The sequence below is a fragment of the Homalodisca vitripennis genome, chromosome 1 (genome assembly GCF_021130785.1).
Source record: "Homalodisca vitripennis isolate AUS2020 chromosome 1, UT_GWSS_2.1, whole genome shotgun sequence".
Taxonomy (NCBI): Eukaryota; Metazoa; Arthropoda; class Insecta; order Hemiptera; family Cicadellidae; genus Homalodisca; species Homalodisca vitripennis.
Genome location: NC_060207.1, coordinates 170,419,559 through 170,491,647, shown reverse-complemented (window position 1 = coordinate 170,491,647; position 72,089 = coordinate 170,419,559).

Below are 72,089 nucleotides of genomic sequence, written 5' to 3'. Positions count from 1 at the left end.
AGCAAAACAAACAAAGGCACTTTCTCATTTGTAATATTATTAGAATTCTATCTTTTAGGATCAGCAATTATCAATAGCGTAAATCTCAGATACACACCTCACTTAAATCTATGATTATTATGAAACACTGGAAGAGCGTGAGGCCGCCGGAAAAACTTTCGTGGTTGTTTTTTTACAAAAAAAGATAATCATGTTGAATTTAGAGAAACAGCCAAGTAAAAACCAGTAAAAGCACTTGTTTAAAATTGTCACAATTAATTTCACTTTGAAATATAACAATTATCAGTTTAGACTATAAATACTAAATAAATATTTTTTTGTAAAAGTATACATGAATCGAATTACAAAATAGTCCTATCCCTAGAGCAGTGTTATTCTGGATTACTTCTGGTTATCCCAGTTTTATTTTTTACTGTTGTAAAATCTGATTTTAGTAGCTTTTAAGTAACGGTATTATTGGTGTTGTGCCATCGTCAGGAGACCCCAACAATTCAATTTGGTTGCGGCTTCTTAGATTTGGGTTTCTCGCATTCAAATAATCTTCATGTGTGATGCTTGCAGCAGATTTTCATGTACCACATACAACTCGGTAACGCAGTGGAACACATGGGTAAAATATGGTGGAAGCTATGAATCTATACTGCAATTTTTAACGCCACAAAATTCGATTCTAGAGACAAGTGATCCTTAACACAAAGAAAAGCAAACGTGGCTGGCGAAAAGGTAACTATATGACAGGATGAATATTCGGTAATGGTAGTCATAATCCAGGAGTGTGTTAGTAATTTTCCGAAAAAAATATTAAAGAAAAAAATGTACAGTTCTCAAAAACTGCAAAAGATAATTAACTTATATTTTCCAGATGTTTTGTAGATTTTTATGTTCAGTCTATATTACATACTATATTTTGACTTATAAAAACTTACCAACTTTTAACACTATATAAATAAAAAAATTATTTTCTATGTTAATGTGTTTGTTAATAAGTATATTATGTGTAATAAAACAAAGTAAACAACAGAACTAGGTTTAGGGAACCATTGGTTACAAGAATTACTTGGCTCAGACCTTCATATTAGCCAAAATGCTACTTCATATTTAAACAAAGTTTTAGTGTAAAAAGTTCAGAAATAGACACTTTCTTAATTTGGAAAAGTCTACCCCTGAAAAAAATAAAACTATGAGTTAGCCCTCATAGTTGTGTAGAAATTTTAACCTCTATCACCAGCTATTCTGTAGCCTTCCAATTTAATGTGTCTTACCAGTTGCGACACTAACTTTCGTTATCACTTAATTTAAGAGGTACGTGGATCATTTACGAAGGTGAGGCAACGATAAAGACTCACTGCACCTAGCCGGAAAGTATAGGGAGCGAGGAAACCAGCTTTGAAGTAATCTAAGTTCTCTTGGTGTCTTTTTATTATCCTGCGCCTTGTTAATTGTTCAATATATCAAAGCCGAAAGCGAGAGAAACCCATTCCAAAAGAATCTCGAAAACGGAACAAGTACAGGCAGGTAGAAACCACAGATACATCTAACAACGAGGTTAGACACCTAGTAGATGAGGCTGCTGGTATCTACAATTAGAAAAAGGGCTCGGCACAGCTACCGGCCCATACACTGCGAACAAAATAAAAGTGGCAGACGCCAAAAAATAACTGTCGATTTCTTTTAACAATTTACCTATAATTTAAATCAAATATATTATTGAGTAATTGGGATGAAAATATGAAATAGAGCTAAGTACTTTAAATAGTATTCTGTATTACATTTTTGTTTTCCATTTTTATAAACAAGGTCGAGGTACATAACAAGCTTCGCTAAGGTTGCATGCACAGTTTCAAACCTATAGCTCATTTCATTGCCCGAGATGTCCTCTGGACAGGTAGATAGACATACAGTAATACAAAAGATGTTGACACGAAAATGACACATCATAGAACTATTCGTTAAAGATATAAAGTTTCATGTAACATTCAAAGTCTACATATCAACATATCTTGTCACATAATTCTTTTACATTTTTTTTATTAATTTCGGTTTCACATCAATGTTTAAATAATAAAAGGCTATACACCAAGTCACTAAAATAATTATGTATATGCAGGATTAGTTAGGCTACATGTGTTAATGTTTAATTTTTTATATTGATTTTGTTTAAAATTTATCTATTCTGATATTTTCTCGTTGCACGTCATTTTTATCCAAACCAATATAAAAATATCTTTCCAATGGAGTGACATATATAATCATTTAACTTATTATTCCTCATATAAAATCAAAGCTTCATGCACAATTTCATATCAATAGTTTCGTTTTTGACATATCGTGCTGGCATACAGATAGAAATGATATTAACAGCCCTACGAGCGATAGATTTGTTAATATTCAGCCAATAATATAAATTGTTAATTGGAGTATTGTACAAATCAATCTAAAAAGCACCACCATTCTAAATTTTAAGTAAAAACATACAGTAATAACCTCATGAGGTCATATAACTTAATGTCTGTTTCTATAAACAAGCTTAAATAATTTTAATGATCATCAATCCCATATTATTTTCATGGTTGAAATTATTTATTTTACGAAATTTTTATAGGTTCAACACATATCGGCCGCATGATATGGATATTGGTCGTTACAGCGCCCGTCTACAAATATATACAGCCATATAAATAGCTACTTATTTCACACCAGACACACCTGTCTGTAGCTTATTACTTGTAATGTGGACATAGAGAGATAGCCATATGACATGTTCCATCACACTGGATTGCATATAAATATATACAGACATATAAATAGCTACTTACTTCACACACAACACACACAAATGTCTGCAGCTTATTATCTGTAATGTGGACCTAGAGAGATAGCCATTGTAATATGTTCCATAACGCTGAATTGCATCCTTAAAAATAATCCTAATAAAATAAACCGCCTCATGTTCAGTCTGACATACTCTTGAATAGGGAAACCTAAGTCTAATAATCGTGTAGCAATCGAAGTGGCAATTTATACAATAAAGTCTCTTTTATGTCAACTTTTAGCCATGCTTTGACAGCAAAGTACTACAATGTGTGTCAAAATAAAACCATCATACTGTAGGGAATCTATCGAATGAGACCTCAGCAAATGAACTGCAGCGTAAACTATCGTCTACGAACGAATTCTCACGTTTGCTCAACGCCGTTATTTGTCTTGCCTTCTCTCTTCTATTTATGAGGCTTTCTAGAATTAACTAAGATAGTTTCAAAGATTGTAAATGATCATTCTTTTCTTTGTTATCAACTCATAATAGCCAATAGTTTGTAACAGTATTTTTATTTAACTCTTAAGCCATATTAAGTAAGACAGGAAAGCTATCGGAGTTATTTATACTTTTCATACCATTATATTTAAAAGTAACAATTGAAATTTTACAACTGCACTCAATGAGTTTTCAAGATTCAAGCTTTTTAAACCTTTGAAAAAAGGAGTGGAGCCCTGGCCTGTTGCACAGGTACTTAGCATTACATTTTTGTCTTACCATCTTGATATTTGAAGGCGTAATCTAATTTGTGGCATTGCCGAAATATTATAACCTAATGTATATAATGCTTATACATTTACTCATATTTCTAATTATATATCCTTTAAAAAAAGTTGAAGTATTTCATACCGCGTGTCGTAACAGGCTTCATTAAGGTTGCATACAAAATCTCAAATCTATATGCTCATTGCATTCTCGAGATGTCTTCAATGGCGCTCTGCCAAGTTCTATGTTTGGATATGCACCATCATAGAAAACATTCTTATCTATTTAGAAATAAAGTTTCATGCAAAATTTGAAGACTACCTATGAAATCAAAGTCGAAATATCTTGCCAAACAAGAATTTTGTTCATTAAATTGGGTTTCATATCAATGTTTATAACTAATAAAAGTGTGCACACCAAGTCCCCATAAAAAGATGTTACATGACTTGGGATAGTTCGGCTAGATGTGTTAATATGTAACACGTTTACACATTTATTTATTCTGCTCTTTTCCCGTTGTCATCATGGTTACCTATAAGACAAATGTAAAATGTTCACTAACATTCAGCTATATTTCATAGAGTGACAAGCACCATTATCGAACTCAGTGTTCCTCATATACCATTGAAGCTTCATCCACAATTCCAAGTTAATTGGACAGTTCATGCTCGAGATATCGTGCGGACAGACAGAAATTACATTTTTTCAGACCCACGAGTGATATACATCGTAAAGCTCAGAAAATGAACAAAGTGTTCTATCCTCTGTATAAATCTTCAATAAATATTATTTCATTTTTGTTCCACAGTGTGCTTTTCTTCTAGTTCATTACACGGTTTTATAAGAGGGATTATTATGAAGTAAATGTCTTACATTTATTACGAAACAGAAACTATATTAACCCGATTTGAACAATATTGATTTTGCATATTGACTGTTTAAAATATTGCAAGGGGTTTTATATAATAAGTCTTTTATACAATAATTTCTACACATCTCTTTAAAATATTTCAAATCGATATGGATATTTACGAGATCAATTTAGGTCTCGTATTATTTAATAGATTTATAAATTCAAAGGTGAAGGAGGGACTCTATACTGTGAGCAGAAGAGAATGGTAAGGATGTTTACTTTACCCGCCTACACAACAAATTAGCGGCTCTAAACTACCGTTTGGTTGTGGTAATAAGGAGAGACCGACACGTCCTGCATGAACAGTCAATATTTGGTTCTTCCTACTTGTACAGCGGCAAGTAAGATTAGTTTATCATGAGGAACAATACGTATTTAAATATAAAACTGTCTGAAGTAGAAACTGATCTGATTACCTACTGAATTTATATAATGCAATAAAATTTAGTGTATTATTTATAAAAATTATTGATATAAGTTGTAGTTAAATCATTAATTAGCATTAAATAAAATAATAGAGATTTAGAGTAAAGTTTACAGATGATTTATATAACAGTGTCGAAGATTATAAAGCATTAAAGTTAAGTGATGATGTGAAGTATGTTTATTATCTTCAGTGTTTGTCTGGAACATGTCCAGGAATGTGCAACTAGAGCTGCCATGTTTCAAGTTACAAACCTCTCAATTATCCACAGTTCTGAGAAGTAGCTGTGATATGCAAACATCGCTTCTAGTGTCATTTGCATATCGCGCTTCACGAACTTATTGCTTAATTCATGTCTGATCTATACTGACACGTTACTTTATTTATCTTATAAAATAAAAATAGGAGCTGCTTTAACAATTAAAATTAAAGTTAAAAGAATGAGGTACTGTCATTATAGATTAACACCCCAAAGGTTCTCTTAGGCTCAAAGACTACGGTATAGAACTCGTAAAAATAGAAGGAGATCTTCTGATTGACTAATTCATTAACACCTAGCAAAATGAATGAAAAATAGAGACATGGCATCTGTTTTCATAGATTTGCTTTGTGGCTAAGAGGCGCATTAAGGAAGGATTTTCTCTTCGACCAAAGGGCTCCGCCCTACTGACTTCTACAGTTTCGAAAATCCCCATAAGAAATGCGTTACAACAAACACATTTTATTAATTGAAAAAAGATGTTGAAATGTAATTAATGGTTAAACGTATACATTATAGTTTGATAACAGAATAATAGGTTTAATTCATTTAAATACCATTAGAAACTTCTTTTAATTCATAGTATTGAAAGCATAGAGTTAGCTTACAATTACCAAAAATGCTTATTTCGAACTTTTCTGTAATCAATGTTGAACACAGAGTTTATAAAGTTAGTAAACTGTTTTAATAAAAATATTCTTCAAACTGTAAATGTTTGCAAATATGTATGCAATGCTTAATTAGTAGTGTAATGCAGATATCAAAGACAAGGTTACTGCCTACAGTTTTAAATAAAGTTATAGAACCCATTTGAGTTTTTTACTTTTTCCGAAGGAGGCTTACTAGACTTCCATATGTTTATATTGTATTGACAAGGCAACATAGGAAAATAAACTATAGCACCAGATATATTAAGTAAATTACAATGGATGAAAATAGATTCTTTATGTTTGACGCAGGATATGTCTATAGTTGAGTATAAACATTTTTTGAATATTCAATTCTACCCTCCTGGCTGTGAAAGTATAAAAACTATTCTTTAGTAAATATTTATTCCAGTTAATATCATGGGGAATGAAATTAGGCATGCATTTATAAGACCGGAAAATCTCATTTATGAAAACTCTGCCCTTTCAGCTCAACTCGTTTGTTGCAAAATATTTCAAATAACTGATTTTGGTTAAGTCGTGTTTCATAAAACGTGCATAGCAATTTATGTGAAATAGCACGTATTCTTAATTATAATTAAATTTTGTTAAAATACAAGGATTTTTGGAACCTCAAAGATGATGTGAAGGAATATATTTTAAGTTTTCGTCTTCTTGGCCTCAGAATTGCTCATGGATTATCCATGAATATATGTTTCATCAAAGCTCATACTATGTTTGGTTCCAATTAATCCTCTCCAATTCACAACTAAATAAATCAATTAAACAAACATAGGCATAAAAATTTGTTTACTCAAACACATTTAAATACAGATTATAAAACTACTTAAATTTGCTAAACGCTATATTTCCTTATACTATTCTCGACGAGAGATTCATTAACACAAACAACAAATGAAAAAAAAAAAAATAATAAATCGAGAAAGCAGTTTCACAATAAATCTTACTGTAAAATCGAGGGTGCCTGATACACATTAATTGTGGTTTTCATAAATCATATACCTCAATTATCGGTTAGTAGTATCGGTTATTGAGTATATTCTGAGTTTAACTCGTAAAATTAATACAGAGTTAGAGTAGACCAACACACAGTTTCTACATTGGCACAACTCTGTTAATTAGAGAACTAGGCCAACGATTACTCACGATGGCTAGAATACAACCGTTGGTAACAAGGGCCAATTACATTAGTATGCAATACCTTCTCAGTAGCGGAGTGTGGAGTGGGTGGCTGCAACTACACTGACAGTGACAGTGGATTGACACAATCGATATCAGGACAGTAATGCATGAAAAAACGTCATCAAGTACGTGTTAACCTATTTTGCTAACACTTGATCCCTACACTAATTTCATTTAAGTACTGAATAATACTTTAAAAAATAAATTTTAAAAAGGTATTTGAAGTGAAATCCTCATAAACTTGCATTTATATAACGACTGATAGCTTGATATGATAACTAATTTTATACCTCATATTTTTCATTTTACAAAAAAAATACAAAGAATTTTTGCGGAATTATTACTGACATGAGGACTCATCTAAGGTCAACAGTGTCCAGTTTGTTTAGCAGTTCTTTTACCAGTAAAATCATTTATGCTTATAATCCAAGAACTGAAAACCGATTGAAAATATATTCGTATAGACTCAAAAACTGGGTTTTCTTGAAATTTATGAAGATACTGATCACCAGTCGTGCTAGATTTGATTGAGTTGATTGAGGTCAAAATGGTTAAAAAATAGGTTATACGTATGTCTTATAACTATATACAGACCCTTCAAATGATGAATTTAATTCTATTTAAATAGTTATCTTAAAATTTGCTCTTGGCTGAAGAAGGATTATAGATGAACTTTTACTATCCGAAGTTATAGGGAGACTCGCTATTTAATTACATTACATATATGACTAACTAATTACTTTCCATATATCTTTGTAATATGTTACCCTATAGATTGCAACAATGATGACAACCACGCGTAATTAAACGAGGAAAAGTACTAGAGAGATGGCAAGCAGGATCGAACTAGCGACCATTATTGGTCTGACGTGCTAGCCAATAAATATCGTTACAGTAACCAAATTTGAGAAATAAAACTCGTTAGAAACTCGATTGTTTGATAACCTTTACCATCTAAACTAACCTTCTTCAAATCGTCGGTCTTTATTTTTCATTAATTAGTTTTGTGATTACTTAGATAAGACATTGAAGATCATATAAAAACAGCAAAGGGAAAATTCAAATTTACATAAAACTTGTACGTTTTAATTTTACGAAAGTAAGATAAAAATTTAATGTAACATAATGAATTGTAGCTTGTGATGGACACATGAAGAAATAACGCAGTGGGGATATCCACTGTTGCATAAAGATGCTAAAAGGCAAATGGAATTGTGAGGTCATAACAAATCGAGTTACCAAAGTCATCAGTCCAGATGAAACATCAGAGGTGAGTACTTACCCGTTCATCCAACTGCAAATCAGTTCAACTAGATCAACTATCCAAATGTGTTGATATTTCATAATGTCGTGTACATTTACTAAACGAGATTTCGTCACATACGGTCCGGTTATAAAGCTCATGAAGTAACTATAACAGATTTCGGTTAACATTAGGTACAAATTAGTGGCTATAAAATTAAGTAAAACTAGCTATACACTTCATTCATACGATCAACTTTGAAAAATAGTTTAAACTGGAGGTTTTTATTTTGAAATAAATAACATATTTTCCGTGATTACCTTTAACAAAGTTATGTTTTAAGATAAGCTGATTAGATCATAATTAATATTTCAAATTTTTAACTTAATTTAAACAGTAATTTATATAGTGATTTTTCTAGAAGTAAACAAAAGCGATTTGAGACGTTAGACGTTTGAAGACAATACTAATACTTCCACATTATCCGAATACCAAGAATAGTATTTAATCTAGTTGACCCATACCGTGGTAGTAATAATGAATATAGTAAAAGGAATCTAATCATTGATAGTAATTCTGATTGATCTATACTGAGGAAATTAACATTTTGTTCCAATACTAGCAGTAACCCCGCGGGGCTTTGCACACGATTTCGAATTGAATAACAGTTGTCATAGGCATATTACTCGTATTTAAGTTTAAAGAGCAATGTTTTGGGGTTCTGAAGTCGGAAAGTGAAGAAACTTTCATAACTACCAATGAAATACACAAATTATTTTATACATTTCATAATATTTTAACGAATAGATCAAAAACTTTCAGTAACTTTCCAAATATTCCTGACCATAGTGGAGGAATATTAAGTCCTTAATAATCTCAGTGGAAGAGCATGACGAAATATGATTGAACCCTATTATCATTTTGACTTGGAGGGTAAGTAGGCTAGGGTAAGTAGCTTCAGAGGGTTGGAAGACTAAGTAGGCATGTTTATGGTACGTATTCCTTCAGTGTTAATTCATACGATATTCAAAAGGTGGGTAGAAGCATTTCTGGTTCGGATTAATCATACTACACACACGCTTTCTATTATACTACTCTATCATAGTTGAATTTTTCTTGATTCCACAATCCACAATAAAACGTCTGAGAAGCCTATTTTAGTCAAAAAGTTCCTACTTCCAGTCATGTATTCTTCTTCTGGTCTAAGTTCTTCCCGGTGCTCTAGTACCGTTGAATTGTTACACCGATCAAGAAAACATATACATAGATAGGCCTGAAATATAGGTCTTCATTTGTCAAAAAGCGCATACGTTTGGCTATTGTAATCTGTAATCCTTCACAAGATTTAAATTCTGTAAATATCAGTCTAGATAATGCTTTCGTAATTCATCTTGATCTGGTATAAACCCGTAGGACCATCCTCCGGTAGCTCATGAAGAACAATGTTAATGTTCCAACGGCAGAACACTGGAAATGAAGACGGAAAGAAGGCTTTATTAAGCTAGAAGCACTTGAGAAGTATCAAACGAATTTTTGTTATTGCAGCAGTGAGAGTCATATTATTATTAAATGATAAATACAATACAAAAAAATAGAGGCATATCCGCCTGGGAAATTTTTCACTGTGACACAAATCTCTGTATGTCTCGCACTCTAAGTCGTCTCATCTACTGTAAAATATCCTGCTTCGTAGTTTTCATAAGTTTTCAAAAAGTCCTGAGAACACTGAGTATTATCGTTAACCACCCAAGGCATACACAGTACGGTTGGTAGATCATTATACATCAGTTACGAATATTGCTAACGTTCTCTTGACTTCAGTGCTCCATTAATACATTATAACAGTTTAAATTTTATAAAGTGCTGTTTTATTTAACTTTTGCACTCTGTAAATTAAAACATATAATTTTTTCCCAGAAACTAATTTTAATTAGCTATATTTTAGAGGATATGGAGTTTACGAAGTCGTAACTCTCTAAGATCGTATCATAATAAGCCCAAAATATATTTCTCTAGACAACGCTGGTTCCATTGTGGTAGCAAATTTTTCACCTAAAAATTGCTGTTTTTTTATATTATCAACAAAATAATTAATCGGTGTACTTGTATTTCTTAAAAAGATAACTTTGGAACCGGAAGCGCGGCGAAGGGTTCATGGCTTTACGTGCAATCAGCCATTGACGATGTTTTGTTATTGAATACATTTCATACAAGCATTTATATACTGTACTTTATGTGTATATTTACAGTCGATGTATGTGTAGTGTATATAGTATTGCACAATATGTTGCAGAAAATATGTTACTAGATTCGTCTGTTTCGTTGATATTTTTAAGTGTTAACAGAGTAAATAGTTTCTTAAAGCCAATAATTTTATTTGAAAAGCTATAAAATATTGTCTACAAAAACTATTGCAATAAAGCAACACAAAATTGAAATCCCTTCGAAACCTGTGAATGCACTTGAAACATTGTAGCAACATTTCAAAACAACCAGACTTCCAAAAAACTACCGTTACTTAATTAATCCTCTCTGATACCACTTTTAGTACTTAATATTCTGTTATATAACGTCAAAGGTAATACATTAGCATCAGTTCGGTGAAACTGTATTCAAAGTATTACCATAGATTATGTGATATTCTGTGACGCAAAGTTGCATTAATTCTCTGGAACTAATATAACATCTTGAATAGTTTGTAAGCATCGAAACTTAACAATAGTTATAATATTATTATCATTAGCCATTTAACTAATGATCATAACAATAAATAATATTGTTTTTAGTATGAAAGTGTGATCTTGAAGAGTTTTCACCAAAAGAAAATATAGTTGATGTTCCTAACTCTGTGGCGTAAACTTGTTTCCCTTAGTGAATAAAACCGTAATGTTTCTTAATTTGTTAGGTTTATATTACATATGAAAGAGCTCAATGTGCTTACTGGATAACGTTGTTGCCATTATACAACAGAAAGTTGTGTTAAAAATATCAATAAACGAATTTCAACCATTAATATTAAACTGTAAACCAGCATTGACAGTATAATACATTTTGAACAGTATAATAGTCCTATATATTAATTCTAGTTAACAGTAAATCCATTATTAACTATGGTATGTTCACTGTATAACAATAACTTCAAATTTGGTAAACTTTGTTGTCATTGTTAACTTATTTTTTACATCTGAAATACTATTTAAGTTTACTACAAAATTATAAATAGAAATAACTTTTACTATTTCTTATCCATACATAACTTCAATAAATTAAATATCTATAATGAAATATCTGCATAAAAGTACAAAAGGGAAATGGATAAATAAACAACTCCCAGTTACGAAGTAACACTGTATGTGATCCAACAAAAGCATACATGCCTTTGATCTCAAAATTTGCGGTATAATTTCCCTTCTGATATTGCTCTTTATAGGGAGAATCGAAGACTCAATACTGTTAATGGTTTGTCGTTCAATTTGAGGGAATCCGCAGAAAATAATTGGAACACTCTGTAGATCCACGGCCGAACGGATATCAGTGAGGGAAAGACATTGGGGTAATATCCGGTGCCATTTCTCGCCTCGGGGTTGAAACTTGGGGTGGCTTTGTCACAACTTGGATACTTACCTGCACACAACATTAGAAATAGTTGTAAATTAAATTACATTATATTCGCGTACATTAAATAGTTTATCAAACACTCTTTATTGGATTCTGGAAGTGGATTATATTCTTGGAATTTTAAATGATTTTTAAGATATTTTTAGCCCAATACTTCGATGCAAATGAAACTTAACCTTCTTTTTCTGTTAAAATAGCAGGTAAAAAGTGAAATGTATGACATACGCATATAATTACATTTGTGAATATAGAAACAATATTTATATATTATTGCTTTCACAATAAACACATGATTCCCTTGGTGTGCAGGGAGAGTGCCTTTTTACAAAACTATTTTTGCAATTTAACCCAAACTTACGATATTTAGAACTCAAAAGTTTCATATTCAATAGTAAAATGTATTAATATTATTTTTTTCGTCATTGAAAACCAAACACTATTTGTATTTTATTATAGCTCTAATTGCCTTCATGTTGGGGTAAAAATGTGTTTTCAGCATCTTTCAATATGTTTCAAATTGTATAAAACAATTTTAAGGCAAATTATAGTACCAATGGTTAAAAGTCTACATAAGGTAATTTGAAATAAATATTAAAATATTTAACGGTATAAGTATTATCAGAAACAATATTTCATGTTTACTTTTATATTTAGCCTCTAATATTAACTGATTAATAATAATATCTCGTACTAATATTTAATAATATATCTAATATTAAATATTAATATTTTGATTTTAATATTAATATTAAAAACCCAAGTAATAACAAAATATTTCTCATAGTTTGTTATATATTTATTTCATATTATGCTGAGCAGGGTTAAGATCGAAGAAGGGTCCTTCATTTTCTCCATATGATCGGTGCTAGTCATCTTTCTTTCAGGTGGATAAAAGAAAGGCCATCATGGAAGCTGTCGCCGAGTTGCCATGCAGTAGAAGAACAAAAGTCTGCACGGCAAACCTGACAACGTGATGATCAGTAAATGGTACCCTGGGTAAGGTTTAAACTATATAAAGTAGAAACTGGGGTCAAATACGTACAAGAATAGTTAATTTTAAGCCGTTAAAAACTTTGTTTTCAACTTTGCTTGTATAAAAAATTTAGATCTTTGTAAGAACAGGTTGTATGATTCTTACTTATGCGCAAATCACTTATTAGATGTAATAAGGAGGTAAACTGCTTTTGCTTATACTTTGTAAAATAGCAAACATGTACTTCTTGTAACACAGATGAAAAATACCACCAGAGCCATGACTACAACACATGGTCAGGCAATACTGTTACCAATGCCACTCGTTTGTCGGCTGAGTTAAAACGCGCGTTTTGGGTATGGGTTGGGTATATATAATTTTTTTGGTTTATTTCTACTCTAATAATAAATAGCCTACAATCATTGTGCAATTATAAAGTTGCCTGTCGGTACAATGGTACTTTAATAGGTCAAATACAAGCTCCTGCTTTACCCCAATCTGTTCAACCTGGTTTATAGTTGGCTGAAAACTATATAATTTCACAAAAAAAGAAGATTGATAACGGAGAAATGTAAAGTGGCCTTAAAGCAATATTTACAACAAGCAAACACAAATTAGCATCCGTCATACATAGCATCCTTCACGATAAACTGTAACCTTTTACCTGGGTACTGTATCTTCTCATGCGGTATTCTAAAATAAACTTTTCAATATTAATTTTGCCAACACATTGGAATAGACCAAACGATATACGTTTTCTTTGCAATACCTGTAGAGGCAACGTACAGGGAAGCCACCATAGCTAATGAGATGGTTATAACCTTGAAGGGCTGTAGTCCCTTTCAGGAGCAAAGATCACCAATCTCTTCGTGAACTTGACAACACAGTTTAACGGAATATCAATTTTATATTAATTCCACGTTAAGTAATAGATATTAAGTTTAAACATTTCCCCTCTAATTGTTACGTGTGTAATTTTTATAATATTTGTGTGTAAGTTCAATTGAGATCTGAAACTAATGATTTACTTGTAAACCATCGCCAACGGTGGGTTATTTCCCCTTTTCATCTTTTTTTACATCCAGGCTTGATTTGACTTGTTTTTTTACATGCACCTCTGATTGGAATTAAATATAGAGACCGTTAAGAGTTGGATGTTTTTTGTATTATATTACAATGTCAAGGCAGTTAATTGCAATATGATCAATGAGCTAATAGAAAACTATGAAACCGGTTACATTAAAACGCTTATTTTGCAATCAATATTTTCAGTTTCACAACCATTTAATGCAGACAGATTGTCTTTTTTACTTTTCGTCATATGACGGAGTAGAACTAGAACTTCTTTATATTTATATCAAACCGTGTGGAAGGCTAAAAGTTATTATTAATACTTTTAATAATAGCAAAGGAGAATATTCCGATCAAATATTATAGAATATTGTTACTAGCTTCATGATTTATCGACCACTGATTTTTTTTATCAGATGTAGAATTCAAGGGAACTAACCTCTGTATTTTTTATGTAATTACAAACACATGCAGCAATCTATGTGTTGCAGATTAAACTACACTAGATATAATATCTAACTAACTACAGATGTTGAGGTATTTGTTTCTAAACTAAGAACAGCTAACGAATTAGTTCCAAAAAATGTTAACATGGTCATGCAAGAGGCAGGTGGATATCCAATCTCATACATTAATATTGCGTTTGATGTGCGTATTAATGAAATGTGTGCGTTTGTAACTGAGTTTAATCTAACGCAATAATCGAGGCTAGACCATAGATTCATATTAGTGTTAAAATTACAAACAAGAGTGATTGACTGATGTAGGAAATATTTCAGGGTTTGATTAAACTTTAGATTGTCTATCATCTGCAACCTTTCAGATAAATAAATTCCGGAAGTTGCATAATTATTATTATTATGGTTTTGCATCCATGAGAATCACATTCTTTTAGTATTTCTTAAAAATGTATTGAATTCGCCCCTTCATCAGTGGTATGATAAGAATTTTGCAATATGTATGTCTATATATCACCACTTAATGAACATTTGGTAATACAGTATATTTAATTTACCAAAAGTTAATAAACTATTGAATGTTTCGATAATATTGAGTTAAAATTAAATTCTTAAAAACATATTTCATGTAGAAAATTAAATAAATAGACTTCTTTTTCTTCTGAATATAGGATATTATGTTTAGAAATGATTTTGTTGACAATTGCAATATTTTTAAGAAACGAAAACCCACAATTTTTTTAGCCCACTTTATTAAAAGAAATGTAAATATCACAAGGTTTAAATGCTCATTTGTACAATAATTCTATTTCAAAACTTTTTCTAGGAATCGAGGAAATACATTGCAAGTAAATCAGAGTAATTATTGCCATAACTTTCATAATTGTACTATTAAATGTTCATACATATCAAATTGAACTCTAATTTACCAAAAGAATTAGATGAAACGATTTGAATAGCTACACAGCTGTTTTGGTGATGAATCAACAACATAAATCCCTTCGACGCAGATAATGTGTAAACTATTTTATAGTCGATACGAGGGTTCAGTTACATCAGAATAGAATAAACAGATTTCACTGGGATGAATCGCTTTTAGCGTTTAGCATAGCTTTTGCATTAATCGGAGTGACAGCTTCAGGGTAACATTATTAACTTCAGATAAACTATGACTCATTGAATATTAATCGAAGTACGATGACAACGGGAGATTTGATTATTGCAAGCTATGAACACTAAATAACTCTTAGAGCTTTACTTATTTGATGTAAACAAAGGTAACTCGTATATAATTCCAGAATAAAATAGTTTAATAAGGGTATATATTTTTATATACGTATTTAAAACACATTTTTGTTACAGTATATCGTGTTGTTGAAATAGGGAATGTATAGGCGAGACATAAAGACCACTAAATGTGAGAATTAAAGAACATAAAGACAATACGAAAAATGACTAGCGGAGGAGTCTAAAATTGCTCAACATTGCTGGTTTGAAAATCATCACATGAAATGGGATGAAGATAACATAATACACCGCGAGGAGAATTTTCTCAAACGCAAACTTATAAAATTAGCAGACCAACCGATAAGTCAACCTTCAGTTGAGGTTAGACCACTTTGGGTATCAATATTAAAAAATAACTAACTTGGAAATTAATAATAATTTCCTTGTTAAATATAATATAGCTGTTTTACTTATCATGATTTTTTTCCAATCTTTTACTTTGTTAAATTATAAGGACTTATTGTTGTGAAACATTTACAAATTGAATTTTTTGTATGGTTATAGTACGTTACTTATATTTATTAAATGTTCTATTGATTTCGTAATTTTTATATAAAAATATGAGATTTTGAGTAAATACTTTGTATGCAAACGTCTCATAACTAACATGATTCGTTTTTGTAAGCCAACATTTAATTACGGTTTTAGCAAAGAAAACATTGATTTACAAATTACAGCGATTCTAGGGAGAATGGAACTCTATTTATTGTCAAGCAAAAGACTTTATCTCCATAACTACCAATGGAAGTTCGGTGAGGGGCGGGTGATTATCGTTTGTTTCAGAGATATATAGGTTGTTTGATATGCGTTTAGATCACACACGTCCATTTGTTGTTTTACATATGAAGATTTAAGTCACATTTATCGTCCGTCACTATTAGAAAACCACTTTAATACAATATATAGTATACAAAATTAATATGCAGTATAGACACGGATTCGAAACGTTCTACGTTTTCACAAGTCACATTTATCGTCCGTCACTATTAGAAAACCACTTTAAATAATATATATAGTATACAATTAATATGCAGTATAGACATGGATTCGAAACGTTCTACGTTTTCACAGGATTATAAATTCATTTTTTGAACTTTACATGATTAACATATTAACCTATTCTTGAGATAAAAAATTGAATTGAAATAATGATACATAAAATTAATATAATAACCAATATTAACGTTTATCTAACTAATGAATTTTATACGTCAGCAAAAAAAATATTTAGTAACGTAAATATGAATAGTGCTAAAAATTATATAATAAAAACGATTAGTACAATACATGAACTTATATGTCTGATCTTAATCAATTCAGCTACAAATAAATTTTATCCATGGAAAATATACAATAAGAATTTAAATTTAGGATATTTTTATAAATGAAACGTAAAGAAGTATAGTATTTGTGTTTTAATACATCCATACAAAAAGCTATGGTTGCTTATTTGTGAAATAGTTATATGAGGTAAATTAACACCAATCTGATGATAATTTTTAATAATAATGTTTCATTACTATTCAATACTAGGAAATGTTTTATAGAAATATTATTAAGTGGTATCTCTATCCACGAACGTAGACATTACAGCAGTGATATATCAAAGCGTAAAATAATTATTAAGCTGATAACCAATAAGAAAAACAACGAGGAATGTGTAACGCAGTTAAAAACGTAATACGTCGTTGTGATAAATACTGTTAGCTGTTGGTAATAGCCCCGCAATTAATGAAAGCTTCGGCCATTTCTCTTTAGCTTTCGCCGGCAAGAGAGTATAAAAAGAGTATTTTTGTTCAAAATCTATCATTGACGGATGGTTTAAGTAATAGAGTGTTATAGATATTGTTTATAGTCTAGTATAAGAAACCCTGTTATCAAAAGATAGCAGGTTGTGTTCAAAAAAGATAAATACTTATGTAACATTCCTATTTATCCTTTCAACGTCATGTTTAAAAATTAGTATACGCTGGGATGTTCACTAGATTTAATTTTAAACACAAATAGCTTTCAAAATGTAGTTCATGGCGTGTACCATCAGAAAGGTGAAACCTAAAGTTCGAATGTTACCGTGTATGTTAATACTCAACATACTGAGAAGATGATAATAGTAAAAATGATCAAGAGTGAACTCAATGACTTTCTTAAGATAGTGTTGAGTTGTCCTCAAGGTGGCGCAATTTGTTTTTGGATGGTTATTTTTAATTTGTTTGTCACAACTCTTTATGATAATTTCCCTGAACGGGAAACACTTTCTTCTCTCCTTCACAAGGAGTATTAGTTATTTAAAATTTTCAAATATTAATACGAAGATAATAAATTTTTTAAAGTTAAGTATAGCTTGAGAAAGGGAAATTTAAAATTAAATTAGTATAAAAAAATGTAACACATATTCTAATCACAATACTTAAAATTGATAATCTTAACTAAATCGGCACTCCTCTAAGAATCACTTAGCTGTAACTTAAAAGTAAATGTAAAGTAATTTATTATTTCCCTATGAAGGTGGATGAACTTAAAACTAGCAGCACTACAAACACTGGTGAAAAATGAGCTGCAGGAGTCCATAAACAGCTTTTTCATCAATTCAGTACCAGAGGGCAACTGTAAAAACGCCATAAATTTTCATGGTACCCACTCTATACAAATTTATAGTATCCCTTGCTTTTATGGCAACATATGGCGTTTTACAGCACAGCCACAAGATTGAGTCATTTCAGAGTACGAACTTCGATCAGCATAAAGTTTTAAGCATCTTTATCTAAATATCTTTATTGGCCTTTAAACATTGTAGTAATATCATTTCAATTACTTTTTTCAGTTCTAAAACCTCAAAAATGGTTAAGGAGTACAGTTAGAACATTGTCTAACTTTGCATTTTATGAATACGTTTCACATAAACAAGAAAAGTTACTAAACACTTAGTTCTTAGGCTTATGTTACCGGTATTATGATTATATTTTAAGTTACTTGGTTTACACCAAGTTGAACCATTGTTAACATAATTACAATTATTGTAAGAAATATCTTTTTACGAGAGGATTAAATCAAGAACTGTAAAATTAAAACGGACAGATTATTTCAATCCAAGATCAAATATCTGTTTAGTAAGTAGTAAAGCAAAAAATCTGATTTTGATTTGTACTATTCTTTTACATCTTATTTGTAACTGAAGCAGGCATGGGAAAAATAGCTATTACAGTTAAACAGTCCCTAGGTTATTGGATGTGAATAATACTATAATCTTCAGAGTAATCTGATGTAAACATACGAATTATGGATCTTCTAAATATTTAAATTTAAATATTTGAAAAAACCACAGCACGTAAAATACTTTAAATAATATTGCGTAGTGAACTGCGATGGTGATAATTATTTTGTCTAAAAAGACTTTGTGCAACTAATGAGAATACCTCTTCACCTAGATTACACTATATTTGGTACTCTAGGTGACTCTGATGTCGAAGCGATGTAAAGAGTCATTTTGAGTTTCTTCGTCGACAAATTTTTTGGATCCCTAACAAATTAGAATATGACTTCAAATTCCAGTATTCAAGTCTGTTACAGCTTCCGATTCAAATTGCTGCACTTTGAGGATGGTGAAATGGAGCTAAATTCCACATTCCCATTGTATCAAACCTTCCCACCATAGCTACGTTCTATGCAGAGGTTTGATGGGTTTCTCCGTCTGTCCGTCAGTGAAGCGATGTTACTGAGTTTCAAACGCAGGATATCATGATGGCAATAAAAGGTCGTTAAATCGAGTACTGAGAGTAATGCCGCTGTTCATACTCTGCCAGGATCAATCTGGTACAACGTGTTATCAGTGCGATGTGATACGATTAACCTAATCCATCGGGTAGTGCAATATACGTTTGTTTCGAAACAGTTGCTATGTTGATTATGGAACACGATATATATATATATATATATATATATATATATGTATATATATATATATATATGTATATATATATATATATATATATATATATATATATATATATATATATCGTATGGGGGACAAAGGCAGCTATCCATAAATAAATAAATTTAAAATTACAATTATTAAAAAGTACGTAAGAACAAAGTTCTTGAGCCATAAATTAAAAATAATATTAAGATCTCCCGTCACAAAGCTAAATCCAAATTACTGAGCCAGTTTAGAGACCCATCCTCTAAACCACTCAGACCAGCCAGACCACCAGAAAACAATCGCAAAGGGCAGCCGTTTACAATGTGCTCCATTGTCTGAGAGTTTGCGCCACAATCACACGTCTGGTCGTCAGTAATACCCCACTTAAATTTCCAGTGATTGCTTCTCCCAACCCCAGTTCGAAAACGATTCAATAAAACCCATTCCTTTCGAGGAATTTCCAAGCCATCCGCTGCTTTCGTAGGATCGGATATCATGCATGGTAGCTGGACCGTCACTCTTGTGATCTCCCAGTTATGGCAGCTATCGAAGACCATGGAACACGATCACAACCCACAATATAATAAATTTCTTAGATCTCAATAATGCAGACTAAATTTGTTTCGATATCTCCCGTCAAAAGCAGGATTGATATTTTGAAAAAAACTTCCAGAATGTATTGAATTAGAAATCAGTGATTGAGCGATGATTGATTGATATTTATTGTGGCGAAGTTAGGGCTATTGAGTCCTTTCTTACACTTAACTTGTGTCAATAAATACAAATAAAAAAATATTTGTAACTAAAAAATACTGCAGATAATACACAACATAATACTTACAAATTATGTTTATTTACATAAAGATAAGTAAATAAAGTGACAAATCAATCAAAAGAGAACTGACACAGCTTTTGTTTATCAACAATTTATAATAATTGGTATAAATAATTCAATTTAAAATTTAAGATTAACGCTTTATAAATGCTAAAACATTTTTATCTACAACTACTTGGATGTATTCACGCTTGTAATAAATTTTATAATTTCTTAAATTTAAATTTACTCTACATAGTATTTCCTACTAAATTTAAAACGTTTTTATTAAAATATTGACATTGACGGTACAATTGAAACATCATTGAAATGGTTTTTATCGTTAATGTACAAATGATTAGTATTTTTATTTTTAGTACTATCCATTTAAATTTTTACTCCATTTAATTACATGTTTGTTTTGCCAATGCAATTTAAATATTATTATTTGTATTATCTTCGTGATATTTTTTTATTATTACAGAAATTTTTGTTTGGTTAATGTACAATAATTTCTTTGTGAATTAAAAATACATAATTCTACTAAAGTAATAATTTGTCCATTACAAAATAACATAATTTTTAAAAGAAATATTAATTAAAGAAACTAATTTAAATAAATATGAGAATGTTATAATCCCTTTAGTTCCATTTAGTATATAATGTGCCCTTCAAAATGTATCACCTTAATGAGATAAGGTGATACAGGTTAAGAAACCATTATTCCTTCTGTCTTATTTTAAAGTGGCCTAAATCACAACTTCAAGTGTATAAATAATCCAAAACCAAAAAACATCACATGAAATTTTAACTTACTTAAAGTTTGATTGCGCATGTGTATAATGACAAGAAAGAAAACTTTATATACATTACACTGCTGCCTGAAAACTATTTCAGGTTTTTTCCAGTTACTTATGGATAAACAATCATAGGCTTTCAAAATTTGGAAGCCATTTAATTGTTTTACTATTAAGAATTCTAAAACTATTCACCATAGTTAGGCTGGAGAACTATGGATTGCCCATTACGAAACAGAGAACGAGACACAGAGAATTTGTTTAGTATAGTAGGCACAACAAGTACTTTCCACACCAATCAAACTAATTTTTAAGTACAACAATGTCATGTAGTATATTAAAATTAGTTTGAGTTGTTAACATTTTCTGATTATGTCAGTTGTAGTCAGGCTTTCAGGTAGGATTGATGCATTGCTTGTAGAATGTCATCTTGGTTTGCCGAAGGATAGGTGTAGAAAACTATAGTTGCCACAATGTTTGTAGTAGTATGACAAAGCAATGCCCAATACAATTTCAGTCATCTTTAAAATATCTTTCTATATGAATTCGACCCTTTCATAAATGTATTGTTGAATATTTAGCAATAATTTAAATGGTGTACTATTATAAAGTCTTTTTACAATTTTCTTTTACTCAAAATAATGTGTCATAAGTTTTTATAAAAAACAAAGTATATTTTAATGACTAAAACATATGGTATATCTATGATTATATTTTAATTGTGGTACCAAATAGTCATACAAACTTAACTATATATAATCTGAAAATATAGACAAATGGCACATTAAAGTAGGATGAGTGGGTGGTACTAAAATTAAATACATAAATTTTTCTAAATTCCAAAATGTCATACAAACATATATTAGAAACGTATTTCATATTGAGGCAGTGTGTAATGTGGATTACTATAAGAAGACTCTATTTTATATTATTGGAAACAAAATTCCGTACACGGTAATGGCATAAGTAACGAAACCCTTTAATTGTTTATAAGTAGTTTTATCACTTAATTAATTATTAATTCAAATAATCACAAATTTCATTTTACACATCTCCACATCATAGGCTTAAGTCAGACTTTTAAATATTCATCAGCTAAAGGAAGTTTTTGTCCTGAACTTTAGCAAAAACATATGTGAAATAAAAACTAAACATATCCTTATTTGTTAGTGCCTTCATTAAAATGCAAGTTCAAGTCGAGTCCTTACAGTACACAACGACCCGCATCTCTGAGCAATGTGTTGAAGGAACTTAACTGTATGCTCCCACCCAATTACGTCTGATTCGCTTGTTGACTTTAATTAAAGGAAAGACTTTTACCCATCAGCAGGCGTAAGCAAATAATTAAGACTCATGTAAGTAAGTTAAGACTCATGTTTGGAGGGTTTGATTGTACTAAAAAATAATGAAAACTACAAATGTCTTGTTTGATGAAATGACAAAATGCTCAATTATTATATTTGCTCTACCATTATGTAAAACAGGGAAGTTTAGATCCTCGTTGGTGCCTTTTCAACACAGATAATAAAAATCCTATAGAAAAGTTAGGACTTGAAGATTAATATAATAGGGGCCTTTTTAAATCTTAAAATAAGCACATTATACATAGAAAGTTATGAATAAGCACTATACAGTTTGAGACGTGGTTTTTAAATCACCATGCGGTATCGTATAGCAGCCACCTATTCAAGATCACACACACATATTTGACTCCCTATTAATTTATAAAATTTTATTTGACTTTAGCATGTGTTTGCATGTAATACAAGATAAGAGTACGGCCACACAACGTTCCTCGTAACTGGCTTCGCCGAGGATTCAGGCAAAGTTTCAGGTCTGTATCTTATTTCATTCTTGAAATGTCCTGTGGATAGACAATAGAACATGCATAAATATATTTTATATCTTCCCGGCAGACAAAATAAAATTTGTGTTAGCCTATTGGTTCAATGACGCTCAGCCAAATTTCATGGTTGGACATGCACCACCATAATACTATCTGCAGGAATGATGTTTTAATGCAAACTTTAAAGAAAGATATCATGTACATAATTGTTCATTGAGTTGGGTTTGATAGTAGTGTTTAAATAATAAACGTTCCAACGAGGTGGGGAGGGTACTACAACGCAAGAGTGTGCTGAAGTTAAATCTTAACACCGATTTTTATCATTACATTCAGATGAACATACAACGTTGGTTTACATCAGGACAATTATTGTATGTAGCACCAAGAGGTCGTGATGCGTTTAAAACACATATATTTATAAGGTTTTATATTCTGGTACAGTATTATCTTGCTAAAATCAACATATATGCCGGTAACCTAATTAGATGAGAGCTAACAGCAGAACACATTTACACCGTGATGCGGGCCAGAGTAAACAAGGAATCCCGCTCTGGAAACTTTGCTCTACAAGCAATTTTATGAGCTGAGTTAATAGAATAAATTGTAAAATACACAAACTGTCTTCTCGTGTCAATTGGTTGTATAGCACTTTATTAGCTGGCTATGGGTTTCCTTGTTATTCTTGTCTTTGGTGACCGAACATTGTTTTTCACACTATCTGAGATTTATTTCCATATTCGATAAAACTGACACCGGTAAAAAATATATTGAGGAACTAATCCCTTGAAACACATTTTTTTTAATGCGCGATTTACTGAAAGTTCTCAAATGGTGGTTGCTACTAATGACATAGTTGTTATACTGTTATTACGTTAGGTACTTGAGAAATGTATAACACAACATATAACTTTCAACTTCCCAGATGCATGTTCCATGTGTTGTTTAATGCTCTTGGTTATGTGCATTGTCATCACTTGAGTTAATTGTCACCAGTCTGGACTTTATGCGGTTGGTGTACCGATCTTTAATTGCTTGATTTTTTCATGTGCAACATATTGTGCTGCTAAGTTTAGTTTAGCGTTAGGCAAGTTCATTGCCAAGCTTTTAGTTTAAATTTTTTATGGGTGTTTAACCTTGTGTATTATGGATTTTTGACACCTGATGAAGAGCATATATTTCAACCATCGAAATTTTGTATGTTTGTGACGTATAAGGATAGCAAATGTCCGATATACTATTAGACTTTCAAACCATCCATCGTCAATAGCAAACTTTAAATAAAGAACTGGCACTAGTATTGTCAAGGTAGGTCGAAAATGTAAGTATGGTGTTTCGAATGGCCTAGTGAAAAGTATTTTGGCCTTATAATGATAATTTAGGAATGTTGTTAGAATGATGGGCTAGCAATCTAGTGGTTAGAAATCCACTTAAAACAGTAAAAAAATCAACTATCTCTCGATTAGATTTATTGGTCTTGGAATTACGCAAGATACAGAAAAAGTGAAATATTAAGGTGGACCAATACATAATAACATAATAATCAATAACACTTGGTAGCCAACAAAGAGTTTTTGATTGAAGATAATCCAAAGAAATTGAAGATAAATAGTACTGTAATTTTTATTATTTATATTGTACTATCCAAATACTACACACTGAATTATTGCTGTTCCGAATTTTTTCCTCAGCTTTTCGAGCTTAAGTGGGCACAAGACAGTACCCTCTATGTCGAGGCCAGCAATAGCTTTAATATTAAGATAGCTCCATCCACTCCAACAGTCATCTTCCGCAGCAGACTAAACTTATCGATCTATCCCTCAGCTCCAAGCTATCGACGCTTATTACTCTTGGCCATTCATAAGGTTGCCCACATATAAGAGACACATTGCCTTTTGCTGCACCCAGTGTAGGTTCATCTGGAAGAGGTCCAGGAACCCTTCTAGCAACCTCGAAAACGTTGGGTATATGAAACTAAAATTTTTGGCACCTTAGTTCTTCATAATTAATTTGTAACTGTGCATTAAGGCTGGAATTTCCCTTACAGCGAACGATCATTTAAGAGTTTACAATTGGTATAAAAAACAGTACATGCGTTCTCTTGACTAAAAAAACAATTACACCTACTATACAAACTTGATTCTATGAACTAACACTTTGCACTCTGAGTTTTGTAACTGTAATAGTATTTATGGTTAAAAGTGACAAAATACGTTAGTTTCGACTAAAACACGCTATAATGCACTGCAAGGTTTTACGAAATGCCTACTGCATGTATCTAAGAGATAAGACAACATTCTAAAAGAAACAATAAAAACTTGAAGAACAGTTATACATATGACTGTTTTTATTTGTCAGAAGATACGATATGAAAACTACTAATGATATTAATTACTTAATTACTCGTTCACTGTTACTGTTCGCTTTATTTCAAGGTAATTGGGTCAACACTTAAATTGTGTTTTCTTTAAGTAATAAAATTATAATTTTTCCGCTCTCTGCACGAAATCTGTATAAAAGGTTTCTACTTATTCCCACTGTTAATTACAATTATTATACCTTGAAAAAACCATACTCTGCTCTTTTTAAGTAATGTTGTTACTGCCCTGCCTTGCTTAGTACAATACAATCCACTAAAAATAATTGTAGTTTGTGTGATAATCACATAAAATAGTTTCAAAATTTAACCAAGGTGTTTTATTAATAGACTAATCTTAATTTCAGTTCTAAATGCGTATCGTTTTCTACTACAAATTTATCAATACCTGCGAAACCCTATTTTACTTTTGACCAGAGATTTACTATCCACTGTATCTTTCTCGGAAACTATGACGATACTACTAGGTGACGTCATCAGTCTTAGTTGAAATGAAGGAATGATGTGTCAATAGAGCCTAGTCGGCCACTGGCGAAGTTAATTTTTGTTTCTCGACACTTTGATACAGTTACCAACTTTTTCCTGAAGTCTCCAATGTAACTTGTACTTCATATTCGGATACTTCGTCAGTCCCATTTTCAGATCTCTATTGAGTTATATAGTCAATATATACGTCGACACTAGTGCCACGTGAAGTTAATCACGTTTCTCGACACTTTGATAAAAGTCTAAACATTCAACTGAAGTCTTCGGAATTATTATCGTGTAATTTATATACTCGTATGCATACATACTCACTTTGTGCGAGCGTGCGCGTGTGTGTCGTCGGTCAATACCACAAGCTCTGGAACAACTAGTGTAACGGCATCACTGATCTTACTTATAACGTTAGTAAGAACAAGACTGTGTAAAGGAGATAAACCTCTCATATAACAGGTAATCACCATATATGTGAAAATCGATACAACAATTTATATAGTATTCATTATCTCAAAAATACTAGTACATTTGCTATGAAACACATTATATACTGTGATGTTAGTTTTCGTTAGGTAGACAGAGGTAATGTGAATTTACATTTCTCTCTCACTGAATTAATCAAATTATCTTCCAACGTAACTGTCATTTGATATGCAAGCTCGTGTCAGAATGACAATGTGACATTTGATTGAACTGGTTACTCAGAGAAGAGAAAGAGTTTTAACAATTTACTACAAACTAAATAGTGTGTAATGTGTGTACGTACATTACCCTTAGTTTAATAAACATATTCTATGGTGTTAGTTAAAATATGTTAAATAAAAGTAGTTGCAGTACTGTAAATTATCTTAAAAATAGTTCTATATTTACCAAGATCTTCCTACCTTTACTCTACAAATATGCCTTAAATTTAAAACACATCTTTAGTACGATTTTGATGAAAAAATTAAACTGATAATATTGGGTAAATAAAAACTTATTTAATAGCTGATAATTGGTAGAAACCCTATTTTATATGTTTACACTTTAGTATGCAAGCATTGTTTTACAGTAAGGTATTAAATAGACTCTGAGTAATAAATGTATAATAAGCGAAAGGATAGGTGGATTTGATAAATTTATTTACGCACTGTTTAATTCTAACGTTATTACAAATATCTATGCTACTTAAACATGCTCACACGATTTAACGTCATAGTATCCTTTCTACATAAATTACTGTTCCTATGAACATAAGCATACACAAAGTTTTTAATAAAGTTAAACTTTACTAAAAGTTTGTAGTAGAGTTATGATTAAGAAAAAAGAATATGATAACTGTCAGACTTACTCCTTTACAATAAAGCCTGGTACAGTCTATTCGTAATTTTTGAGTGTCAAACGGAATCGATAATCTTACATTAAATCCGGTATCCGGCATGATTCAAATTTAAATAAGCTCGATCACTCTCTCTCTCTCTCTCTCTCTCTCTCTCTCTCTCTCTCTCTCTCTCTCTTTCGCACGTCGGACGGTGTATCTGTGATAAGGGTGAGAGAGGAAGTGATAGGGGCTTTATTTCTCTTATGACGATCATGGCCGCGCTATGTTTAGAAACAATGACCTTGGAAAGTGCACTGAAACTTGCTGTAATGGTGGGATAAGTTACAATTTATAAAAGTTGAATTTTTAGAGTTTGGTTGTAAAGTTTTCTATAGTGGATGGTTTGAATGGTTAACATGATTTTTGACATCTGCAATCATTGTTTCTTACAAAAGCAAAACACTATAATATGGCTTGTGATTACTTAACCAGAAACATACAAATAATCAACAGGTTTCATAATAAAATGGTGTCGTAAGCAATTGGAATTCATTTCTCATTACATATCTAGACAAATCAGTTTGTTGCATCATTTGAAAATCGTTCCGGATTTGTTGTTGATGAAAGCGTTAACATAATAAACACTACAAACAAAGCCTTCGAACACTACCATTAGTTGTAATATAATTGTAACCAGCTTCAAAGTTTCGTATTGTGTTGTAACTTTTCCATTAGACATCTGTACACTTAACAAGATGAATAGAATTACAACTACTTTCATCAAAACTTGTTGTGTATAAAATAAAGAAAACAAATATAATTAATCTACACTTCTTTCTATATTGGAATACATTTGTTTAAAAGTAAACGGTGCCTATTGCCTTAGATTTATCGAAGCCTATTACACGTGGGGCTGGAAGAATTTCATTTTTGTCTGTCTGTCTATATGTCTGTCTGTTCGCTCGATATTTTGAAAACGAATTGACCTATAGACTTGAAATTGTGTATGAAGCTTCTTTTCCATATCAGGAACATTGAATTTAATGATGGTGGATGCCACTCCATGAAATTTGGATGAGCGTTAGTGAATATATTTACATTGTCTTCAAGGGTAACCATTATGGCAACAGGAAAATAGTAAATAAATTTTAAACAAACTTAATACAACCATAAGAGATTTAACCATGTAACAAATTAATATTCGTAGGCTAACTATCCTAAAACATACATAATTATATAATGTTTTGTGTTAAAGTTTATTATTTAAACACTGATATGAAACCCAATTTAATAAATGAACAACGATATTCATAATAATGTGGCAAGATACGTCGAGAAAGATTTCATATGCAGTCTTTAAATTTTGCTTAAAACTTCAATTCTACAAGAAAAAGTTCTATGATGCATAATTTTTATGTCATATTCTATTTTGTAAGATTTTCATTATATCTACCTTTCTGCAGGATATCTTGAGAATGAATTGACCTATTGATTTGAAATTTTGAATGCAACCTCAGGAAAGCCTGTTACGACACGTGGTGTGGCGTACTTCTACATTTGTATTTGAAGCTAAGAATTTGGTGAACACCGATATTATTCTTGCAGTTTTTATTATGTAAATAAAGATGAATTATAAATGCTACTCATTTTTTTACGTCCTGTACACCAACATAATCTTTTCTCATGCATTTCGAAACTATTTTTTATCAAATAAAATATGTATAATCTTCTTTAAAACTTGGCCTTGATATTTTCCATTTGTGAGAAAAATATTTCTGATTGAAAAATCTTATTTTTTGCGATATCTTTAGCAAGTCATCAAAATTGTTTCTGAATCATGCCGATGAAAATTTGATTTTACCGACAGAAGCATAAAATATTATACAGACATATTCGAACAGTTAACCATTATATTATTATTATTATTGTTTGGTTGTACTGTGAACAGTGAGTCAAGGTTTTGCCTTTTGCCAGGAACAGGCACGTGCTAGCCTTTTGGCTATTACGTGCTTAATGTCTCTACAATTATTATTCTTGCAATAAGAAATTTCCTGAGCTATGGTCCCTCAGTCTTGGTGAATTTGGACAGTTTTGGTCCTTAGTTGCAGCAGATGATTTTTGAAACAAATTAAGCCTCCCTCAAAATGAACGCAATCGGATTTTCATTGTCCTTGGCCACTTGTAACCATTGTTTCTTTAATGTCCTGAGAAATGGTGGATTAACCTCTGCATTGATCGTCTAGCTTTTGATTACTTCCAATCTTAGAAACTCCTAGACTGACTCAAAATCTGACCCACTCGAAATCATTTATAATATAAAACGCTCATCAAGCAATATCACGGTTTGGTATTGAGTTTTTATTAGGATGGGTTTTATAGGAACTGTTTTAAAAGATTCAATAGTAGGATGAAGATTAATACTAACCGAGCCGGAATATGCTGGATAAAGCTGTTCGGACATTCAATGCGAGGAGTTAATCGAATTAAAAGCGGTCGGTTTTGTAGTTACCAACGCCCCTCTTTACTTATTTCCTCATATTGCTTTAAATGAAATTTTCTCACTATATTTTGTCTCTTTAGAACCTAATATTGAACTGTGTGAGAGAAATTTGAATCTTTTATTTTTTAAAGTACGAGCTATCATTTTGGCTATGAGTTCAAAGTTCACACCTAAACAAGGACCACAACAGTTTATTTTCAGATACTATGTTTAAAATAATTTCTTTAGGTGAAAAACTAACACACTTCAATACATTGTGATAGCTGTGCTTGGAAGTCGTTATTGGCTATACGATGTAGGTTTGCTTGGCTGTTGTTATTAGGCTTGTGAGGTAGTAAGGTATGATTAACGCAGGCAGAGAGTCTGGCCTAGTAGAATATTCCTTTTCAATCATGTGACTCGAAGTTAATATTTTAGACTAATAAAATATGGATAGACGAATTGTAAGCGTAAATAAGACTAAGTACACATTATATTTTTAGAATGACACCGTCCAACTCCATTATAACTCAATTTTCATACTAAAACAATTTATGTTCCGTACCTCAATCAATCATTAAAACAACAGCTGGATCAGTTAAAGAAATAAATGTTTGTTCAAGAAATAGGAGAAAGACGTGTGCTGATGAACGTTTCGCCGCTGAGCTGAATACAAATGGCAAGGATTAGTCATCAGTGTTTAATCAGCTTTATCGCCCTGATGGCCGAGTTGTCCCGCCCTCAAGTCCTTGTTTTGTGACACAGAAGTAATTAAAAACATCGATTCTGCATGTTGTGGAACTTGTGCACATATGAGTACTACAAAGTTAGATTTGTTATTCTGATTTAGGTCAGTGTTTAGAGGATTATGATTAGGCTTGTATTGAGGACAAGGGAGCCAGTTCAATATCATTGAAATATTTTAGCTATCTGCAGTTATTAGTACTCATTACAATTTTGAGAAGCCTATATTTAGTTTACTGGCTTTATAATAAGTTTCAATCACATATCTTATTTAAAAATTATAATGAAATGTAGTAACTAATTCAATGATACAAATTATTTAAGTTTTTACGTCCATCAATAGGACAAATACAATTTGTAGAGGAATTCATAGTTATTGCACCAAAATTGACTTCGAGTCAAGATGATTTCGAAATATTCAATAAATATATTTAAAAAAATGTTATTTAAGTTTTAAAAACTTTTTTACATATTAAGCTTCTTATTATTATGTGATTTTATATACTTTTACCTCTATAAATCTCACTCAATGACTCACTTAATCACTTATTTTTAATTCTCCAACTTCCTGATGTCTCAGAAAGTTTAAATTTGGCACATGAGTGTCCCATGATGTAAATATAACAAATTAAACATTTTAATTTTCACATAAAACACTCATAGGGGTGAAATTATATATTACATGGTATATTGTTTTCAACTAAAGCTGCCTCAGAAAGGTTAAATCTCACAAATGTGTATAATCTGCTCTCAAAATACTACCGGCACAAAATAATACCTTAGACCGGAAAAATACTATTTTGAATTGAAAAACACGTTCTATTACCTAAGAAGACTATTTCATATACAGTATATAGTATTATGATATATACTATCATACGGTATAGTATTCTATAGAGAATGGTATATATGATCGGGTTGATGATTTGATCGAGGCAATGGTCCAATAGGTAGTACGTTACCGAAAAACATTAGACTGCAAATAAAATGCAATAGATGGAAAAGTATACTTTTGGCCAACGTAGTTGTTCATCAGAATAACATAGCAAATACTACTATTGCACCGGAGATGTTTTAGGCCGGGAGTAGATTATTATGGATGGGCGTAGGTAAAAGCTTTTTGACCGAAGGGGACTTTTCAACCCTGTGTATTTTCTTGATTGGGGCAATAATGTAAACGCTACTAGGGAACTGGAAACAACTTTACCTTAGATTAAATGGCCAGAAGTACACTTTTTTACACAAGAAGGCTTTTCAGATACAAGTGTATATATGTATATATTTTTTGAGGGTCATCAATTCAAACACTATTACGTTAATAAAAATACTTTAGTACGGAATTAGATTGAAATAGCTAGAAGTTGATGTTTTTTCGTCAAAACAGAATTTTTAAAACATTGTGTATAAATATTTTCTTTTCGGGCAAACAATGGAAACACAATTAAGTCACCGGGAATAACTTAAATTGGAAGATACACAAGCAGGAATTATACACCTTTTTACTGAAGGGCTTTTTATTTCTATATTTTATTTTTACAATTGTCTTATAATACAAATTCATGGCAATTGAGAAAAAAAATACATTTGGAATCAAATTGAGTACAATCATGTCACTTAAAATATATGAAATATTCACACATGTAGCTATATATAGACGCCTGTTACATGATTCATGATTTGGCGCACTCCTATCTTGTTTATTACATAATAAGAATCTTTTGTAACTTTTTTGTGTAACTCTTTTGTTACTAAGTGATAACAGTTTCAAGAAATACCCATCTTAACATTTTTACCCGTAATAAAATTGCAGGCCAGGAAACCTCTACCAGAAAAGGTGCCAAGAGATCTCTTTTTATCAATATAACCATTCAATAAAAATTTGAAAATGTAAGGCCAGAGGGGTGGATTCCTGAAGTATGAGGGTAAGAGGGTAAGGTTAGCTTCTTAATGAACAAATTTGTTTAGAAAAATTTTCATCCACTAGTTTAACTTTTTCATATTGTTTACTCAAGCCAGCTGTTAGTTGCTTTACCTTTTGTTTAACTGATGAGCTTGTTTTATTTATAGGCCTCATGAGGATAATAAGAATTTTTCCGTAAATTTCCGATTGTTCCATAAAAAGTACAAAAAATACATTTTGAGTCCTGCAGTCTGATCTCTTTCTCAAGTAAAGAGCTTACCTTATCATAACAACAATCTAGGTTAAATAAACTAAGAGAAAAATTGCGTTGAGACACGATCCAAGAGTGACAACAAACAATTTATATATTACCTCGATGTAAACTGCCTCTTAAACATGTAGGCCTACTTAATAAAACTAACAATATTATACAATTAACTAAATCATTCAGGTCAAATTAGGTTGCTCGTAGTAACCAACCATTGACAACTGACCCATGGCCAATGGTAAATGGAAATCGTAACAACAGAAACAAGATGGCAACAAATCATGAAGAGGAGATGGCCAATTTATTGACTGGTAACTTTCTAGATAAATTCATAAAACCATACTGTGACTACAAATTAATTTATTTACACTACCATTTCTGATTGATTTCCTTTGTAGATTATCTTTCAGTATCAGCAGTTAAAGTGACCAAATACTGACGGCTGGCTCAGTTGTTGATAAAATCCATTCGGCTTGAAACATCAAAACACTTGTGTATGGTTCTTTTTCATTTTAATGTAGTGAATGCTTTACTAACATATCTAGATTAAAAAAGAAACCTTCTAACATTTGGTACAAAATATCTTTAAACGAAAGTCACCAAAAGTAATTATTTTCGATAGAATCAAAAGCGTATTCACAGTTTTGAATTTGTCACCATCGTAAACTAGTTACTTTTAACCAACTTTCACTATACTATTTATTCCTTATTATACGCGCTTAAAGCCTTCTGAAGGTATTAATTATATTTTTCTTTTGAGATTACGAGTGTTTTGTTCCTAATGACAATTCACACTACAACATTTCATATTTAAATACATGACAAAATGTGTTGGATATAAAACAAGTCCTTTGTTATGTATTATAGTCAGGATTGGCGTTAACATCTATCAAGAAATCAAATAAAATATTAAATAACAATTCAAATTCATTGTATATTTTGAAAAATATCAGAAATAAACCTTTATTATGTGTATAATAAACCTTTCTCTCTCTCTCTCTCTCTCTCTCTCTCTCTCTCTCTCTCTCTCTCTCTCTCTCTCTCTCTCTCACGGTAGTGTTTTTACTAATTTTAATATTACTGATGATAAATTATAAGAATAGGAGTTCATTAGAGACTTATGTTATTAACTTACTGATAAAGTTATATCTACAAATATACTATGTGTGTGTGTGTGTGTGTGTGTGTGTATATATATATATATATATATACATAGTATATTTGTAGATATAACTTTATCAGTAAGTTAATAACATAAGTCTCTAATTAACTCCTATTCTTATAATTTATCATCAGTAATATTAAAATTAGTAAAAACACTACCGTGAGAATGACGGTCTAATCGTACAAAATAAGTTTAACAATATTTGAGGAAAGTGGGGATTTAATAAATATTGGTTAACTCTAATCAGGCAACCAAAATACAACCTTGAAGAAACACCATCAAAGACTGATGATGATGAAGATCTCGCCTCTGAGTGGAATACAAATAGAGGGAAGGAGAATCAGTCATTGGCGGAGACAATCAGTTTCATTAGTGAGATGACCCAGTTGCCCTCCCTTCTAATGATTTATTGCTAAACAATTTCTAAATTGGTTTTTAAATTAATAATTTATAATGTGATGATGAAATTATATGTTTTAGTTTGAATTTAAAGAGCTTAAATTTGATTTTATCTCTATATATGTTTGAAAAAAAAATTACAAATAATAGTTACAGTATTGATGTATTATAAAATTTATCTGTTTGTGTTATACAATTTAATCAAAACTAGGGATAATTTGTGTTCTGAAATCTTTACACCAGTGTTACGTACTGTTTATTACCTGAACAAGAAAGCTTCATGTCTCAGACAAAAGTACAAATAAGCAAAAGGTTTGAACTTTTCTACGTACAACACTATGTTTTCTTTTCCATTTCTACAATTTTCAGATAGTAAGATAGCATTAACTAGAAGATCATATCATCATGAACATAACTCCCTTCTGAAATCCATGAACTCTTCTCCTATTTTTTAATTTTTGGATAACCTATAATGACAGAAAATCATAATTACAAAAGTTGATATAACTTTATCTATTAGCCGATTTATCGACAGTTCGTTTGCGGCATACATAAGTTTATATAAATCAGTCTAATATATTACAGTTTTTACGATTGTGGGTGTAAAAACTAACAAAACTCTACTATTTCAGTTAAAATGCAACTTAACAAAGTATTCTATACAATGTAATAAACTCCATACCAGCTATTTCTGCATCGTTGCTTGAGATTTCTCTAACAGGGAGCATTAACATTAATTCTACGTCGGTAACGTTTCTCATAAGCGTTTCAATACACCGCGAGTGTATTTGTTGCTGTAAATTTTGCGGCAAAAGGATTAAAAAGTAAGTTGTGACATAAAAAATTATTAAAAAGTCACGTTTCATAACCTTAAAAATAATGTTATGTGAGTAGGATAACATACGGGGAATTGCTTAGATATTGAGCTAATTTCTTGATTAGATATTGAGAATATCTTCCCAGTCGTTAAGTTTTTTTTGGAAATAATGAGATGTAACATCAAATGTGTTCTAAAGTAACAAATATGTTTGTAACGTTAAAACGATGTCACATATCCAACATTAATACCAGAACCACGTTACGGGCTCTGGCTCTGAACATTGTGATAAACATAATACGAGGACAATGTTGCTAATTAGTCCAGTGAAAGCTGGACAGTGACGTCATATTAATGTGTTTAAAATTGTGATATTATTTTATTATTTATAAAGAAGTTAATTAAAACATGCACGGTGTAGTTTGAATATCCAATGTTTATGAAAATTAATTTTTAATGGAACACGACACTAATAATGTTTATGATTATCAATTTTAATAATAGTAACATGTGGAGGGTGATCTTTTGTTTGCGTAACTTTTTTCCATTAAGATTAGATTTAAAATATAGTGAGAATGAACTGTCTCTCATTAAGTACATTGGTTTTTTATTTGTACTAAATAGTTTGATCATTTTAAATTTTAACAATGTAGTCAATTTTTGAGATTTAAGGGATGATTATAGAACTTTAAAGCCATTCAAAACTGTGTTAAATGAATAATAATATTGTTGAATCACAGTGGATCATTGTTAACTTTGTTTTTTAGAAAAAGGAAAGGCCGATCCCATTTTTAGCCCTATTCTGTCCATCCTCATGGGCCACTGGCCTGTGCAAGGATATTATCCAACAGAATAAGGGGAGAATCAATACAGTACAAGGTCGATGCCACTGACAGAAAGTGCAATGGTCACAGACAGGATCTGAACCTGCGCTATTACTAATTCTTAAGTCCAACGTCTTAGACTACTCGGCCATTGGCATCCACATAAGGCGTGTAATGTCAGGCTTTTCTTTTTATCGTTTTATAAAAGAAATATCAATTTGGCTTACACACCACAATTTATTCTCTGACGATCGTATCAAAACACCAAAACACGTAAGAGATTTTATTCTTGGATTTTACTAGGTATGTCCTATAATTGTAGTCCATGGCCTCCAAAACTAACGAAAAATTGTATTTATATGTTAAAACAGGAGTTATTAGTACTATTGATTGAATTGCGTTACTTTAAGTATAAAACCATATACGATGCAGTTTATTATGAAATAGGTTTATATACTTAGGGTATAAATACTGAACCAGTTGGCAATTATTTAAATTTCTTCATGAAAAAATGTTTAATGATTTTACATAACTAAAAAAAAATCTTAAAAAATGGTATAAATTGAAATATACATTGAATAAGTGAACTAGTTTCATATCTTTTAATATGATCATGTTCTAGTTTTCCTTTTTTACAGTTTTATGATTTAGTTTTCAAATGTGTCAACTTTAATACTAGACAATTTAAGGCTCTTTGTATTAGTAAGGAACAAATTCCTCAGTGTTACATAGATAGTTTACCTTTAAATTATTGTATCGGAATTTCTTAATCACTAATCAAGCTATACGTATATTGATTGAGATAAACTTTAATTTAGGGCTGTTATCGTATGCATTCAATGTAATATAGTTGAGCCATTTAAAACAGCCATATATGTTTAACATAATTAACCTTTATTATACAAGATTTACTGTTTATATGTCTGCAATAATAAGGTTCTAAGAGGCTATTTAGTTAGCAGGAATGTGAGGAGTTCCGTACAGCTTATAACTACAGGGGTAGTGGCTATAACCACAGACTTTTAGAAGGTGAAGATGTGTAAAGGTTTGGTGGCTTTTGACGCCGATTACATCCCAAGCTTTCGCAAGTAGTTTTGTTTTGTTGAATTGTATTGCGAGATAACTATTACCTTAGGATAACAAGAGATAAAAAATCACTTTAACAAAGAAGGTAAGCGTTAAATTGCAGAAAAGCTGGCAACCGATGGTAGAGGAGCTAAATTGATCCTAACCGGGCGTGGATGGTTAAGCTTCAGCCAATCACGATGAAATTCACCCCTTCAAATCGCTTATACAGACGAATGCTTATTATTGGCAGTTTCGGCTTGACATATGTTGACTGAATATGACTTTCCGCAGTGAAGATAAAATATTTCAAAAATTAATTATGGAATGTTTGAAACCGGGCTATATTATTAGTAATTTGGTTAAAAGCGTTTTCGTATGGTAGGACCCCACAATCCAAAATATCTACACGGAGAAACATGAAGAATATTAGGAGCGGATATGAACATTCCTATGGCACTCCATTCCATAACCAACCTTTTCTTGTGTAAGATGATTACAATTACTTTTTTACTGCAGCAATCTTCATTCCGCTGATAAACACTGCTTAAGTATGTTAAGTTAAACTTAAGTTAATAATAATATAATTGGTAAGTTGATAACTGATCACCTGTCTTTAAATCTGTTTAAGGAAGGAACATATATATTATATTAATGAACGAGCGATTTACCAGTAATTGATAGTCTCTAGGCAAGAATGACTGAACGGTAACTACACATTATACTTCAGTTATTCAATAGTTTAATAAATCAAAGTGATACGATCCGATTGGAAATAACACGTTTAATGATTTTAGTCTGTTAGGATTATAAATTCGTTGCATACGTCCAATCAGAAGGCTCGGATGTTTGAAAAGATCGCGTTTAATCAGTTAACAATTGGAGCTTCAGTTAGTTTGTTGCCCAGGTTTTATTTGTTCTTGAACAAATAAGTTGCTACCTTTGTTGCAGAACTCTCAGGGGTTGTTTGTTGGTTGTAGAGTAAATCAACTCAAAGCCAAACCTTGTTCAGACAGATCACAGACTTTCTTGTTCTATTGTTATCGTGGCTTTGTTTGTTCCTGAGGTGATTAGTTTCGACTGATCAGTCGTAAGGCGCGTTTAGTAATATTTCGTAAACATTATTTATGGGTTATGATCAGTTGAATAAGATTATTGATCTCAGAGGATATGGATGGGTTTTTCACTGAGCAACACTAGACGAATTTTAATACTATAGAAGTTTTAAAGTAATTTAATTGACGTAAATGAATGTCAAATCAATGAAAACAGTAGGAAATAATATTTATACGATTTTCAGACACTAAAACAAGTTTTTAATCACTTAACTAATAACCTTATATTTAATTGATTTTATTTTTTTATCTATGATCATTTGGTACGTATACCAAACGTTACATATATTAATATGCTAAGAAATTGTATTATTATTGTATTAAATTCGTATCCTGTAGTTGTTTTCAGTGATCTGAATCATCGAATCTATAGATCCATCACTTATATGGATCGAATTTCAAAAGAGCGTGAAGAAATTTATGAATATACAAGCTTAACTACCGATTATCGAGATACAGATAAATAATGAAACACACAATGAATGCCAGAACAATAGCTCCATATAAGCATCGCAAAGTGAATTCGAAAGCATTTCATGGAAATGTAAACATTTATACTGTGTAATTAATCATTATAATTTGCTGCACATATAAGTACTGTATTTAAGAATTATAGAATGGACACTTTATGTTGGAGATAAGAACGAATTCTTCATGTTAGATTCTTGCAAATGCAATGCTAATGCAATACAGGATGTGAGCTACAGGATATTTAATATCTCTTCAGCACCGTTGGCAGTGCTCGTATAAAGGACTACTTTGAGATCGTGATGAAATGAAAACCGTGCAAAATTTAAATACCGATTATTAGAAATTAATTGTTAGAAAAAAAACTGAATTTATTTAACTTAAAGTGAAAATTACAAATCATTATGACAATTAATTGGTTCTTGTTTTGTGCCTCCCAAAAGTAAGCGAATAGGTCGAAGGAGGCCACTCTGTCTCTATCTAATATTTGGTACTAGGCTATATATTTATATTTAGATTAGGTTATCATAAGTATGTTACTAGTAGTACCAAAATTCAAGATACCCATTATTAGCGGCCACATGATCTGATGTTGAATTAGTATTTTTTGACACTAGTACTAAGAAAAAATTGGGCACTCCTATTAAAATTATTTAAAAACCATGGAGTGACTGCAATGTAGTTTCAGAGTAAAATATCATTTTTATTTTGTTAACAAGTTTAGTGTTAATTTGATAGTATATTGGTTTAAAATGTTAAAATTACTGAAAAAAGATAAACATAAGATCAATAAAAACTTATTTATTATTGCTCATTCAAATGTGCACAAGGTTATGTGCATCATCAATGAAACGGATGGTACTTACGTAGAAATGAAACTTTTGGCTAAATTTAAGTCAGTTCGTTTTAAGGTTTGCAGAAAAAAGTCAGAAAGTAACTTTTGCAAACCCCTATAGTGATAGGCTTCGTTAAAGTTCAGCCAATATTTTAAATATTGAAATGAGCAATTATTTAAAAGTGCTAGTTGCTTATTAACAGAGAAAGGTAATAAAACAATGAAAAAGTTCGCAACTGATGCAATTATCTGGGATTTTGTGCAAATATCGATGGACGCAACCATCCAAAACGTCTCTCTTAAGGTCTGAATTCCATATTTCGCAGGTGATTGTATTACTCTTTGGAACAGTAAAGTATACATGTATCAGTGATTTAGTAGTGTAGTAGTATAACTACTAAGAGAGATAGGCTTCCCTAAAGCCCAACCAACTAGTATTAGCTTTCATCTAAGAATGTAAACTCTGTACATTACATACTTCTCACACCATTGTCACAAGCCTAGTGTTAGTAGTTGGCGCTACGGAAGTACAAAATGAATAAAAGTCCATAATGTGACTCCCGAGTTAGGTCAGATATAAAGCCTTTGTTGTCTTGGGGTAAACTAAACTGAGGCAGTTTACCTGCCTATGGACCATTATCTCCATCTCTTGGAGATATCAATATTACGCACTACTATTTTATGTAATAATTTGCTGTTATATAAGACAATTTACTATTTTTGGACGGTATTTATCAGATTTCATAGACTAAAATATATATTAACTACAACCTTTAATTGTTAAAATAAAGCTGTGGACGGCTAAAACATATTTCTTAAGAACCAGGTTTTTTTGCTAATCACTGACTATGGTAATTTTGTGTACTCACTCCAATATATGTGCTACGCAAAACAAAATACTGCAACACTTGACATTCATGTAATTATTCACTGGTTAAGTTATGATTTCTTTTAGGTTCCAATAAGTAGTATATTACCTGACTGGTTCTGCTTCAGCTGTGTTTTAATACTCTATACATGTCGTTCCTTCTATCGCATTTTTTTAACGTTGATAAAAGTAATGTTGAGCTTCTTTTTTAGAAATAACTAGTGCAGTGTGATTAGTAAATGTTTTTTGTTTTTTAGCAGAACAATGATGGAAGGAGGGTTTAGGCTTTAATGCACAGAGACTTTACCAAGAGGCATACAATACATAACCACTCACATTTTACAAATCTCGCTTGACCAGTCGCGCTGTGGTTTGGAGCCTTTATTTCATCCCGCACCAGTTCCATCACTGACAGAACATTTTCAATATTGTAATTGTACAATCTCTCAAGTTGTAATCACTCTAAGTGGTCGATGTGTGGTATTCACCTGGCCGAGAATAGGGCAATAATAATATGTTTTTGCTTCGTAATTTCAAATAAAATGTGCGGTAATCATTATTTATGAAGTGCACGTAAAGGCGTTTACCGGCCAGTAAATTATTCTCTTTGCGTGCCATATTCCATGAAAATAGATTGTATAGGTTTCGTTAATTTTCAGTTTAAATGTTTAGTAGTAAACGATATACTTTTAACTTAATTCAGTATATAAATTTCCATATAAATAAATTTAATCCATACTTTTTCAGAAGCCAGATTCAAATATATAAAATATAATTTACAATCGTAACTGCAAAAGCTTATAACTGAAATATAACTAGTCATTTCAGTAACTATAAACAAAATAACATTGCCATGTGGTCCTAAAGTGAATACTTCTGAATCTTCACGTGATTAAGATTAAATAAAAAATTGTTCCTGTAATCCTACAGAGTTAAAATACTCCAGTAAACAAACTGTTAACAAGTTATCACTCTCTATAAAATACATATTAAAACGATGTTTATGTAGGAATGCACATTCCACAGTACTTGCACGATTTGGTTACTCTGCTTCCAATTAATCTATATTGTAATTAAACCAGTGAAGGGAACTGTACATGGCCAAGTGTGGCAGTCAGTCATACGTCACAATGTCATATGTCACAATGTCACAATGGTGGGTCCTCGGCTGTCATTGAAGTGGTTCAATGGCGTGATATATTAGTTTATGGAACGAATATAACGGAACAGGACACCCGACAGTGTGAATGGTTTAGCGTTTAAATTTTGAATTAATTTAATAGAGTGGTTTCTGTTGTTCACTTAATTATACGCCAATACAATCTGGTTATAATTCCAAGAAATTCATTAGTTGTTGAATGGAACGTGTTTAATTAAGCCAAAATTTGAGAAACCACATATGTGTTCATAAATATTTAAATATTGTAAGCTTTAGAGATGATAGAATCTCAAAATGTATGAAGCTCCAACAGACAAACCATTAAGATATTTTCATCCACTCAGTGCTGTACAAATTAATCTTAATCTGTAAAATATATAGAACATGATCAGTTTGAACCTCTTGATGACAGGCACATATGGGTTTTTCATTATTGTAACTTCACGGTAAAGGATTATTAAATTTTAATGAATAATACTCACTACTTTGTCTGGTATTATATGGAAGTTAAAGCAAATAAAATATATATTTTCGTAATTTAATAACAACTATTGTTACAAAAACCACTTAGATACCTAGCCAATAAATGTGTATATGTGTATTCTTGATCATGCAAATTCTACTACGTCACCGGAAATACTTTAGACAGGATGTAGATTGATATGATTGGAAGTAGAAGCTTTATGATTTAGGATGACTTTTCAGATCTATATATGTATATATCCTTGATTTGAGATAACAATGCAAATCTTACTACAATACCAAAAATACCTAAGATTAGCAATAGACTACAACTGTCGGAAGTAGACGCTTTTATTAGACCTTTTTTGACGGGTCTTCACAGACCATGTACATATATATTTTTTGCATCAACAAGGGAAATTATTACATGGTTAATATAACTGATTCGAGGCAGAAATGATTCTTCAGGTGCAACAAGAGCCAGTGGAAATTTTGTTTGACTTTTGTGCGTATTAACAATGAGTTGTGAAGAAAAATGTACCTAAGATTTCTAAGGACTTACTGTTCTTCAGCTCTGGCATAGTTCAACTGCTATTGAACTCGTTGGAAATATTAATTAAAAAATTAATATTGCTGAGAAATTTGTGTATTTCGTTGAACTTACAAAAACGGTTTCACTGTTCGTATTAAGGAGGCCACGACATTGCTTTTATTAACTTCAAATCCAATCTATTAAAAAGGATATGCCTATGACGTAACTGACAATCAATATGAAATTGCGTGCAAAGCCTATTGCTAATCCTAAAAAACTGTGTTAAAATGTTTTAAATTACCAGTACCAGGAGTATTATTACAACAACGGGCATAATAGTACATTTTGCGGTTAGGTTGTGTGAGAAAACATTAATTATTTTGATGTCATCTGTAGATAATAAAATGTAAATGTGGGCGCGGACCCACCGGGTCTATCCTGAGATATACGCAAATGTCACTCTGGTACAGACTCTTTAAGGTGGCATTTATGACAACGTCCCACATGTCCGCTTATGTCACTTCCCGCTATTGCCACTGTACCCTTATGTCACTATACGCTTATGGCACTGTTCGCTTTTGTCACATATCCTGTTATAGTTTTTCGGTTCGGCCACGGCGTATTCGCACCCAAACAAATCATATCAGTCTAGCCTGAAGTAATGTAATAAGCGATTCCAGGCTAAAACTTCCGACTATCCACCTAAAAAATAAAATAATATTTACTGTAGTTGACAATTGTATGACATGCGTCACTAAAACCAATAAATACTCTTACATGTCACAAACATATAAATTATATATTTGTATAATTATTATTTTAATAAGTTTACAATTCTTTTTCATCAAATTAAACAACTTGTATTGCCGGTAAAAGCAAAAATTATTTCATAAACACCTCCTCCAGCTTCTTAATGAGTTGTTATGCTGTAAGAGTTCATCCTACAAGTAGTATGCATTCTTAACTAAATAATTTCTCAATTGTGAATTAAAATATTTTAGATTATATAGATTGACTTTATGTTTCGGTACGCAATTTATAAACCTGATACCCATCTCAGACGGAAGATGTTTATGGAGTTGCAGCCTACGCTGACTTATTTGACTCTTGTATTTTACCCAAGAGCATCCCTGCCCTGCAACATTTGGTACTTGAAACAGCGGAACATGGTGGTCTCAAGCACGTACAGGCTAGGCAGTGTAAGTAATTCGAGCTCCAAGAAGGAATCTGTAACTTTCGGTATTCCCAATGGTTGGTTACATGACGGCATTTCTTTTGCTGTATAAATATTCTTTATAAAAATCTATATTTACACAACTATTCCACGTAATAATTCCACAGGAAATATGGGATAAAATGAGTCAATAACAGGCCATATTGAATGCAGATATTGCAGTATCTGGAGAGGCTTTTTGATAAAAAGATATTGGATTAAAATCTGTGCTGCAAATATTGTTAATTTGTGAATTCCAGGATACACTTTGATCAATAAGGATACCGAGATATCTAGTGCACATAGTTTCAAATAATGGTTCTTATTCATTACAGAAGTTTACCCAGTTTTTACAGTTTTTCGGTCACTAAAAATATCTTGTACTTAGATTTAGATCCATTTGATAAAGAGTCAACGTTTTCAAAATATTAGATACAAATACTTAATTCAGTGTAGGCTGTTATCTCCAGCGGGTCTTTCAATAAATATGTCGGTATAGTGTAGTACATCAGATATGTATTTAAGTAAATGAATATCTTAATAGTCAACTCGGTCATAAATATATAGTTTACGTTGTAGAAAGACACGAAACAAATATTTTATTACTTAGTTACCTTTTTACAGCAGGCCGCTTTATTTCGTGACTGCTGCAAACAACCCTCGGCAATAAATTAAACCCCTTTTACTCCCGGCCATTTATACTAACCCTTAATCTTTACACGCCGGTTTCTTCTAGGGTATCTCACAAAACCGAGGATTGTACAAGAAGACACTTCATTATCGCTATTTACCTTTACTGAAGTTTATCTTATATCCTGTTAATACTATAAATAATATAATTTTTTTCTCTTTTCTGATATTCAAAAAATTCCAAATTCGAATATATTCTTAGGGTCATACATTAATATGTTGAATTGACCGTGCTATTTCCAATCCTATAAATTAAAACAGGAGTAGCTTATACAAATTTTTAATCAATATTATCAAATAAGGTTTACAATAAAATTTTGTCAATTGTTGACTGCAAAGGCTTATTAATGTTATAAATGCGAAAGTTTGTGAATAATAATGTTTAATTGATTTGACATTTTTATCTTTGTACACAATCATACAAAATAGGGGAAAGTTTCTAACGCAATTAGGCACGTAAGTGGTTTAGACAAGATAATAACACACATATTTTACTTCAAAATTGTACCTATTGTAAACAACTTATAAAAGTATTTTATATTTGCATAAACAATATAAAAACTGTTACTACTACTACACATATTATGAAAACATTATTATCTGTTACTGAAAATAACTGTAGTGAATATTCAATCAATTTAGCTCGTGGCAAGACATGGTGGGAAGACATATTTACAATAGCAGAAGGAACAAAAAACGGAGGAGCCTGGGGACAAAGTATAACTTTTTGGGCAGAAAACTATCGAGGGAGCAGTAGGTTTATTTTCAACTGAAGAAACCTACGATACTGATAAAAAAATACATTAAAAAATTGTTATAAAGATGCTGTATAATTCCTAGATTTTACCAAGAATATAGGATAATATAGGGAACATAAATTGGAAAGCAAATGCATAAGGTACACACACACACACACACACACACACACACACACACACACACACACACACACACACACACACACACACACACACACACACACACACACACACACACACACACACACACACACACACACACACACACACACACCACACACACACACACACACACACACACACACACACACACACACACACACACACACACACACACACACACACACACACACACACCACACACACACACACACACACACACACACACACACACACACACACACACACACACACACACACACACACACACACACACACACACACACACACACACACACACACCACACACACACACACACACACACACACACACACACACACACACACACACACACACACACACACACACACACACACACACACACACACACACACACACACACACACACACACACACACACACACACACACACACACACACAATAAATAAATAAAACTAAAAAAACATTGGTATTTATTGTGTTTTATTTATTGTGTTATAAATTTATGTCATAATTTGCTAATTAAAAAAAGTCAGTGAAAACACATTGGTTAGTAGAGTGAAACGCCGCCAACCGCAGCAGAATACGACGATCCAGTCAAAAATGGCAGCGCATAATGTACTTCACAATGTGTACCTAAAACAACCCGCCATTTCTGATTGGATAAACCTTTTGAGATCCGGTTTGCGGCATTCAACTCTACTAAGTGAGCTCTTTCAAATGAGGTATCACTCGAACCATGCTTCAATTTAAGATTTCCATGTTTTCCTCTGTGGGCCGTCCCCCCATGGTTGGCATGTCATGGTAATAGCAAGGAAAATAGTTTACATAGCCATATGACACTGTGCAAAGTTTATAGATGTTATCACACACACACACACACCATATATATATATATATATATATATATATATATATATATATATTCACTTCGGGTGTACAAATGCAGAACTGCTCTAATATATATAAATATTTATATATATATATACCTCAATCACCAAGAATTTACGAACGAGTAAGATAAACTCAATTTTAATGGAACATTATTAAACCCTGTATACATACCTCAATTTGTGCTAATTATTCATGATATCCATAAACTACGGCATCGGCTACCGTTTCCTGTTAAGTATTTTTTAGCGATAAAATGAACGTAATTAAAGTCAAGACACTGAAAACAACTGGCTGGAAGCTAATTGTCCTCAAACAAATTAAAGTCCAATTATCACTGAGCCGTGAGATGAAGATAATTTTTAACTAAATAAAGCAAAATATCAATTGACCTAATTATCTATCCAGCGAGGAACTTTTTCTAGCGTGACGAAATTATTTATTTAATTTGAGAGTAAAGATTGTGTTAATTACATGCGGTGAATATTGCGGTTTAATTATGTTATTTACTTAAGTAGAAGATCACAACTGTTTACATCCACAATGCATAAGAGAATGAAATCAACCGATGTCATATTTATCTTAAAAAATAGATGTAAATGAGGTGTGCCACAGACCTGACAATGAGATGTGAGCACTCTTTCAGGAGACATTGCCAATTTTATGGTGGACGGATACATATAAATAATCCATTCAACAAATAGTTTCTTTTATAAAAAGATAAACACTTAGAAAGTGAATAGGTTAAAAAGCGACAAAGCAATAAAAAAGCTAAACAATACTTTTTAATGATATAAAAGGAACTATTGTTTGAATGGGCTAATGGTAATGCCTTTGGCCAGCAGCGTAAGCTGTGGAAGAAACTTTGGTGCTGCACCACACTGATGATGACAATCGAAAAACATCCCTCATTTACTTAACTATAATTAATATAAAAATTCGTCTGATCACAAACACTATAATCTCAGGTTATAGTGAGAGTAGGCTAATTTTTATGATATTTTCCATTGCAAAGATTGGGAGAAAAGTGTTACCAACCTATATTAAAATGATGAGAATGTTGATATAATACAATATACAACATATTACAATATACAATTACTCGTACTAAATCGCTCTGTAGTACATTATTCTAATAGGCCTTAGTTTTTAGCGAAAGTGTTCGTAAGTTAACAAAGATAAGTTGATACAACGTATTGAAAGAATTTTATATTTCTTATTCTTGTTTTAGTTAACATTTTTATTAACACTGATAAATATGTTATTGCTTTAGATTTAAATTCAGTACTATAATCTACAAACAGAAAGTATGTATTGAAACAAATATTACAATAACATATAAACATTTGTGATTTCTGTTAAAATACTGTTAAAAAGCATTACTAAAATACTAAATCTATTTGATAATACGTTATAACAGATATTTATTAGACTCAACAATTGGGAAGATGTTAGGGAAGCAATTACATGTAGTGTTTTGAATTAGCGATGAAATATTACCTCCTCCAAATCATAGCAAGTATAACGTTAAATTCCAAAATAAGTGACAACAATATAATTATATCTCGTATTTATAATAATATGAGTTCTTATAAACATGTATTGAGATATATAACGTAACAAGCACGTGACCTGAGATTTGTTTTCAATGAGATCAAATCTACAATAATCAATAAAGATCAGCCAATTCTGATTCTTTACTTATGATTTAGTAATTTTATTTTTTAAGTAAATACCAGGTTATAGTGTATGATTAATGTAGTTCACTTTTTTTATAATATTGATCCATAGTTTAGTATAAATAGACGAAAATATTGCGTATACATATGTTAAATTTGTTCTTACTTTGGTTATACATGAGTAAAGTTAGGAAACTACGAAGCAACGTTTCATGATAACATAATACTTTCAAAATTAAATGCGGTATGGTTTTGCATCTTGTACAGATAATAAATATAATATCTAAAATTAAATCATAATATTTTCTTACTCAATTTTTGGTACGATTTTGTTGTTACACATTTAGTGGTAAATTTATTTTAAAAGTTAATAATGTTAACATTTAATTGTTAATATTCTCAGTAGCATTTCTGGTATGCGTACGTGTGTAATTGAACGATTATATAGCTTTAATTTTATTTTTAAAGCTTGCAACAAATAGTATTGTTTTGGTTTACTTTACGGGTTAAAAGCAATAAATGAAAAGGCGTTACGGAGATTATATTCTAAAACATGGATGTTTCCAGGTGTTTTGGTGGTTATAGGAAATATTTTTTCAATTAGACATGTAATGGAATGATTTGATTTCACATCTGGTGAAACATAACGTGAATGAAATTTTGTATTTAGCACTGACATATGTACGTTGAAACAGAGTAATTAACACAGAATATAAGACATACGTGTAATAAGTTCATAAGCAATAAATGTATGTTAAATTACGTTCAATTTATTTGCAGGGATACTTCAAAGTTATACTATATTCTATTACATCTTATTATATATTTAACAGTTATATATCCGTAATGAACGTAAATATATATAAATATTTAGTATGCCTTAACTATAATTGCAGTATTAATGAGGGAGCTACAAACATTTTGAGTTTTTAAAATAGTCTTAATAGCAAAACTTGACGACTGTCAATATCGCAGTTTAGAATTTGTTACATTTGCTTGTATTAATTCCACTAAAATTAGTAACCGGATTCGGATATTTATATATAAATATATATTTATAGAAACAATAACATAATTGTGCTAATTACAGAAGTATGGATTAAAATGATTGACATCCAAAGAGTTATATGTTATTGGGGCCAATTATTATACTGTACATTTCTAATCCCAGATAATCCATACACACTTTATCGTTACGTTTACTATTTTCGAGTCGCAAATAAATATTTGGTAGTGTATTATGTTATAATCTGTAAACCACAAACGTAATAGTTTTATTTCGGTTGTGACCCTTACATTCTAAATAAAACACATATTAAACTATAAATCCCCAACTAATACTGAATAGTAAAATGGAAATAAATTTTACAACAAGATAAAAGTACACCACACCAAAGTGTCGTAACAAACTTTGCTGAAGATGTATGCCAAATTCCAAATCTATAGCTCATGTCTTTTGAGAGATACATTTTGTGAGATACCTTTTGAGAGATACATTTTTAGAGATACATTTTCTTGCGAGCAGTAGGTTAGAAAAACAATGATACCAAAAAGAATTTGTCATGGAAAATACGTATTATAGAACTTATTCTTGTAAAACTAGTCTCATTCAAAATTTAACTTCTTTAAATATTTTTCGACAAGGTACGCCACGTGATACATTTTGAATTTTTAAATTAAATTTTGTTCCAAATCAATGTTTAAATCATAAAAGTCTACACCCCAAAGTCATTATAAAATGATGTTGTGTATGTAGAGATTTGTAGAGATATATACAGCTTTCCACATATATAAATGAAACTTCAGGCTCAGTTTCAAGACGCATTCGCTAAAGCTCAGCCTCGCTAACAATATTTGAAGAGAAATTAAAATATGACGCGTGTGTTAAATAATTGCAACAGTTAGCATCAAAAAAGAATCTTTCAGGCATGTGATTTCATAAAAGAGATAAAACCGAACTCCGAGAATGCTTTGAAAGAACCCTTTTTATTGCTACAAGTTTGATTTAAAACCCTATGACATTGAGCTTTACTCTTTTCCCGGGAATTAATCATCAAACACCTTTCACTGGAATGTAATAAAGGAACTATTTTATTGCTTCCAGAAGAATTCTATTTCATTTGATGTTATTTTGTAGAAAACTGTTTTATATAAAACTAAAAATTAGGTTTATTTGTTGTTTAAATTACAAATATTTCAATTCATCACAGCATTTCGAATGTTATTATATATTTGTACCAACATCAGATTGTATAAATCATTTACAGTGATTTATGATTATAGTCTATAAATCATTGTTTAATTGTATGCATTATGCATATGGTACTAGAATATTTATACCAAATAACAAGCCGTGAAACAATATATACATAAATATCACTAGATATTATCTTGTTATAATATCAAAATTATACGTGCAACTGTTTACTTATTGCACAATATTTTCAATTATGTTTGGTTAGAATAAGATTTAATTTAATTATTTAAAATACTCGTAGTGTGAATTTTTTCTCCAAAATGGATGGTAAAATATTTGATCTGACTTTGTCTTCGATAAGTATCCCCTCTTCGATCAAGAAGGTAAAAACATTGTCCGCGGAAGTATCAAAGTAAACCTGGCATCATGCTTTCATATTCAAATCTTAAATGTTAGAGGTTGAGTATTTACCTAAAATGGCTAATTTGGCGTTAGCTTAGGTCACCAGAAATAATGGTATGTAACTGGAATAAAAAGCTTTTACATCGATCTATATCTTTTAATATCGTGTCTTCTTAGTCACGTCTAAATATATTTACTCCTGAATTCATTTACTGAGCCAAAGATGTGCCAAACTCTATTTAAAACGTTTCCATAAACGCAGAAACTTTCTCCATTTAAATGAAATACGTAAGTTATCACTCGTTTGTAAATAAGTGATAATACAGATAATAAGAGTGATAGCATGAAACCAACTTTATGTAAACTAATATGACAGACGAAAAAGATGTTGCTTGTATCTTTGCTTTTATGTTAACGCCAGATTCTGTTTTAAAAGATCTTGTAAATGTTTTCTTTAACACACTTTTAAACACATCTTTTTTAAAAACCAAAGGTACTGATCCATTCAAGGGAGTAGTAAAATTGAATCAAATAATCATAACCTTAAAGTCTTTTTAATAAGAGGTATACTAAATTTAATAATAATTCAAAATAAACTGTACCTTGTAATAACGTGCTCTAATACCGTTCTCATTAGAAGTAAAGAGTACCTATAGTTTATAAGTCATTATTCACATATTACTATATAATTTAACTACGTTTACTCTTGTTCATTTGGGCTACACATTTTGATTGCTGTCACTTATTTTCATAAGATTAGCAATAAAAGAAAAAATAGCTAGGATATTGTAACGTGTCTATAGTAAGGTTATCTACTATAAACCAATTACAACTATTTTTGGTTTAGTATAAGAGCGATCAATTGTGTTCTGAACTAATAATCCTTTATTTTAAGAATGCACAAGTTCCAATGGAATTCAATAATCAAACTCAGTATAAATTAATATTAATTTTAATGAAATTTTAAAATCAATAATACAGCAACGCCAAGCTATCTTTTTTACTTTTTAATTTATTCTCAATTATTTCATTTTTTTTTAACACATCAAAGGTTCACAAGTCCAGTTTTAAAATTAACAATCAATCATTCAGTAATTGTGTCCTTCAAGTTCTCAGTGCTAATGTATTCAACACAAACTCAAAATAAAAATCTTCATTAAATTTCAAAATAAAATAATCTTCTTCAAATATAAAATGAAACAAATAATAAAATAAGACTTCTTCTCAAAATAAAAATCAAACAAATTAAGGTAATATTAATATTTAATTTATGAACAAACACAATGTCCAACCAGTTAAACTCAAAATTGTATCAATTTCAAACTACTTATTTTCTGTAAATTTCCAATTTGCAAATTATTGAATTATCTAGAATTATCCGCTTGGCTTTGAATGTTAAATTTAGGAACTTGTTAAAATATATATAGAATCTCAGAAGATTAAATAAATTTTCTTTTTCAGTAGATTATTCCTGATTAAACCAAATTGAACAGGAAAATATCATCAAGTAATTTTCTATTTCAATATTAAATTCTAACTTTCACAGTACCTCGCACTTCTCCTGAAGACTTCACCAAGTAACCAAAATGACTATTATAGATTAATTAATTCAAACTTGAGACTTTAAATTTTGAAAAGAAATTTTAATCTTACAACTCAACCTTCTTGCCGAAAAATCAATACGGCAAGAGTAGGTTATCACTTAACACGACTACTCTCTCTGAGCACACAGCAAAGAAAACCCCTGAAAACGTGGTTGAAGCCACCGGAAGGATCTAGAAGTCCCTCCCACCATCTAATCAAGCTAACATTGGCCAATCAAAATTGAGCAACACAATGTCTGAGTTGAATGGTACCTATCCAACCCAGACCTGTAACCTATGCTCAATACCTAGATACAAAAGGAAGCTTCTAGCATTCCTCGAACCCGAATTGACAAGAAATTCAGCACTGCTGGAAGGCTCACAATCTTACAATTCAATTATTATATTAATTCATAATTCTCTTAAATTAAAATATAAAGATTCCTATAAATAATTAAATAATATAGGAAGCATCCTATAGATATGTAAATTATAATTTTACAAGCTAAAACGTTTAGTATGTAATTAATGTACCGGTTTCCGGAACATTGACGACTACAGTTGAAAATCAATCCAAACTGCTACCTGAAGCTATACATAATTAATTGAACTCTTGAAAGACGTCATATAACAATTATTTCCAGTTCGATGGAATTAACTCAGACCGACAGGATACCGATGGCTTCATCTATTTCAGGAATATTATCGGATATTTATTTAAACAACATTGGAGATGAGTTTATGATCTTGAATAAAAGTAAGTTCAGTGAGAAAAGCCAGCTTTACCACACATACGCGGATGAAACTCTAGTACTTTTCAATGGTAACACCCGGCAAGTAGAATTGATTTTAGACTACTTCTACAAACTATATCCAATATTAAAATTCACAATGGAACTTTAGAACACAAATTAAATCATTTATTTGGATCCATCCCAGGAAAAACAAAACCAAGACGAAATACAATATATACAGGAACCCAACACTTCAGAACATTTCACGTTTTCCCACCCATATTCACGGGAATTGGCAGCCTAAAATTATATGGTTTATCGTTTTTTAAACGTAACATTAAGTTACAAGAACTACAATAAATAAGTCAATAATATAAAACTTATTGCCTTATTTAACAGATACAATAGCAGCTTAGTGGACAGAATTATTTTAACATATAAAAATAAAAATACTCACTAAGAAGAAAAGTGCATGAACAATAACAAAAACTACATTGTTATTTTTATAGAGTACCATACCAGCATGGACTAAAAACTAAAAGATTCGGATACAACTTTGACTTTTGAAACAAATAACGTAAGACGTAATATCCTAAATAGAATTGGCAACAATCACTATGAACCAAATAATAGAACTGTTGTTTATAAGATAATATATAATGACTGTGACAACATTTATATGGGACAAACTTGGTGGGCTATTAAAACTATATTTAAGGATCATCGTTCCAACCCGCGATTATTAAACAAAATTAATTTTTATCCCACAATCTCATTGATAATAGACACGGCATGGGGGAAATTAACAATATTTTTGAAATCTTACATAAATGCAAGAAAGGCCGTAATCTCTATAACCACAAATGTATAAAATATACAAACATTTCAAACATCAAGCTATAAACATTCTTTTTGTTTAGTTCGCATTGTATTTTTAAGAACATTCTCGGACAGTGTATCTTATCATCAGCTGATAAATCAACAGATAAGAACGCATCAGGAGGACAAGTGGCGTAGCAGCTGCAGTCCTCAACCTGTCTTTTGTCCGGTCGTGGTCGTGTGTGCGCGGTAGGCCTAACGTTCATGGTGTGTGTGTGTGTGTGTGTGTGTTTTTTTTGTATCTCTATTTATTTTGTTGCGTTGTGTATTTGATATTTTTAAAATGTTTAAACTTTGACTAACTCAAGTGCAGGACTTTTAACTTTTCAGCCACCTAAGGATGCAAAGGTAGTTTTGAAACATGCAGTAAACATCTAAAAGATTAATGCTTAATGCTTAATATATGATCAAACACTCCAATAAAATGAAAAAGTTTTATTTTGTGAGGCCTTTCGTGCTCAAAGAACACATCGTCAGACCCACATAACTGAAAAAAATGTATCTAAAAGAATTACAAACTGTTTGCCAAGGTATAGTACCAAGGTTTAGTTATTTATATAATTATGGGGCTATGGGTCATAGATTTTGATTTATTATTTAAACCAATAATTGTATTTTGTAATGACTATAGTGTAGCACTGATGAGAGATACCATCAAATCCTGGTAAAATAGCATTGTCTTTGAAAATGACAACAACCGTATTTTATTATTGCTTTAAACAGCAGTTAAAACTGCCCATAGATTACATCCTTAGAAAGAACTAATCCTCTGACACGAGTTCTAACTCAGTTCATGAACAACTCTTAGCCTAGTTCCTGAAGTACTACTAACCTCAACAACAGATGAGGTTATTAGCACCTCATCAACATCAATCAACCAAAAGGAAATACCTGAGTAAGACCATTTAAAAAAACTAAATTAATTTTATCATTTAAAGACAAAAAGAAACAAGAAAAAAGAAAATCTGTAGACTCTATTTAACTGGCATTCAAAAACTACAAATAACGTTTTTTCATGAAAACCTAACCTAACCTAACCTAAAATAACCTAACCTAACCTAACCTAACCTACCCCAACGTAACCTAACCTAAAGTAAACCAACCCAACCCAACCCAACCCAGCCCAACCCAACCCAACCTAACCTAACCTATATTGTGGAGGCCAGTAGGCGGCGATGTCAATGAGGATCGCTTGGAACTGGTTGTCCATACGTAATGATTCCTCCACATGAACTCACATAAGTAACTGTCCAACAACTTTGATTGGGTTCCGTGTTTTCTGAAAGAAGATTTAGCCGTCCCCCATAAACGCTCAATGGTGTTTGTTTGAGCTTGCGTTATTGGGTCGACGAAATTTCTGCTGTGATTCACCGTTAAATGTTTGTAATTTTGGTTTGCATTTCGAATAACGTTGTAGGAAGCCCATTGATCAGACATGATTGCAGTTCCAGGAGCAATATGTTGGACAATTATTGGCAACAGTGTAGCAGCAGACCTATCTTCAACGGCGAACAAGAAGCAATCGCGTGTTTCTCGACAAATGCCACCTAATAAAACCCAACCAAACCACGAAAGTCTCTTGTTTGCGGGATAACACGGCCTACATTGTACTTCCTTTTAGCAAACAGTGACTCGTCTATTTCTACTGTTAAGCCGGGACCACCAATAACTTTTGGATTAGCAAGCAGTTTCGACACACATACCTCCCGCAAATAGTTGTTCCAGTTGTGTTGTGGTTAATTTCCAACTCACGTTCACAAAACTTAACACTTGTTAGTTCAAAGCTCCAAGAATACAACAGCTCGGCAGCCGGCTTTCCTGCAACGCCAACGATCGCTACGGTCGGAAACACTCAAAACCTAACCTAACCTAACCCAACAACTAACCAACTTGTTGTGTGTGGTATTATTGTTGTTTGGTTTTTTGAAGGATTGTTTGTTTGTGTGTAGAGTGTTGTGGTGATAAAACTTTCTATACACAATCAACACACGGTCCACTGCATTATATTACTACCATCAATCTTAGGCCGCGCCTATTTTGGGAGATTTATCGATTTTAAATTTATTAATTAATGGAAAGAGATCTCAGTTAATAATTTTATTACTAGTGCTTTTGCAAGAAACTAACCTTCTGTGCTTATGAGAAGTTTAAACAGTATATTTTAGGCCCGAGTGCATTAAACAACAGTTTTAGCCTCAACCCAGACTTACAATGATTGGTCTCGTAGTCTTTTTGAACAAATTAACGAAATGTCTTTGACTGTTGCCAATAATTAAGTCTCGTTTTAAATTAATTGAGAACGAGAAGAATCCCACGTGTAGTTGATAAGTAAGAAATAATTGATAGTGAATTGAATTTCATCGTCAGATAGGTAAGCTTAAGGACAAACTAGTGGCTTGCGTGCTATCAATAAATTTAAAATGTGAAGGCGGAGATATTCATATGTTGAGAAATATCTGATGGTTTCAATTGCATTATGTTTGACGGCAATAATATATAAAATTACTCAATGATCTATTTTGACGATTAAAATTAATCCTGCCATTGCACAATCACATAGGAAGGAATATTTGTTCTTTTAATTTTAATACATTTAAAATTACAATTCTCAATGCACTAAACACTTAGTTATGTTTTGGTTATACCATAATTACTTTTATACTGTAAATTTCTCCTTGTCATTCTATTCTTCTTTATTCATTAATTCAATAAAAGTTTTAATCGTGTTTACATTCGACAGCAAAAGAAAGTGGTGAAATGCTCAACATAACCATTTGCATACAAGTAGGTAAATTAAGTATTTAAGTACTCTTCAACAGAGTAATATGGCCGGTTTATGAGGTACGGGCAGCCATGGATTTGTTTTTTTTTCAGCACACTGTCTGTAAATGGATGTGGCCTAAGAATGAGGGTAGTATTATAATATAGTAGACTGTGTATTGAAAGTGTATGCAAAATTATATCAAAATCGTCTCTTACGTTTTTGAGGTACGGGACCATTTATAAGCTTTCTTAGAACATGTAGGGAGTATAGTCCCGAAAATAGCCACTATTAAAGGCGATTATTATATTAAATGTAGACTTTGTTCATTTTAAATCTGTATTTGTAGTATGTAAAATACATTTTTTATTTTGTATGGGTTAAGTTTATGAACTATGTTAGGATTTAGTTAGGAACTAGGTCCAGGTACTGAGCCGGGGCTCAGTTTGGACATTTTTTTTGTCTTTTACCTTTCCCACCTCAGCCACTTTTGTCAGTCGGTGGGGGAGTCACTCCGTCAAAGTATTGATTAATTTCTGCCTGGTTGGACTGATTGGTCGAGGTCAGGTGGTTGACCTTGACTGATTACGGACCAGCTGTTTACCGGCAGCGGGTACTGTTCGGAGCGGTCGGACACGTTCGGCAGAAGCGACTTGCTTTTCTGGCTGTTCACTGCTCGTCCTGTTGCCCATGGCTGGCTAACTCTACTACTTTCGGCAGGTACTCTTTCTCACTCTCTTAACTTAATATAGTTGGCGGTTTTTCTCTCCCACCCAGACACATATCTTCGTAGTTTAGTTAAAAGTTGCTTAGTTTTTATTTTGTAAATTGTGTTCCTTGTGTACGTTTTCGTGTCGCTAAGTGTTCTATCCTGTCTTTCGTACGTTCTAAATTGTTAATTTATTAACTATGCCAGTTAAGTTTATTATATTTTTGCACTAGTGCTTTCTAACTGATCCGTTCGGCGAACGGAAATTATTTATTCCGTGTACTCACTTTGTCTTTATTTAGTGTAAGCGAGACGGTACAGACTTGCAAATTTTGTTACCTCGTGTTTTGTGTTGCGTGCAAAATTGGGTGGCAAAATTCATGATTTCCATTTTATTGTTTAATTAATTATTTGCCTTATAGTAGCGTGATCGGATTATAATTTAATTATTGTTATTTGGGAAATAATGTACTGTTATTATTTGTAAATTATATAATTATTATTAGGCCTACCTTACAATTAATATTATAGAATGATTAAAATCCAGTGAATTATTGTTACAAGTAAATGATATCAAGCTGAATAATTTAGTATGGCTGTTCTAGCCTATAAGTAAATGTTTAAATATTTGAAAATTTGTTTTGTACGTAATATTTAATATTGTCACCAAGTAGTATCTATATATATAAAAATGAAACTGTTCGTGTGTAACAGCATCACTCACAAACGGCTGGACGGATTCGCCTAATTTTTTTTTAATTTGTTCGTCTTGATCTGTAGAAGGTTATAGGATACTTTTTATCCCTTTCCCGATTCAGGATTCCGCCCCACTGGTTACAGAAATACCCGTAAGAAATGCATTGCAGCAAACATATGTTATTAAGTGAAAGAGTCTTTTCAAATTTTTAATCAGCTGTTCTTTGTAAACATATATAATGCGACAAAAAATATATTTATATATAATTTAATTACTACACTTATAGTTTTAAAGCATAGTAATATATATAAATGAATGTTTGTGGGTTTCTCCTTTATAGACTCAGAAACTATTGGACCGATCACTATGAAAATTTGTATTTATTTGTATTTTTCTATGTAGAAGGTTTATATGCAATGCCCATTGATGTAACTCACCACCAGGCTGTACTGCAAGATATAAAAGTTATCAAAGCGCCTGCACATTATAAACTGCAATTACGACACAGTTACGTATATTAAATAGCCAAACACTATTTGAAGGCAAAGAAATATACGGGCAAAGCTTAAGAGACGCGTGCGAAGCCGCGGGAAACAGCTAGTATTTTATAATACTTGGTGTCTTGAGTTATTTTTGGGAAATAGTTTTGATACTTAAAAGGTACTGTTAGTTACAGATGGTTACTTTTAATTGTTAAATTTAAATATTTCATATATTTATATATAAATATTTCGTTTGACAGGTATTTGGTCTTCCGATCATATGTTAGTTTGCTTATTCAAAACGCATATGTGACAGATACGGCCAAATACAAAATAATTGAATCGGAAAAAGTAAGCGCTCTGTGGTGTAATGGTAGCACATTCAACCGGCAAGTGAGAGATCCGGGTTCGACTCCCGGCGGAGCAAGTACTTTTTGTGATTCAATGTTTATTGAAATTAAATAAGGCTATTGCCATTTATGACAGGTATTTGGTCTTCCGATCATATGTTAGTTTGCTTATTCAAAACGCATATGTGACAGATACGGCCAAATACAAAATAATTAAATCGGAAAAAGTAAGCGCTCTGTGGTGTAATGGTAGCACATTCACCCGGCAAGTGAGAGATCCGGGTTCGACTCCCGGCGGAGCAAGTACTTTTTGTGATTCAATGTTTATTGAAATTAAATAAGGCTATTGCCATTTATAGAGTTTATTGTATATATATATATATATATATATATATATATATATATATATATATATACTTTGTGGCAAACATAATTAAGTTTTTATTATTTCTCGGGTTATAGTAAAATTGTTCTGAATATTTACTGGTTATGTTGGGATTCAATAGGGTCCCCGTGAGTGCCGTCAGCGGGACTGGTGCGGCGAGTCTGCCCAATGAAACAGTACTGAAACTAAAATTGAATGCCCGCGCCCTGCCAGCGGAATCCAACTGGAGTGTCTGTGCTCCTATTCGTCTTAAACAAGGTTGGATCCAAAATGTTTTTCCTTCTTCTGGTACCACTTGAGAGGATTGGGTTGTATGGAGCGCTGCCAGATGTTATATCTGGAGGAGGGCCAGTGTTAAGCTAACTAGTATTTATTTAGTTTAGGGACATGATCTGTAGGGGAGGATTTCACCTTTAATTCGGATTCGTGGAGGCAACTAAGCCCCCGCCTCCTTCGAAAATTGGCTTTAAATATTTTTTTTTAATTTTTCGGCTACAAACTTGAAACAAAATTACTTTTTAAAAATAGTGGGCCTAGAAATTCTACAACCTTTTCTCTCCCCTCAGTTCATACAAAAATTACCAGTTAAAATTTTTATATTTACTACTGCCGTACCTGAAATTATGTTATTTATATACCAAATTTCTATTTATTATGTTATTTATATATCAAATTTCTATATTTTATTATGTTATTTAATTGTCAAATTTCTATTTATTCTGTTATTGTCAATATGGGAATTTTATTTATTTTTGTTATTTAGTTTGTAAGGTACTCGGTGCACCGTGGGGCTGCAGTTTAAATATTTATTTTACTTTGTAGGTAAGGGAATTTATTTAATTGTACTTTTGTGTAAAGATGTTGCCATCTAATTAATTATATATATATTTATATATATATATTATATATATATTATATATATATATATTATATATATATATTATATATATAATTATATATATATATATATATATATATATGTAATGTACTGGATATTTTGTCTCTCTTTGTGTCTCTTCCCACTAGTGGCATGTGATTGTTTCTGTTTTTTATGCTTTCCTCCGAGTTTTGGAGGGGCGCGCTTCCGAGACTCCTGTCTATTTTCGCTAACTCAGGACAAAATGGTAGCAGAGCGTGGTTACGATCCACGGACCTCTGGGTTATGGGCCCAGCTCGCTTCCAAACCCACTTACCCCGTTGCTGCAGCGACTACCAACGGTGGATGGTCTAGATACTGAAGCCTTGCTGCGGTTTATATCTGAGATCCTGCGACTGCATGACTTGCCTGGTCTTCAGGGAGCGAGCTTCCTACATGTCATCTCTCCGTTTTGTAGGCCACCTTTGGGTGACTGTCTGGTTCGAGTTCTCCAGAGGGGTGGTACCCTGAATGATTTTCATAGGGAGGCACTGGATTTCTTTGTTCCTGGTCCGTTGAGGGAACGTCTCCGTGTGGAGAAATTCTTTAGGCCTCAGGGCAACGAAGAGAGTTTGGCATAAAATGTGGCCGAGGTGAGGGACACTGATAGGGTGTTAAGGCTCGATATCCCCGAAAGTACTGTGGTCACCACCATTCTTGAAGGTCTCAATCCTGAAGAGAGGTCCCGTCTGGTTTTTGCTGGTCGCCCTTCCACCTTTTCTGAACTGGACCGTCTGTGCATTGCTTCGCGCAGCGTGCAGTTTGCTGACCGCCAGAGCTCTAAGAAAAAATTTCAAAAAAATAGTACCTTTGCGAAAAATTTGATTAATAGTTTGGACACTATGAGCCTAGCAGAAAAGGGAAACCTACGGCTTAGGACAGCATCTTCGGTGTGCCTTATCAGATATATCAATATCTTAGTGGGAGACTCAGTGCATAAGGCCCTAGTTGACTCCGGGTCAGCCTGTAGCCTCATCTCTTCCCGTCTTTTTGAAGCCATTTCAAGGTTAGATTTGGTGAAGCACACCGAGGAGTCTTCTTTAACTTGCTGGACTGCTTCTAATTCCCCTCTTCCAATTTCGAGGAAGGCTTCAATCAAGTTTAAGGTTGAATGTTTTTCATGGGTGTGGAGCTTCCTTGTGGCCCAGGACCTGAGCATGGATTGCATTTTGCGGGCGGATTTTATTCAAAAGACTGGTTTGGTGCTGGATCTTCAGGCGGGCCAGTCTTATTTCAAATTCAATCGGCGAGTGTCAGTCCCCTTTTCTGATAAATTCAAATCGACACCGTAGGTTGGTGAGGTGGAGTGTGAGGAAGGTTCTGCCCCTGGGGACCCGTTCGGTCACTTGCATGAGGAGCAAGCTGGGGTTCTCCGTGAGCTTTGCTCAAGATTTCCGGAGGTCCTCACACCCAAGCTCGGTTCTACCCATCTTATTGAATATGAAATTCGTCTGACTGACACTCAGCCAGTACGCTCCGACCCATACAAGTTGGCTCCTCCAAAGATGGAGGTTATGGGTGGTATCATCAAGGATCTCTTGGATCAAGGAGTTATTGAGCCCTCAAACTCATCGTATGCCAGTCCAGCGTTCTTGGTTCCAAAGCCGAATGGAAAAAATCGTATGGTGGTCGACCTAAGAAAACTTAATCCCAAGATTGAAATAGACTCAGTGCCTCTCCCCGATCTCCATTCTGCTTTTGATTGGTTCGGTAAGGCCAAATTTTTCACTATATTTGATTTGAACCAAGCCTATCATCAGATTCCGTTGAAGAAGGAATCACGTCCTCTCACGGCCTTCTGTGTTCCGTGGAATTTGTATCAGTACCGATCTGTGCCTATGGGGCTAGCTGTGGGGGCCCAAACGTTAACTAGGTTGCTTGACTCCATCTTCCACGATGTGAAGTTCAGGTATGTCTTTAATTATCTTGATGCCCTTCTGGTCTACAGTGAGTCTTTCACGGAACACATTAAACATCTTGAGGAGGTCTTGGTTAGGTTGGGTAGGGCTGGCCTTACAGTCAATCCGGAGAAGGTGTCTTACGCCAAGTCTGAAATATCGTTTCTCGGTCACCTCGTGTCGTCTAGGGGTGTATCTATAGATCCTGCCAGGACCCAAAGCATTCGGGATTTTCCTCCTCCGAAGGATGCCAAGGGTGTTGCCAGATTCATCGCCATGGTTAATTTCTACCGTAGGTTTATTCCGGACTTTGCCGAGGTGGCCGCCCCTCTGAACGCTTTAAGAAGGAAAGACGCAAAGTTTTTTTGGGGTGAAGATCAGGAACGAGCTTTTCAACTGCTTAGGGAGGCAATTATCCAACCTCCTGTGCTGCGAATACCGGACTTTAGTGGGCCCTTCATCTTGCAGACTGACTCCTCATCCTGTGCTGTAGGAGCTGTGATTTCTCAAGAGTTCGATGGCGCTCGGCAACCAATAGCTTTTGCATCTAGGACTTTGACCCTTCAGGAAAAGAAATCTTCTATTTATGAGCTGGAGTGTCTGGTGGTCGTTTTCGGTATGGATAACTTTCGGAGGTTCCTAGAGCATTCCGAATTTCTGCTGGAAACTGACAATCAGGCTCTTTCCTGGCTATTGGCCCATCCTCGACAACTCAGGAAGATTGTTCGCTGTGTTGTCAAAATTGCGGCCTTTAAATTAAGGGTGCAGCACATTCGCGGCACCCAAAACGTCGTCGCCGATGCTCTTTCTAGAATGTATCATCTACCCAGCGATCCTGTTGATTCTCAAGCACCGTTGTGTGGGACCGTGCTGTTGGATTTTCCTGCTGCCTTTGAGAGTTTTGGCTCTCATCAACTTCAAGACCCCGAGTTGTCCAACATCATGGGGGCTCCAGGAGGGAGAAGCCCACTCTCCTTACTTCTTGTCCAAGGGTGTCCTCTGCTGTCGTGCCCGACGCGGAGGTGGTCCCAAGATTGTTCTGCCGATTGCCCTCATACCGATGGTATTTTCCTATTTTCATGTTTCTCCCGTGGGCGGTCTTTTGGGGATTCACAAGACCATCGCTAAAATCAGAGATAAGTTTATCTGGAAGAGTATGGTCAGAGACATTGCTGGTAGAGTACGAGCTTGTCATCTTTGCTCGGTCAGTAAACCAGCACAAAATACCAAATTAGGACTTCTTTCCTCCGAGGTGGCGGAGCGGCCTCTTGAAAAGGTGTTCATTGACTATGTGGGACCCTTTCCCCGTAGCAAGTCAGGGAACACCTCCCTGCTTGTCGCTGTGGATGCTTTCTCTAAGTTTTGCTGGTTGATTCCTCTTAGGAGTGCCACGGCGTCGCTCACCGTCAAGGCACTCAAGTCCCGCCTTCTACAGAATTTTGGAGTGCCCGCCACCTTTGTCTCAGACAACGGCACACAATTCGTGTTGAGGGAGTTTCATCGCTTCTGTTTTGGGCATGGAATCAAACATGTTACGACATCTCCTTACTACCCCCAGCCTTCTCATGTTGAGCGGTCCAACCGCAATCTCAGAGCCGCCCTCATCGCTTATCACGCTGAGAAACAAACTACCTGGGATGAAAACTTGAGCTGGCTTCAGTTAGCCTTCAATTCTGCTCTTCACGAGAGTCATGATTCCACGCCTTTTCAGGTCATGTTTAGTCGTCCTCCTTCTGATCCCTTGTCTAATCTCTGGAGTCTGGATAGTCTTCTACCAGTGCCTGGTACTCCCAATGTGAGTGACACTTGGGAGGCAGTCAGGGTTAAGCTCCTACAGTCTAGGGAAAGAGTGAGGAGAAAATTCAATAAGGGACGTATTGCTAACCCCTTCCAGGTGGGGGATCTTGTCTTTTGTAAGGCCCATCCGGCCAGTTCGGCCGTGGATAAACGGGCAGCCAAACTTTGCTATCGGTGGACAGGTCCTCACTGGATTCTTCGTTTTCTCTCCCCAGTTACTGCTGAGTTGGTTGATCCCGTATCGGGGAGGTTGTGGCGGAAGGCCCACGTTTCTCATCTGAAGGCCTTCCGTGGTGATACCTCTGGTCATGCTCTGGATACTGGTGCGGCTGCGGGGGTGTCCGGGGACTGATCACCCCTGGTTTTCCCTGTTGTGTCGTTTTACTCTCTTTCTGTTTTCTTCTTTCTCCAAGAGAGGCGCCTCTCAATATTTCAGGAGGATCGTGTTTTGTCTGCCTCCTGCTCAGGACTTCGTTTCCTGTTAGGGTTCTCGACTTCACGTATCCTGTACCGGAGCTTGTTGGTTCTTCTTTCAGTGGGGGAGAGGTTTTGATTGGGGTTGCACCCTTTTTAGTGGGGGAGGTTGAGCCGGGGCTCAGTTTGGATTTACTACTGCCGTACCTGAAATTATGTTATTTATATACCAAATTTCTATTTATTATGTTATTTATATATCAAATTTCTATATTTTATTATGTTATTTAATTGTCAAATTTCTATTTATTCTGTTATTGCCAATATGGGAATTTTATTTATTTTTGTTATTTAGTTTGTAAGGTACTCGGTGCACCGTGGGGCTGCAGTTTAAATATTTATTTTACTTTGTAGGCAAGGGATTTTATTTCATTGTACTTTTGTTTAAAGATGTTGTCATCTAATTAAGTATATATATATATATATATATATATATATATATATATATATATATATATATCATGTACTGGATATTTTGTCTCTCTTTGTGTCTCTTCCCACTAGTGGCATGTGATTGTTTCTTTTTTCTATGCTTTGCTCCGAGTTTGGGAGGGGCGCGCTTCCGAGACCTCCTGTCTATTTTCGTTAACTCGGGACAGTACTTGTTCTTTCTATGGATGGAATCTATGACCAGTTCACGTTGGGGTGGCGTTTTAAACCGGAATCATTTTTGGCGCCCCTTGTAAATCAGTATCATTTGATTAACATATTCAAGAACGTAGACGTTTTAAGTTTTTATATAATATATGAAATGTTAACTTTTGTAGTTTATCGATAAACGTAGAACATATAAAAACTCTTCTTGAACTAGTAGAAAAATAATGTTATGAAATTTGATTAAATGAACGACAAAAAGCGATAATGTGAAGTAGATTTCTCTCCAGCATCTCTAATTGCCTAAAGTTAATTAGAGTTAATTGTTAATCTATGTATACAATAGAATTACTGTTATCATTAGATTAAGTTTGAAGATTGTAACGAGTTACAATTTAGAATAGTAAAATAACATCTAAAGTGTAAAACTGTTATTCAAATGGAAAATTTACATTTTTTGTAATTGTTGAAAATGACCCAGCTCTGACTTTAAAGGGATATAATTATACAAGTTTATTTCTTGTTTACGCCTGTATATTCACTAAAATTTATGTTCTGTTTACGTAACTAGTTCAACGATATTCTTGGTATTGTAGTACAAAGTATATTGGTTGTGTTGTCGTTAATATAAACAATTTTAGTAATATCTAACATAACCGTACCTGAGATACCACATAATTTATATTATTAAATTTGGAATAAAAGGTTTGAATCCTTTTATAGTTTCACTTTATATATGTGTTGCGATGATGTATTAAATTCTCATTACGGCATTTTTGTCATGCAAAATTTCAAAATTTTTAAATTTAATCACAAATAGTAGCAGTGGTCAGATAGCATGATATTGGTATTTTCCTTATACTGATATTTAAACATTTAATATATGACCTAGTTTAAGCCATATCAGCCCATATAATCAAGTACGATTATCGCGCTATGTGTGAATAAACTACATCTCTTATTGCGACAATAGGCTACACTGGACTGTTACGGATGTCAGCATTTGCTTATCAAAACTTGTTCTAAGTGCATCTTTGAGAATATTTTAATGGTATTTAACGGAATGTTGTTGTTTATAAGCAATCCTATAATTTTTTATTAAAATTTATTGAAATGAAACAGAACTCATAGTTTTCAGTATAAAAACCATAAGAATATTATCGTTAAATCTTAATATTTTATAATAGTCGTGTACGAAAATTTTAAATCTAAATTAAAAAAAACCAATACTTAGTTACATTCTTAATTATTAGTAATTCGGTATAAAAATAGTATATAATATATTTTTTTTAATTTTTAATAGGCATTTCATTGAGATAATTTATGCAATAAATAAATAGTATTAACACATCACATTTATCTCATTAGAAAGACAAACTTCAGTTCTACAAAAAACACTCATATTACTAACTCGGTAAACGTTTGCTGTGGCATTTGTCAAGCCAAATGCAATATTGGTGAATAGAATCTGCAGTGAACAGGGCGTTTTTCAACTACCGACAACTGCTGTTTTATTAACGTGTAAGTTATATATTGCCCTTTGAAATGAAAATGATCTTTCACAAGTTAAAAGATCTGTCTGGTACAATATATCTTAAATATAAGGGTAAAGAGAACCAGAAATTATCTTTGGGAGGCACATAAATAAATATTGTATTCTTACAATACTAATTCACTTGTGGAAGTAGGATTAATATCCTATAAATGCAATAAAGTAATATGTTTTTTTATTTTCCCTCCTGCAAAATATTAAAAAGCAATCTTGCAATAGTTTTGTTGACATTCAAATTGGTGAAGTGATTAACAACCATTTTTAACTATATGGAACCCCTTAGATAAGTGGTCGTTCTACTTGTTGAGATTCATTCGGCTTTAGAATACCAGGTTGTGTTGCCCTGCTATGTAATTACTATTACATTTATAGGCTTGAAATGAGTATAGCAAGTTATAATATATAGGAAAATATTTTTTTATTGTAATATTAAGAATGTTGTTTTAAGAAATTGAATAGTATAATTCCTTACAACAGGACAGCTATTGATAAAACAATTGGTCTTTGTAATGAAAATGAGCTTGATTAGGTACAATTATTTTCAAGCACCTTTGAGATCTTAATACTAAATGTCCTACTGAAAAAATAGTTACTTAAGTTTTGTAAAATAAATTAAATATTTTTACTGTTCCGAAATGAATTTTTGTACAAAATGTTTTTCTTATGAAGCTTTTTGAACTTGCTTTTAAATGTTTACAATAACTTGCTGTCTGGTCGTAAAAAATTCATTTTTAAAATGATAATTTTCGTAAATCAGAATTATTAAATTACCAATTTGACTGAGTAACTATGTATCTATCCTTTTGGCGATCCATTAGATGGCGTGTCACATTATTCTTTTTATAATTGCAATGGCGTTTTGGCCAAATGAAAAGTATCAGGAAATGTCGTTACTTCATAGTATATGGAAGATACTAACTCAGAAGGTAATAATTTAAAGTAATGCAATGACTTCTTAATGACAACGTAATACCAAGTCAATTCGTATTTAGTTTTTGTCAGGTCAAAATCAGTAATATTAATAAATTAATAAATCTGAGAATGGCAAGATAAATGACACTATATTACGGGTTTGAGTGTTCTAAACGTATTTTATAATATTATTGAATGTTACCTAGGATTAACCGTCTGTGTTTTATAATACATTTTAGGCTACGTCCACTAATTATATTGTGTGCCAATGGTTTTGTTATATTTATGTTTATGATTGTTTGCCAGTTTCATATGTTCTTATGAGAATAGCTTTTACTATATTTTACATATTATGTTATGAACAAGGCTATGTTTAATTTAAAGCCTATATATTAAATAATCGTATTATTCACAGTTTTTTATTTCTCATTCAGTTTCAGTAAAAGAGTAAAGAACTAAATGATCACTGCCTATTAATAAACTACAGTATTCTTTCCAATTTATATCATGTTTTATGACACTATTTTTATACACATTAAGAGTACGTCACATGACGTGTTGCATAACTGGATATAATTTATATATTATTTGATTCTTGCACAGTTTCATCAGCTTCCAATCATTTAATTGGAAGCTAGTAGCATATGATATGATTTTGTTATATAACAGAATAACTTCATGTATGTTAAAGTTTAAAATAGAGGGTTTGCCTTTTTATACAACTCAGAATACATTTAAATAGATTTTAGAAGTTTATGCAATATTTGATGATTCCATGCAAACTATAAATAACAAATCACTCCATTTAAAAATAAATATTTACCTATTATAAAAATTATTTAAATATATAAAATGCAAATTCGGTGTAAATTAAATTATAAGGAGAACAATTATTGTTAAGTACTACAAAATATGCATTAATACACTGTTTTTTAAGGACACATGATCACCTGATCTATGCTAAAGGTATTATTGTATTTATCTCATCTATTTTTACCTATGAGACAAAAAATAATTAGTTTAAGTAGATATAATATTTGTATATGTATTAAGGGATTAATTGTACTTACATGCAGTACTTTGATTAATTAAATAATTATTTATTTATGTAAAGATTACGCAATAACCTGTTCTTTGATACACTTACATTCAATTAAACGGGTGAAAACATGTATTATAACTTATTTTGAATTTAATTCACCAGAATTTGATCATATATTTATTATTTTTCAATAGATAACATATCAGTTATTAAATAAGTTGCATATAATTTGAGAACAACGTGGAACATTATATTGAAATTTTGGAAATATTCCATATTGAATATTAACGCATCAAAATTCTAACGATATGTAGAAACAGCGACTTAAACATTTTACGAAGTTTTTAATCAAGTACTGACATTAGCATTTATATTACATTCCTCAATGTAAGGGCTACGGCTTTCTTAATATGAGTCCACAGATTGTTTCTGTTTTTGATGTTTAATATAAAATGTATTTTGTATAAGATATTTTTAAGGAGCAAATTAAATACGTAGACAACTTTTTCGGTAAGCTTTAAATGAATAACAATGTTGCTATCACACTAGCATAGTTTTATATTTAATAAAATGAAAGTGAACATTTTTATGGATATGTGTTTTGGGTCATCCCATATATTCCATTATTAACATTAATAACTACATACAATTTTAAAAGTTATTAGTTTATAAAATATTTGTATTGTATATTTTAACGGGGGTTTAATGTTTAGAATCAATCTATAAAGCATATTTATAGCTGCCAGAAACAATGAATCAGAATACTTTATCTTATACAATGTGGCGTGAAGAACTGTATAAGGTTGTAACAAGGAGTGTCCAGTTGGTACAGAAGCTGTGTAAACTTGTGTATAATATAAACTAAAGAATCAATCCATAAATCATATTCTATAGCTGACAGTTGTAGAAAAATAAGAAAAGTGTACACGTATTTAAAGTCATCAAGGCGAACAAATAGTTAACAAATTATCATTCTTTAAATCCTTGCGATTCTTGAAATTAATTTGCTGCTAGAATATCAAACGAGGTGGCGGGAATTGAGGAAGCAATATCTATAATTAATGGAAACTTATTAAATTTTTCATGAACGGATGGTTGAGGTCTCAGAGTTTCTTTGGAATTCCGTTTATGAGTTACATTGAGTTTGTTTATGTTTTGACTAAAATGCCTCCTTAATGTCGTGCCGGTTCCCTTATTTCGGAAACTGCTATATTTACGCAACACAAAGTTCCTACGAAGGCACGTAGTTTCTGTCGTTATCGTGTATAGGAATTGACACGATGGAAGCAGCTTTACACGATTATATCTAAACTTTGTACATTATTAATGGAACGATGTGAGAATGCACTCTCTTGCACTTGTGTTATTGACACGACGGTGGTGATTAAAGTTCCAACGTTTTCAGTGGGTTTTGCTGAACAAATAAATGACAAAAAACAGGACTTAGCTCAGTATCAGTTATCAGTTAGGCCTACTGAGACTGAAATTGTTTATTGGCAGAGCGTTGACAAAGACTATCATTGGGGCTATTCATGGGGCTGGACACATTTCAATTTTGTTTATCTGCCTGGCTGCCCACACAATATGTCTAAAATGAGTTGACCTATAGGTTTTATTTTTTTTTATTGAGCTTCATTTGAAGATTAGTAACATTTAGTTTAGCGCAGTGCATGTCTCTCTTTGGGATTTGGCTGAGTACATTTACATAGGTCTTATAAATGTAACACAAACCATTTTTACATTTCTCTTATAGGTAAACATGATTGCAATGACAAAGATGCATAAGTAATAAATTGGGAGACGAATAAACATAAACAGTGTAGCTGTCTGTAAACTTGAAATTTAGTATGAAACCTGAATTAAGCCTTTTGCTCGTGTGGTGTAGCAAAGCATATAATTTGATAGACTGTAAATACTTCATTTCTGTATGACTATATGTATGTCCGCACAATAATATATCGATAACTAACTTCCCTCCAGGCTTAACATTTCGTGTAAAGCTTAACTTCCATATAGGCAACTTCGAGTTCGATAATGGTGCACGTCAATCCAAGGGATTTGGCTGAAGTTAGTTAAAATGTTTACATATTACATAAAGGTAACTATGATTGCAACGAGAAAAAGCAGAATAAATAAATAATAATCTGAGTACATTAATGACTTTTACGTGTGACATAGTAATATATGTGTGATGAAGACGACAATTTGCATGAAACCTCGGAGAAACTTGTTAAGCGACACTTGGCGGTGTGACGTAATCCTACCTTGCACTGAAAATATTGGAGCTGTGGAAATTGTCTTTTGATCGTACCTATATCTGAATCTGATCATTTAGCATCACGAAGTCCTCAGTTTTATAGGCTCAGGCAGTTATTCATGGCTCAGTCACTTAGGCGATTCACAGACTATAACTCTCCGAGGCAGCCATACAATCTTTGGTATCGTAGACTAAAAAAGGCGATAACGGAGCAATGAGACTATTCGAATTCAGCGAACTATTCCAGAATGAAAAGGAATTTTGATAATTTCAGATTTTACTATCTTGAGAGTGTAGAACAATTATTTTACTGTAATAAATTTAACGTATAATGTCAACATGCAGAATAATAATAATAACTCTTACCTTTTGGTACAGAGTTTGTGATATAATTAATAAATGTGGTGTTGCAATTAATTAAGTGTGATAAATCAATAATGCATCAGGGTAAAATAATAAACATGGCAATATTGGTTTTTAAAACAAATGATATATTTCTATATTTGCTTTAATATACGTAATGAGATACTGGTTATGATGAATCATCAGACCTGATTGTTATGACGGATCAGTTTATCCAATTAAATCACCTTGCTAATGGTTCATAATGAAAGCTAATTTGTAGGACAAATAATTGTCATTAGGTGTATTAGATAGTGTTATTGTTATAGGGGTTGTGTGGTAATATATCTCAACTTGAGCTTAAATCGGGTATGTTTCTTTAACCTTGCAAGATTATGTTTATCGCTAATGCGCACTGTCCAATTTGTTCTCATGTAATTTATTCATCTCAGCAAGAGGACCGTGCTAACAAAATGATTATTAGACATTGAAATCTCTTTAAATATTCTCTCTTCAATGTCAGTAATACACGCATGATTTTTAATTACGTCTACAGTTTTATCAAATATTCGAGATACATTTCAATTCAAAAGGCGTGCACTAAATATTTCTGTTTTATACAACACTTTCAAAATTATATAAGTAGGGTACACTTGGACGTACAAAATGAAACTGTTTCTATTTTGTAGAGACTGGGCAGAGTCAACAGTTGCAAGTTTTTGAAGGCTGGTCGGCGCGACTCTCTGTAATTCATGTTGGCAATGGCTTATGAATGAAATCGAGGTATACATTAAATATTTACCTATTTCAGAAACCAATATTTAAATTAACAAAATTTAAGTTTAGTAGATAAGCATTTATTTTTTAGATTGATAATTATGATTTTAGGCTGCACAGTTTTCAGAGACCTATAGTGTTGATGTTGAGGTACAAGGCTTAGATGAATTTAATAAGGCTGAAATACATACCTTAGATGCCGAACCATTTGTCTTACAACACTTACAAGAAATGTTGTTTCTGTTGAAGCTGCAGTTACTTGTAAGATGCTTGGGACGCTGCAGGACTGACAGATAAATGTTGGGGATAAAACTTATTTTATGCAATATACAATCATAAACTAAACATTACTCCGATATTTGATTAATAAGCATTTAGTAATGGTTAGTTAGTTAGACGAGGAGAATGAGTAATTTATCAGTTTTAAGGTTAATGTAATAAAACATTAAGCATACTCTATTTTACATGTAAACTACTACACTGATAATACAGGGCGGATATTTGGGAATATGAGAGAATGTGTAAAATGTCAACTTTGCGTCATTATTCAAACATGGCTAGTGATAAAGTAGCTTGCTTGTTTGCTTAACTTAATGTTTTATTGGTAATTAATTTCCGATACTCATCTGCTTCTCACTTTCTCTTAAAGCAATGCTGATGGAATCCCTGATAATGTCGAAGAAAACAATTGGTAAAATGCGTCTTTTTAGGGTA